The following is a 72,089-nucleotide window of genomic DNA, read 5'->3' on the forward strand; positions in this document are numbered from 1 at the left end:
ATTGCTCCTATATATATCAGCTTTTTAGCAAATCATTATAGTATTCTAACAGTAGTTCTAGGAGTGATTTCATTTCTGTCTTAGACCTGTTAAATACAGTACATATATTTTAGTATCGTTTTTTGTTGAGTACCAAGATGTATTTCAGATCCTAAGTTGATGTAATATATTTCCATGTTTGTCATGTTTTGAGATTAATTACGTCTATTTGCAATTGAGATTTTTAATTTCTTGCAAATACATATGCAAAATTCAAAGTGTTTTCTTCAAATTGATGTATTGGGATCACAAGGTAGTGTGTAGATCTATTGCTTTGATTATCACCACTACTTGTTAAAGCCTACATTTTTTCATTTGACATTATGATTACTTTACAAAGTTCTCTCCCATACATTTTACTAAGTCATGACATAAGGCATTAAGAGAGAGTATCTACTGGTTTCATCAGATTATACTCACTAGTGCTACGAGATCTACTCCCTTTTTGGAGATTATCTTCAAGAAGTCATACTTAGCAATTTGAGATACACAGTAATGATTTCAAGCCACCTTCTTGAAATCATTATAATATTAACCATGCTGGTTTTTGAATTTACTGATGGTAAATTAATTATCTCCGGTTTGCCCCTATAAGTAATTGATGGCTAAGTAATTTTAGGCTCTAGCCCTCAATGGCCACAACTTACTTAAGCGGGTCTTGGACATCAAGATCAGTCTTGCATCCCATGGGATAGCGCGTGCAATCGAAGCCACGCCAATGGGACGCAAAGGAGCTCAAGGGTAGAGGTTTGAAACTCACTTCAAACCTTCAATCTGACACCATCATGGAAGTCAGTTGTTTGCATGATGTTCTTCTAGAATCGAGCAACAAACTGACTATCCAGTTGTCACTGGACCCTATGAGCACAGAGAACATGACGGTTGAATATACAACAACCGACATGTTTGGAGACTACATTTAGTCCCTCAATCTCCTTAGTGATCTATTTATTTATGTCCATTTCTGATGTTCTAGTATGAACATGATTATTGTTGTCATCATATATTATATATCATAATGTAATGTACCAGCACATTGGTACAAATATATTTGTATGTTCTATATATCTAACAGTGATTTTCATATTGAAAATCTTCATGTCTATATATAGATTTCTACGGGGGTCAATCTGATGAAAGATTATTTGTGCCATGTGGACATATGCACCACGAACTCTATACTCAGGGAAGTGAAATGTTTCCACTCTCTTGAGAGAAAGGAGATGTTTTAAAATTGCTAGACGTGATGAGGTATTTGTTGGCTCAACTCGAGTCATATTTACTATCCATGTGGGTACTTGAGTAACGTCGGGATGCTTTATCGTGTCCGGATCAACTCGTACCATACTAAACTATAGAGATATCCGTCAAAATAGTTTCCATAGCGAAACTTATGATGGAAAAAAAGGAATATCTTCTCTTTACCATATGTAACAGATATGACAAGCACATTCTCTATGTATCATCAGGATTGTACTACACATACTACAAAACCCGTAGCACATGTTGCTTACAAGATAGTTTTCCAAAATGTCTTGTACATGAAAAAATTGGCATTCTCGCCTTGGTCATCGTGACATTGGGTTGAAGCAAAAACTACCAGAAATTCCATTGGTTTATGACTATTATGATGTTAAATTCTAATAGTATTTGGATTATGTGAGCACTACATCTGACGCGGGGAAGCTAATTTTAAGGCTCGCGCACCTTAAAGTCTACGTTGAACCACTCAAACTCCTTGAATGCATCAAATCGAGGTAAGTGGCTCTTCCCGACCATTGACTAGACTATTCAGGTATTTCATGGTTCTAAATGACACATCTATACGATGGTCTTAAGTGTGCTTTGTCCACGTGAACCATTGGCTCATTATCCTGAACATCGATTTCAATCAAATCAAATGGGTAACTTTGCATAATTCTCCTTGTGTGCCTTCACTATGGCCCTAGGATTGAAGTTTGGCACTTTGTCTGATGAGGTCATCGATACCATTGTTACACCCACAGCCCCTGCTGCTATACATACTGGACCAATTACTAGAGCTCGCGCTTTCGTTTCTTGGTAATGATTATAAATGTTCATGAGAATATGATGCTGCCTAAATTGAATACATTTGTCTTGATTACAAATGAAGGGCCTAGCTTGGACAAGAAGGATGAACAGTGGAGGAAGATCAAGCATCGAGATGATGGCATGGGCAAGGGGAACAAGAACAGAGTTACAAGTGATGATTTCAGGACTTTGAAGCCACCATAATGAGTGCATGAAGCCTTGGACGAAATATCCAAGATGCCACTTCATAAATTTCGTCCAGAGGCTATTATAGGTGTTGCGTCACCTTATTATTGGGCCAGGCCCATGTAATTTTGAAATACTTGAGTATAGGCTGTTTTTAGAGTCCGTATGTGTGGGGAAACAAGAGATAGGGTTGGTTTCGGGCCCCTCCTTCAAGGGCCATGAAATTCCCCCCTCTTCCTCCATATAACAGCCCTTAGGGCACCATTTAGACTTTGGGTTTTGTTTAGATTAAAAGTTTGCCATAGCTGCAACTTCGCGTACTTCATTTGTGTTCAACGACCAGACCAAGGCGTCACAGAACCCCACCTTGATCAATAAAGCTTTCATCTTATATTCGCAATATCCAGATTGCAATCTTAGTTTCTTGCTTGTTCTTCGTTTGCTTACAGGAAATAGACCTTCGTGGTCAGGTTGATCGTGCTCCGGCGTGGTCTATAACCTCTCGGAGTTGGTTTAGCGATTGCTAAGGCGCGACGTCTTTGCACGTTCGTAGTCGGATCGTCAAAGTCTACTCCTCCAAAACGATAATCACCATCTCATCGAAAGACGGGACACCTTTGCCTCTATCAAGTGGTATCAGATTTCCAGGTTGCTCAGTGAGATTTTACAGTTTTTCGTAGTTTAGATCGAGTCTGTCCTTCATACCTAAAGTCCATGAAAAAGCCAAAAAAATTAGGGTTAGTTCATCATATCCGAACCAGTCTGAGCCTTTGCATAGACTTTTTCGTATTTTGCTTTGTTGAATTTGTGGTTGCATCGTCATGTCAAGTTGCTGGTCTTAGCGTCTAATCTTTTAGAGTTTCGAGTTCTGGTCATAAGTTGTCACGCCGCCGCCGCACCATCATCATCGCCCCTGCCATCTTCCGCCACTGCTCTGAATTCATATACCACCACCGATCTGTATCCATATACCACCACCGCTACCATATACCACCACCGCAGTCATATACCACCACCGGTCCGTATCCATATACCACCACCGCTACCATCTACCACCACCGCTGTCATATTCCACCACCGATCCATATCCATATACCACCACCGCTACCATATACCACCACTGCTGCCATATACCACCACCAATCCGAGTTCTTTTCATATTAGGTTTGTTTTTGAGATCCATCTATTTTCTGATTCATGTTTCCTTGCCTGAGTAGGTTTCGAAAAAAAAGTCTGGAGACCCCCGGGCACTTTTTAGGCCAAAATTTCGGCAATCGAAAATATTTTTTTCCTATCTTGTTTTTAGGTCCCAGGGAGCGTTTTGAGACACTCGCCATCATAGTGATTTTTTCCAGCATTTATTCGTCATCGCTGCCTTGATTTCCGAAAAAATAGTCAAAAAAATTTCATGCCTACCCTGTTATTTTGACTTGGGAAGAGTTTTGAGATACTCACCATTATAGTGATTTTTCGCAAAAAAAGAGGAGCGCAAAAAAAAGAGCACGCCAAAAAAAAGAGCAAAAAAAATTCCCAGGGTGTGCTTTTCCCTTGTTTACGTGCAGCGTCGTGATTGTTAGTGTTCTAGGCTCGCGTCTCTAGCAAGATGTAGCCTGGGACCAGCACAGTACCGTCGTTGAGCGTTTATTCAACTTTGCATCTCTAAATTGATTATTGCTGACATTTTTTCTACCATATCATAAGGCTTCCCAGCTTCACATACATCTACATCGTGCGTTTGACACCACCTAGCAATCACTTTGTCCAATCTTTGAGAGTTTTGACTACAACGGTTGCCGGTCACCACCTGCTGGTGGGTAAGAACTGGTAAGAATTTGAGATTCATTTGACAGATTTGTGACACACCACCACCACTTCCTAGTAGTCTGTAGGATCATATTCTTCTGTGTTTTTATTGCTGCTAACCATGGCAGGATCACAAGCCGATGAGACTGATTGGGAGAACATGACGAACAAGGAGTTGCATGATAAATTTCAGCAAATGATGAGTGGCCAGGTGGAAGATGTGCTAAACAGATTTGAAGAGGCCATGGAGAAGATAGATGGCATTGAGAAGGCGTTCGAAACAAGCTCGATAACAAGTTTAATGAATTGCTCGCGCGTCTTCCACAACCACCGGCCGCTGCACCTGTCGCACCTCTACAGCAATGACAACAACATCGCCTTCCAAATCAAGTGGGACGAGCACTTCGCGTTCCCCTTGAGCCTGGTCAAAATTCTGGTGCCGCTGTACCTACTGTTGATGCTTCTGTAGCTCCTTCTGCTACTGCAGATATGGAGGACAATTATGAGGATGAGGTTGATCAAAATCAGAACTACGTGCAACCACCAGCACCACCACCACCGGTCGTCCTCATGCATATCATCGCAATGGCAGGGCTGCACCACCACCTGAGGTACGAGATCATGACCATCTTCCTAAACTAAAATTGAATATTCCACCATTTGAGGGTAGATATGTTCCTGATATATATCTTACTTGGGAGTTAGAAACTGAACAACGTTTTACATGTTTACAATGTCCTGAGGAGAGACGTGTTCCTGCTGCTGTTTGTGCTTTCACTAGTTTTGCATGTGTTTGGTGGTCTGAACATTGTAGTTTTTATCCTATTCCAGCTACTTGGGCTGCTTTGAAAACTTCTATGCGTACTCATTAGGTTCCACCATAATCAATGTGAATTACTTCAAAAATTGCAGCGCTTAAGACAAGGAAAAAATTCTGTAGAAGAATATTATCAGGAATTACAAACTGGCATGATTAGATGTGGTATTGTTGAGGAGAATGAAGCTATCCTTGCACGTTTTATGGGCGGATTAAATAGAGAGATTCAGACCATTCTAGAGTATAAGGAGTATAATAATATCACTTGTTTATTCCATCTTGCTTGTAAAGCTGAACGTGAAGTGTAGGATCGACAGGCATTGGCGCAGACTAACTTTTCTGCAGGTCGACCTTCATCATGGACACCGCCCTCTACTTCCACACATTCTACTGCACCGACACCTCCATCAGCTGCCACCTCCAGCCGTGATACAAGGAAGCAGGCACAACCACCACTATCTGCCAAGAGCACACCTGTCGGGCCTGCACTGAGTTCTTCTTCTTCCATGGCATCAACAGGGCACACAAGTGATATTATTTGTCGTCGTTGTAAGGGAAGAGGTCAATATGCGAGAGAATGCAAATCTCAGCGTGTGATGATTGCTACTGAGGATGGTGGGTATGAGTCTGCTAGTGACTATGATGATGAGACTTTGGCTCTTATTACATGTGAACAACACGGTGGAGATGATTCTGAACATGAGACGCTATACATGGCTCCTGAAGATGCTGACAGGTACGAATGTTTAGTTGCTCAACGTGTTTTGAGTGTGCAGTTCACACAAGCTGAGCAAAATTAGAGGCATAATTTGTTCCATACAACGGGAGTTGTGAAGGAATGTTTTGTTCGCGTCATCATAGATGGAGGGAGCTGCAACAACTTGGCTAGCATGGAGATGGTGGAGAAGCTTGAAGGAAATATGCCTAGAGGCAATAATAGAGTTGTTATTTATATTTCCTTATATCATGATAAATGTTTATTATTCATGCTAGAATTGTATTAACCGGCAACTTAGTGCATGTGTGAATACATAGACAAAACAGAGTGTCCCTAGTATGCCTCTACTTGACTAGCTCGTTAATCAAAGATGGTTAAGTTTCCTAACCATAGACATGTGTTTTCATTTGATGAATGGGATCACATCATTAGAGAATGATGTGATGAACAAGACCCATCCGTTAGCTTAGCATAATGATCGTTAAGTTTTATTGCTATTGTTTTCTCCATGACTTATACATATTCCTCTGACTATGAGATTATGCAACTCCCGAATACCGGAGGAACACCTTGTGTGCTATCAAACGTCACAACGTAACCGGGTGATTATAAAGATGCTCTACAGGTGTCTCCGAAGGTGTTTGTTGGGTGGGCATAGATCAAGATTAGGATTTGTCACTCCAAGTATAAGAGAGGTATCTCTGGGCCCTCTCGGTAATACACGTCATAGGAAGCCTTGCAAGCAAAGTGACTAATGAGGTAGTTGCAAGATGATGCATTACGGAACGAGTAAAGAGACTTGTTGGTAACGAGATTGAACTAGGTATGATGATACCGACGATCGAATCTCGGGCAAGTAACATACCGATAACAAAGGGAATGACGTATGTTGTTATGCGGTTTGACCGATAAAGATCTTCGTGGAATATGTCGGAACCAATATGAGCATCCAGGTTCCGCTATTGGTTATTGACTGGAGATGTGTCTCGGTCATGTCTACATAGTTCTCGAACTCATAGGGTCTGCACGCTTAATGTTCGATTATGATTTGTATTATGAGTTATGTGTTTTGGTGACCGAAGTTGTTCGGAGTCCCAAATGAGATCACGGAGATGACGAGGAGTCTCGAAATAGTCGAGAGGTAAAGATTCATATATTGGAGGGTAGTATTCAGACATGGGAATGGTTTCGAGTGGTTCGGATATTTTACCGGAGTACCGAGAGGTTATCGGGGGAAACATTGGGCCTTAGTGGGCCTTAGTGGAGAGAGAGGAGGGCCACAAGGGGTGCCCCCCCCCAAGGCAGTCCGAATTGGACTAGGGGAGGGGGCGGCGCCCCCCTTTCCCTCTCCCTCTCCCTCTCCTTCCTTTTCCCTCTGGTGGAAGAAAGGAAAAGGGGGGGCGAATCCTACTAGGAGTGCAGTCCTAGTAGGACTCCCCCCCATGGCACGCCCCTCCTGGCCGCCAGCCTCCTCCTCCCCTCCTTTATATACGGGGGCAGGGGCACCCCAAAGACACATCAGTTATTCTCTTAGCCGTGTGCGGTGCCCACCTCCACAGTTTACTTCTCCGGTCATGGCGTCGTAGTGCTTAGGCGAAGCCCTGCGCGGCTCACATCACCATCACCGTCGCCATGCCGTCGTGCTGACGGAACTCTCCCTCGACCCTCTGCTGGATCAAGAGTTCGAGGGACGTCATCGAGCTGAACGTGTGCTGAACACGGAGGTGTCATACGTTCGGTACTTGGATTGGTTGGATCGTGAAGACGTTCGACGACTTCAACCACGTTAACCTAATGCTTCCGCTTTTTGTCTACGAGGGTACGTGGACACACTCTCTCCCTCTCGTTGCTATGCATCTCCTAGATAGATCTTGCGTCAGCGTAGGAATTTTTTTGAAATTTCATGCTACGTTCCCTAACAGTGGCATCCGAGCGACGTCTATGCGTAGATGATATGCACGAGTAGAACACAATGAGTTGTGGGCGATAATAGTCATACTGCTTACCACCAACGTCTTATTTTGATTCGACGGTATTGTTGGATGAACCGGCCCGGACCAACATTACATGATCACGTTCATGAGACCGGTTCTACCGACGTGCTTTGCACACAGGTGGCTGGCAGGTGTCTGTTTCTCCAACTTTAGTTGAATCGAATTTGACTACGGCCGGTCCTTGTTGAAGGTTAAAACAGCACACTTGACGAAAAATCGTTGTGGTTTTGATGCGTACGTAAGAACGGTTCTTGCTAGAAGCCTGTAGCAGCCACGTAAAACTTGCAACAACAAAGTAGAGGACGTCTAACTTGTTTTTGCAGGGCATGTTGTGATGCCATATGGTCAAGATGTGATAAGATAAAAATTGTTGTATGAGATGATCATGTTTTGTATCGGCAACTGGCAGGAGCCTTATGGTTGATGCTTTATTGTATGAAATGAAATCGCCATGTAATTGCTTTACTTTATCACTAAGCGGTAGCGATAGTCGTGGAAGCAATAGTTGGTGAGACAACAACGACGCTACGATGGAGATCAAGGTGTCAAGCCGGTGACGATGGAGATCATGATGGTGCGTTGGAGATGGAGATCAAAGGCACAAGATGATGATGGCCATATCATGTCACATATTTTGATTGCATGTGATGTTTATCCTTTATGCATCTTATTTTGCTTAGTACGGCGGTAGCATTATAAGATGATCCCTCACTAAATTTCAAGGTACAAGTGTTCTCCCTGAGTATGCACTCTTGCTACAGTTCGTCGTGCCGAGACACCACGTGATGATCGGGTGTGATAAGCTCTACGTTCACATACAACGGGTGCAAGCCAGTTTTGCACGTGCAGAATACTCGGGTTAAACTTGACGAGCCTAGCATATGCAGATATGGCCTCGGAACACTGAGACCGAAAGGTCGAACATGAATCATATAGTAGATATGATCAACATAGTGATGTTCACTATTGAAAACTACTCCATCTCACGTGATGATTGGACATGGTTTAGTTGATATGGATCACGTGATCATTTAGATGACTCGAGGGATGTCAATCTAAGTGGGAGTTCTTAAGTAATATGATTAATTGAACGTAAATTTATCATGAACTTAGTCCTGATAGTTTTTGCATATCTATGTTGTTGTAAATCAATGGCCCATGCTACCGTTCCCTTGAATTTTAATGCATTCCTAGAGAAAGCTAAGTTGAAAGATGATGGTAGCAACTACATGGACTGGGTTCATAACTTGAGGATTATCCTCATTGTTGCACAGAAGAATTACGTCCTGGAAGCACTGCTAGGTGCAAGACCCGCTACAGGAGCAACTCCGGACGTTATGAACGTTTGGCAGACTAAAGCCGATGACTGCTCGATAGTTCAGTGTGCCATGCTTTACGGCTTAGAATCGGGACTTCAAAGACGTTTTGAACGTCACGGAGCATATGAGATGTTCCAGGAGTTGAAGTTAATATTTCAAGCAAATGCCTGAGTTGAGAGATATGAAGTCTCCAACAAGTTCTATAGCTGCAAGATGGAGGAGAATAGTTTTGTCAGTGAACATTTACTCAGAATGTCTGGGTACCATAACCACTTGACTCAGCTGGGAGTTAATCTTCTTGATGATAGTGTCATTGACAGCGTTCTTTAATCACTGCCATCAAGCTATAAAGGCTTCGTGATGAACTATAATATGCAAGGGATGGAAAAGACAATCCCCGAGCTCTTCGCAATGCTAAAGGCTGCGGAGGTAGAAATCAAGAAGGAGCATCAAGTGTTGATGGTTAACAAGACCACTAGTTTCGAGAAAAAGGGCAAAGGGAAGAAGGGGAACTTCAAGAAGAATAGCAAGCAAGTTGCTGCTCAAAGGAAGAAGCCCAAGTCTGGACCTAAGCCTAAAACTGGGTGCTTCTACTGCAAAGGGACTAGTCACTGGAAGCGGAACTGCCCCAAGTATTTGGCGGATAAGAAGGATGGCAAAATGAAAGGTATATTTGATATACATGTTATTGATGTGTACCTTACTAATGCTCGTAGTAGCGCCTGGGTATTTAATACTGGTTATGTTGCTCATATTTGCTACTCGAAACAGGGGCTACGGATTAAATGAAGATTGGCTAAGGACAAGGTGACGATGCGCGTCGGAAATGGTTCCAAGGTTGATGTGATCAACGTCGGCATGCTACCTCTACATCTACCGCCGGGATTAGTTTTAGGTCTGAATAATTGTTATTTGGTGCCAGTGTTGAGCATGAAGATTATATCTGGATCTTGTTTGATGCGAGACGGTTATTCATTTAAATCAGAGAATAATGGTTGTTCTAATTATATGAGTAAAATCTTTTATGGTCATGCACCCTTGATGAGTGGTCTATTTTTGTTGAATCTCGATCGTAGTGATACACATATTCATAATATTGAAACCAAAAGATGCAAAGTTAATAATGATAGTGCAACTTATTTGTGGCACTGCCGTTTAGGTCATATTGTGTAAAGCGCATGAAGAAACTCCATGCTGATGGGCTTTTGGAATCACTTGATTATGAATCACTTGATGCTTGTGAACCATGCCTCGTGGGCAAGATGACTAAGACTCCGTTCCCCGGAACAATGGAGCGAGCCACTGACTTATTGGAAATAATACATACTGATGTATGCGGTCCAATGAGTGTTGAGACTCGTGGCGGGTATCGTTATTTTCTGACCTTCATAGATGATTTAAGCAGATAAGGGTATATCTACTTAATGAAACATAAGTCTGAAACGTTTGAAAAGTTCAAAGAATTTCAGAGTGAAGTAGAAAATCATCGTAACAAGAAAATAAAGTTTCTACGATCTGATCCTGGAGGTGAATATCTGAGTTATGAGTTTGGTCTTCATTTGAAACAATGTGGAATAGTTTCGCAACTCACGCCACCTGGAACACCACAGCGTAATGGTGTGTCCGAACGTCGTAACCGTACTTTATTAGATATGGTGTGATCTATGATGTATCTCACCAATTTACCACTATCGTTTTGGGGTTATACTTAGAGACGGCTGCATTCACGTTAAATAGGGCACCATCTAAATCCGTTGAGACGACACCATATGAACTGTGGTTTAGCAAGAAACCTAAACTGTCGTTTCTTAAAGTTTGGGGCTGCGATGCTTATGTGAAAAAGCTTCAACCTGATAAGCTCGAACCCAAATCGGAGAAATGTGTCTTCATAGGATACCCAAAGGAAACTGTTGGGTACACCTTCTATCACAGATTCGAAGGCAAGATATTCGTTGCTAAGAATGGATCTTTTCTAGAGAAGGAGTTTCTCTCGAAAGAAGTGAGTGGGAGGAAAGTAGAACTTGATGAGTTAATTGTACCTTCTCCCGAATTGGAAAGTAGTTCATCACGGAAATCAGTTCCAGTGATTCCTACACCAATTAGTGAGGAAGTTAATGATGATGATCATGAAACTTCATATCAAGTTACGACCGAACCTCGTAGGTCAACCGGAGTACGGTCCGCACCAGAGTGGTGCGGTGATCCTGTTCTGGAAGTCATGTTACTAGACCATGACGAACCTACGAACTATGAGGAAGCGATGATGAGGCCAGATTTCGCGAAATGGCTTGAGGCCATGAAATCTAAGATGGCATCCATGTATGAGAACAAAGTGTGGACTTTGGTTGACTTGCCCGATGATCGGAAAGCCATATAGAATAAATGGATCTTCAAGAAGAAGACTGACGCTGACGGTAATGTTACTGTCTACAAAGCTCGACTTGTTGTGAAAGGTTTTCGACAAGTTCAAGGAGTTGACTACGATGAGACCTTCTCACCCATAGCGATGCTTAAGTCTGTCTGAATCATGTTAGCAATTGCCACATTTTATGATTATGAAATTTGGCAAATGGATGTCAAAACTGCATTCCTTAATGGATTTCTTAAAGAAGAGTTGTATATGATGCAACCAGAAGGTTTTGTTGATCCTAAAGGTGCTAACAAAATGTGCAAGCTCCAGTGATCCATTTATGGACTGGTGCAAGCCTCTCGGAGTTGGAATATACGCTTTGATAGTGTGATCAAAGCATATGGTTTTATACAGACTTTTGGAGAAGCCTGTATTTACAAGAAAGTGAGTGGGAGCTCTGTAGCATTTCTAATATTATATGTGGATGACATATTGTTGATTGGAAATAATACAGAATTTCTGGATAGCATAAAAGGATACTTGAATAAGAATTTTTCAATGAAAGACCTCGGTGAAGCTGCTTATATATTGGGCATCAAGATCTATAGAGACAGATCAAGACGCTTAATTGGACTTTCACAAAGCACATACCTTGATAAAGTTTTGAAGAAGTTCAAAATGGATCAGTCAAAGAAAGGGCTCTTGCCTGTGTTACAAGGTGTGAAATTGAGTCAGACTCAATGCCCAACCACTGCAGAAGATAGAGAGAAAATGAAAGTCATTCACTATGCCTCAGCCATACATTCTATCATGTATGCAATGTTGTGTACCAGACATGATGTGTGCCTTTCTATAAGTTTAGTAGGGAGGTACCAAAGTAATCCAGGGGTGGATCACTGGACAACGGTCAAGAACATCCTGAAATACCTGAAAAGGACTAAGTATATGTTTCTCGTTTATGGAGGTGACAAAGAGCTTGTCGTAAATGGTTACGTCGATGCAAGCTTTGACACTGATCCGGATGACTCTAAGTCGCAAACCGGATAGGTATTTATATTGAATGGTGGAGCTGTAAGTTGGTGCAGTTCCAAGCAGAGCGTCGTGGCGGGATCTAAGTGTGAAGCGGAATACATAGCTGCTTCGGAAGCAGCAAATGAAGGAGTCTAGATGAAGGAGTTCATATCCGATCTAGGTGTAATACCTAGTGCATCGGGTCCAACGAAAATCTTTTGTGATAATACTGGAGCAATTGCCATGGCGAAGGAATCCATACTTCACAAGAGAACCAAACACATCAAGAGACGCTTCAATTCCATCCGCGATCAAGTCAAGGAGGGAGACATAGAGATTTGCAAGATACATACGGATCTGAATGTTGCAGACCCGTTGACTAGGCCTCTTCCACGAGCAAAACATGATCAGCACCAAGACTTCATGGGTGTTAGAATCATTACTATGTAATCTAGATTATTGACTCTAGTGCAAGTGGGAGACTGAAGGAAATATGCTCTAGAGGCAATAATAAAGTTGTTATTTATATTTCCTTATATCATGATAAATGTTTACTATTCATGCTAGAATTGTATTAACCGGAAATTTAGTGCATGTGTGAATACATAGACAAAACAGAGTGTCCCTAGTATGCCTCTACTTGACTAGCTCGTTAATCAAAGATGGTTAAGTTTCCTAACCATAGACATGTGTTGTCATTTGATGAACGGGATCACATCATTAGAGAATGATGTGATGGAGAACACCCATCCGTTAGCTTAGCATAATGATCATTAGGTTTTATTGCTATTGCTTTCTTCATGACTTATACATATTCCTCTAACTATGAGATTATGCAACTCCCGAATACCGGAGGAACACCTTGTGTGCTATCAAACGTCACAACGTAACTGGGTGATTATAAAGATGCTTTACAGGTGTCTCCAAAGGTATTTGTTGGGTTGGCATAGATCAAGATTAGGATTTGTCACTCCGAGTATCGGAGAGGTATCTCTAGGCCCTCTCGGTAATGCACATCACTATAAGCCTTGCAAGCAATGTGACTAATGAGTTAGTTACGGGATGATGCATTATGGAACGAGGAAACAGACTTGCCGGTAACGAGATTGAACTAGGTATGATGATACCGACGATCGAATCTCGGGCAAGTAACATACCGATGACAAAGGGAATGATGTATGTTGTTATGCGGTTTGACCGATAAAGATCTTCGTAGAATATGTAGGAACCAATATGAGCATCCAGGTTCCGATATTGGATATTGACCGAATATGTGTCTCGGTCATGTCTACATAGTTCTCGAACCCGTAGGGTCCGCACGCTTAACGTTTGATGATGATCTGTATTATGAGTTATGTGTTTTGGTGACCGAAGTTTGTTCGGAGTCCCGAATGAGTTCACGGACATGACGAGGAGTCTCGAAATAGTCAAGAGGTAAAGATTCATATATTGGAAGGTTGTATTCGGACATCGGAATGGTTTCGAGTGGTTCAGATATTTTACCGGAGTACCGAGGGGTTACCGGAACCCCCGGGAGAAATATTGGGCCTTAGTCGGCCTTAGTGGAGAGAGAGGAGGGTCGCAAGGGGTGCCTCCCATGGCAGTCCGAATTGGACTAGGGGGAGGGGCGGCCCCCCTTTCCCTTTCCCTCTCCCTCTCCCTCTCCTTCCTTTTCCCTCCGGTGGAAGAAAGGAAAAAGGGGCCGAATCCTACTAGGAGTGGAGTCCTAGTAGGACTCCCCCCCCCATGGCGCGCCCCTCCTGGCCGCCGGCTCCTCCTCCCCTCGTTTATATACGGGGGCGGGGGGCACCCCAAAGACACATCAGTTATTCTCTTAGCCATGTGCGGTGCTCCCCTCCACAGTTTACTCCTCCGGTCATAGCATCGTAGTGCTTAGGCGAAGCCCTGTGTGGATCACATCACAAGCACCGTCGCCACGCTGTCGTGCTGACAGAACTCTCCCTCGACCCTCTGCTGGATCAAGAGTTCGAGGGATGTCATCGAGTTGAACGTGTGATGAACACGGAGGTGCCATACGTTCGGTACTTGGATCGGTTGGATCGTGAAGACGTTCGACTACTTCAACTGCGTTAACTAACGCTTCCGCTTTCGATCTACGAGGGTACATAGACACACTCTCCCCCTCTCATTGTTATGCATCTCCAAGATAGATCTTGTGTGAGCGTAGGAATTTTTTTGAAATTGCATGCTACGTTCCCTAACAAAGCTATCTCTCACCACAAGACCACATCCACATCCTTACTATATCCAATGGTTTAATAACGGCGGCAAGGTTAAGGTAACACGTATTGTTCGTGTGCATTTTTGTATCTCTACATATGCTGATTATGTTGATTTGTGATGTGGTACCCATGCAAGCATGTTCCTTATTACTTGGTAGACCGTGGCAATTTCATAAAGATTCTGTACACCATGGTAGAAACAATCAATATACTCTTGTTCATAAGGATAAACATATTACTTTGCTTCCTATGTCTCCTGATTCCATTTTGAAAGATGATATTAATAGAGCTAATAAAGCAAAACAGGAGAAAAATAAGAGTGAAAATAAGATTGTGGCAAAAGAATTTGAGCAACAAATGAAGCCTAATAATAAACCATCTAGTGTTGCTTCTGAAATTAAATTGAAAAGTGCATGTTTACTTGCCACCAAATCTGATATTGATGAGCTAGATTTTAGCAAATCTGTTTGCTATGCTTTTGTGTGCAAAGAGGCATTATTTTCATTCGAGGATGTGCCTTCCTCTTTGCCTCCTGCTGTTACTAACATTTTGCAGGAGTTCGCTGACATCTTTCCACAAGACGTGCCACCGGGATTACCACCTATTCAAGGGATTGAGCATCAGATTGACTTAATTCCCGGTGCATCGCTACACAATCGTGCACCATACCATACCAATCTAGAGGAGACGAAGGAGATTATGCGTCAAGTCCAGGAGCTGCTCGACAAAGGTTATATACGCGAATCCCTTAGTCCTTGTGTTGTTCCTATTATTCTAGTGCCAAAAAAGGATGGTGCATCACGTATGTGTGTTGATTGTAGAGGCATTAATAATATTACTATTCGTTATTGTCGTCCTATTCCTAGGCTAGATGATATGCTTGATGAATTGAGTGGCTCTACAATATTCTCCAAAGTTCATTTGCGTAGTGGATACCATCAAATTCGTATAAAATTGGGAGATGAATGGAAAACGGCATTTAAAACTAAGTTTGGTTTATATGAGTGGCTAGTCATGCCTTTTGGGTTAACTAATGCACCTAGTACTTTCATTAATGAACGAAGTTTTACGTGCTTTCATTGGACGATTTGTGGTAGTCTATTTTGATGATATACTGATTTATAGCAAATCTTTGGAGGAACATTGGGAACATTTACATGTTGTTTTTATTGCTCTACGTGATGCACGTTTGTTTGGTAACCTTGGGAAGTGCACCTTTTGCACCGACCGAGTATCGTTTCTTAGCTATGTTGTTACTCCACAGGGAATTGAAGTTGATAAAGCCAAGATTGAAGCTATTGAGAGTTGGCCGCAGCCCAAAACAGTCACACAAGTGAGAAGTTTCCTTGGCCTCGCTGGCTTCCATAGGCGTTTCGTGAGAGATTTTAGCACCATTGCTGCACCTCTCAACGAGCTTACAAAGAAGGATGTGCCTTTTGTTTGGGGTACCGCACAGGAAGAAGCCTTCAAGGGATTGAAAGATAAGTTGACACATGCTCCTTTACTCCAACTTCCTGATTTTAATAAGACTTTTGAGCTTGACTGTGATGCTAGTGGAATTGGATTAGGAGGTGTGTTATTACAAGATGGAAAACCTGTTGCATATTTTCTGAAAAACTGAGTGGGCCTAGTCTGAATTATTCTACTTATGATAAAGAATTATATGCTCTTGTTCGGACTTTAGAGACATGGCAACATTATTTATGGCCCAAAGAATTTGTTATACATTCTGATCATGAATCTTTAAAACATATTAAAAGTCAAGCTAAAATGAATCATAGACATGCTAAATGGGTTGAATTCATTGAGACTTTCCCTTATGTCATTAAACACAATAAGGGTAAAGAAAATGTTATTGCTGATGCATTGTCTCATCGCTATACTATGCTTTCACAACTTGACTTCAAAATATTTGGTTTGGACACCATCAAAGATCAATATGTGCATGATGCTGATTTTAAAGATGTAATGCAGAATTGTAAAGAAGGAAGAACATGGAACAAGTTCGTCGTTAATGATGGATTTGTGTTTCGTGCTAACAAGCTATGCATTCCAGCTAGCTTCGTTCATCTTTTGTTGTTGCAGGAGGCGCATGGAGGAGGATTAATGGGACACTTTGGCATGAAGAAGACGGAGGACATACTTGCTACACATTTCTTTTGGCCAAAGATGAGATGGGATGTTCAGCGTTTTGTTGCTCGCTGCACTACATGTCAAAACGCTAAGTCACGACTCAATCCTCATGGTTTATATATGCCTTTGCCTGTACCTAGTGTTCCTTGGGAGGATATATCTATGGACTTTGTTTTAGGTTTACCTCGAACAAAGAAGGGGAGGGATAGCATATTTGTTGTCGTGGATAGATTCTCGAAAATGGCACACTTTATACCATGTCATAAAAGCAATGATGATGCTAATGTTGCTGATTTGTTCTTTCGTGAAATTATTCGCTTGCATGGTGTGCCAAATGCTGTTTGTTTCAGAACGTGATACTAAATTTCTTAGCCACTTTTGGAGATGTTTATGGGCTAAGTTGGGGACTAAACTGGTTTTTAGTACTACTTGTCACCCCAAACTGATGGTCAAACTGAAGTAGTCAATAGAACATTGTCTACTATGCTTAGGGCTGTTTTGAAGAATAATAAGAAAATGTGGGAAGAATGCTTGCCTCATATTGAATTTGCTTATAATCGTTCGTTGCATTCTACTACTAAGATTTACCCATTTTAAATTGTGTATGGTTTCCTACCTCGTGCACCCATTGATTTGTTGCCTCTTCCATCTTCGGAGAAGGTTAATTTTGATGCTAAACAACGTGTTGAATTGATCTTAAAAATGCATGAGTTAACTAAGGAAAACATTGAGCGTATGAATGCTAAATATAAACTTGCTGGAGATAAGGGTAGAAAACATGTTGTGTTTGCACCTGGAGATCTTGTTTGGTTACATTTTCGTAAGGATAGATTTCCTTATTTGCGTAAATCAAAGCTAATGCCACGTGCTAATGGTCCTTTTAAGGTGTTAGAGAAAATAAATGATAATGCATATAAACTTGAGTTGCCTGCAGATTTTGGGGTTAGTCCCACTTTTAACATTGCAGATTTGAAGCCTTATTTGGGTGAGGAAGATGAGCTTCCGTCGAGGACGACTTCATTTCAAGAAGGGGAGGATGATGAGGACATCAATACCATTGTTACACCCACAGCCCCTGCTGCTATACATACTGGACCAATTACTAGAGCTCGCGCACGCCAATTAAATTATCAGGTACTTCTGTTTCTTGGTAATGATTCTAATGTTCATGAGAATATGATGCTGCCTAAATTTAATACATTTGTCTTGCTTACAAATGAAGGGCCTAGCTTGGACAAGAAGGATGAACAGTGGAGCAAGACCAAGCATGGAGATGATGGCATGCGCAAGGGGAACAAGAACAGAGTTACAAGTGATGATTTCAGGACTTTGAAGCCACCATAACGAGTGCATGAAGCCTTGGACGAAATATACAAGATGCCACTTCATAAATTTCGTCCATAGGCTATTATAGGTGTTGCGTCACCTTATTATTGGGCCAGGCCCATGTACTTTCGAAATACTTGAGTATAGGTTGTTTTTAGAGTCTGTATGTGTGGGGAAACAAGAGATAGGGTTGGTTTCGGGCCCCTCCTTCAAGGGCCACGAAATTCCCCCCTCTTCCTCCATATATACAACCCTTAGGGCACCGTTTAGACTTTGGGTTTTGTTTAGATTAAAAGTTCGCCATAGCTGAAACTTCGCGTACTTCATTTGTGTTCAACGGCCAGACCAAGGCGTCACAGAACCCCACCTTGATCAATAAAGCTTTCATCTTATATTCGCAATATCTGGATTGCAAGCTTAGTTTCTTGCTTGTTCTTCGTTTGCTTGCAGGAAACAGACCTTCGTAGTCAGGTTGATCGTGCTCTGGCGTGGTCAATAACCTCTCAGAGTTGGTTTAGCGATTGCTAAGGCGCGACGTCATCGCACGTTCGTAGTTGGATCGTCAAAGTCTACTCCTCCGAAACGATAATCACCATCTCATCGAAAGACGGGACACCTTTGCCTCTATCATTGTCCAATATGTCTAGGCTCAAAATGGTTTGGTAGAATCCTTTATCCAGAGAGTTAAGCTCATTGCATTATCTCTACTTTGGAATTGCAACTTACCAACTTTATGTTGGAGTCATGTAGTTTTACACGCTCATGACCAAACTGCATAATATTATTCCCCTCTATCTTTGATACGTGGAAATCTACAAAGTATTTCCCATCTGCGGTAATTCGGTTGCATACCGATATCACCACCCCGGCATACATCATTGGCCCTCAATGTATATCTGGGATCTACGTGAGGAATAACTGTATTTCCTTCAATACCTCAAGCCACTCACATGGGGGGTTATTCAAGGCCAATATGTTGGTTCAGTGAGGAACATTTCTAGGCATTAGGGGGAGATTTCAAGTACCGTAAAGAATGACAGGAAATTAGTGGAATGTTCAACACATTTCTGCCTCAAATCTATGTACTCAAAGATCTGAACCATGCGTTCAGAAGATTTGCAACACATTGCAAATAACCTGCCAAATTCATTTACTGACTGTAGCGACCTAAGACACACAGTACTCGAGGATTTATAACAGAGGTAAATCACATGTATAATGTAACATAAATACTATTACCTCAATCCAAATAGCGGAAGTAACAACAAGGTTGTGGGTTCCTATCAACACCAACGGCAAAGTTGAGTGTAGAAATCGTAACCCTAACGTATCACTTACTCATCGTAAGAATCCTGCAACATGAGACATTGCAGCCATGTAGGTCAGTACATTGAATGTACTGGCAAATTCACACCATAGAGCAAATGATGAATAATAGCTATCACTACATGCATATATGGCTGGTGGAGGCTCTATGGTTATAATGTTTTTGTGAACAGCCAATTTTTTCCTACATCAAAGGAATATATTTTATTTAACTACCAAGTTGTTTGAAAATTATTGAGAAGGTTCCTCCAACTCAATCCCAATTAAAAGTTAACAACCCAACAAATTAATTAAGTAAAGTGACGAGATCAACATGATAATTCAAGAACCAGATACTCAAGATGTCCATAACCAGGGACACGGCTAATCATGATTAGTTTGTAAACTCTGCAGAGGTTTGCGCACTTTTCCCCACAAGACTCGATCTCCTCCGTTGGATTTCTCGCACTACATGGTGTTTGAGAAACGGATGACCGAGACACAGTCTTTCAGAAGCATTAACTCTAACCCTGGGTAGACAGTACCAACCTACATATGCTATCCTACCACTGGAAGAGGTCATGCAACATACTCAACTATGCTAGAGCCCATAATAGCTTGTGGCTGCACACGGAAGTTTCTAGCTTGAATAATCTTATGATCCCTTTGAGCCTGGGTGGCATTCCATAGGATGATCACACGGGTCCTCCGGGATCCCCTTGGGGAAGCACTGGGTTCTCCAGGTGCCCGGGCAGACCACTGGGTGCTCCAGGGTGCCCCTACCATTCCACCCAGATGTGTATTAAAGTAGCCACCTTAAGTTAACCATTAAATAATAACTCTCACATCTGTCATGAATCACTCAACCAATCCACGTCTACGAGCTTAGCAGAGCAGTATGAGCATAACGTAGAAGTAACTCCCAAGGGTTTGATAATAAAAAGGGCAATAGGTTCTACCTCATCAACTACTTCCCAATACCCACATGTAAATCACATCCTAATCATGCAGGGTTTGAGGATTGAAACTAATGCATAAACACAGGGTAGTAAAGGGATATGATCACAGTGTCAACTTGCCTGTACTGATGATGAAGATGATTCGCACTCATAACATCCTGATAGTTCTACTCGTCACACTCCGATCAATCTAGCGTAAGCAAGCAATAGTAACCACACATAAGCAATCACTCAAAAAAAATTGGGAAGAACGAAGAAGACAATTCGGAAAACATCAAAACCAAGCAAATAACTCTTGCAACATAAAACAATTTCTAACCGTACCAAAATTATGTGAATTTGGCCTTATCAGAAAGTTTAGGTCAAGAGCTTCGACTTGCAAAAAGAATCAACTCAAACGGAGCTACGAAACTCAAGTTACGATCAAAAGAAGATTCAAATTCAAATCTATTTGAAACCAAATTTTAAACTTTCAAAAATATGTTTAAGTTGTTTTACTGGATAGAGTGAATCATAACGAAGAAGTGGGCGTTGGTTTCGTTTGATTTGGACAAACGAGTAAAAAGTTGTAGCCGTTTGAAAACTAGGGGCTAATTGGTAAGAAAAGATAATTACATCTAGGTCCCTGGCCAAAATTAAAAAAAAAGAAAAAATCTATTTAACGAACGTCACTACCGAAACCTAAGGAACGAAAACCGTCCACTACAGAATCTAAACTAGTGAGCGTTCGCTATTTAGAGAATAACGGTTCAAAAAAACTAACAGAACTAATCCTAGCCCTAGGTCTACGATCGGACGGGCGAGGGCGGCCGGTGGCTTACCGCGGCGGCGGCAGCGGTTGTCGGCGGCGGCGGCGGTTGTCAGCGGCGAAGAAGACAGTGGCGGCGGCGGTTGTCGGCGGCGAAGAAGACAGCGGCGGCGGCGGCTGCGAGCAGGGAGGCAGCTCCGGGCGTCGGCGGAGACGGCGGAGTAGCTGGGGAGGGGCAGCGCGACGTGGTGATGACAACGGTGGTGTCGACGCGGGTCGACGACGGCAGTGGGGCGCGGGGCAACGGAGGCAGATCTCGCTGGAGCTCGAGCTCCGGCGAGGTTTGTGCGGGGCGTGGGGAGGCGGTGGTGGCGTGATTTGATGGGGAAAAATGAGGTCGGGGCCTCGAGTATTTATAGGAGGCGTGGCTTGGACAAGGGTCAAGGCACGGGGAAGAGTCCCGAGCGGACTCGGCGTCGGCCGGTGAGGCGTGCGCGGGCGGGACTCCGGCGGGAGGTCGGTGACGAACCCGACAGGTGGGACCCACCTGTCGGTGGCAGAGAGAGGCGGCGTGCGCGCGAAGGAGAGAGCGGGCGGGCGACGCGGAGGCTATTCGGGCGCGGGCGCAGGCCGCTGCTGGGCTGGGCCGGCTCGGGTGTGCTAGCTGGGCCGGTCTATTTGGCTTTTCATTTTTTTTAAAAGACAATAAAAATAAATAAAACCAAATAAACTGAAAACATAATATAGGCATATAATATATCAAAATTTTCAGAAAAAGATTTTCTACGACATGAACATTTTTCTAGCGTCAAATAAAATCCACAAAAATTCAAATAAAGCAAATAGTGCTACAGCTCTAATAAAATCCAATAAAAAACATTTTAAAAATACCAAACTGATTTCAAATTTATTTCTCTCCAATTTTCTATTGTAGGGAATCATTTTACCCTATTTTCCATATATTTTATTTTTGGAGAAAAATAATTTGAATAAAAACCAAATAACTCCAAATTGAAACTAATTTCAAAAGGATTTAAAATTCGATTTCTTTGAAACTTCCAACTCATATTTCATATGTTTTGAAGAAGTCATTTTATCTTCCCTCATGAAAATCATTGAGTTGCTTAAAGTTTCTGAATTTGAAATATTTTCGAATGAAATTCAAATATTTTCAACAACCCTTTTCATTTATTTAAATGGAAGAAGTCATGTCATCTTCTCTCTAGGTTTTTGTGATGAAAAGGATTTGAATTCACGGAGATCATAAATGCAAGATGAAAGTTTGGGAAAGTCCTTTTATTCCCTCTCATTTAACTTTCAAAAAGTTTTGAATTTCACACAATCAATCAAATAATCAAACATAACTAACTATTTATTATAACATTCCAAAATTTAGAATTTTGGGATGTTACACTGACTATAAAGGTGTCACACAATCCTACAATCCTGCAAAAAATGCATAAAAGAGTGAAGATACCAACAAAAACGAGTCAACTCCCCCTTCAAAGCAACAGAGGGAGAAGTACGGCAATAGTACATCAGGATTCACCTTCTTGCAAGCAAGGATATCAAGGCCTCTGAATCATTAAATGCAAGTTAACTTTACGTTGACAGACACCTAATGGGTAGTATACACCCAGTGGATGGGAAACCTCCACCAACCCAAGTCTGCTCACAATGATCGGGACATCGGAATACCCGACTCAATCGCATTGGGAAATCGCGAGCACTCACCATGGGTAATGATATATATGGTAGTTACCCCATATGTCTCATATACTACCATCCATGTGGTACTATATATAATATTTTATTATTTTAAATGCAACATATGGAGAATATCTGGGTATCTGCATGAACCCTTGTGCTACAATACTTGTAAAATGATTACATATATCTATGTAGTTGGTAGGTGTAATCATATAAATGATTACATATCCATATGGATCACTAGATTCAGACATAGATGGTTCCATGTGGTACTATCATGGTAGTTACCCCATATGTCTCATATACTACCATATGGATCCATGTGGTACTATCTATGTAGTTGGTAGGTGTAATCAACACATTTCTGCCTCAAATCTATGTACTCAAAGATCTGAACCATGCGTTCAGAACCATCTATGTCTAAATCTGGTGATCCATATGGATATGTAATCATTTAAATCATATATCTATGTAGTTGGTAGGTGTAGTGATTACATATCCATATGGATCACTAGATTCAGACATAGATGGTTCCTAATGGAATATCACTACTAAATCGAAATGCAAAATGCAACATACATTGTGTAAAATCAGCATGTCACTATACGACTTATTGTTGTCGGTATATTTTGGTACAACCAACGTAATGAGTTCCTTAACACAAGGATTACTCCTACACTGATGATTACCCATGCATGTAAGCATGTGATCATTTAAATGGCGGAATTTGAGATGAAGGATCTGGGTAAAACCTCGAGCACCTTCACTCATACATTATGGTACACATGTTGTTGTAGGGTGGAACCCTAGATGGAGATCTTTCACGAATTGGAGGGGAAATTCGCAAGAACACGAAGAACACAAGAGAGGGAAAACACTCAAATTGACTAGATCCAATCACACATATGCTAGATCCAAGAACACACAAGAGGTCACAATGATTCAAGGACAACAAAGGAAAGATACAAGGTACTAGTTCATCCCAATCCTATGAGGAGAGAGGTCTTGATGATCCTATGATGGGGATGCTTCCCAAGATGGGGGCTTGATATCCACTAGGGATGTTCTCCTAGGAGGTCTTGATCTCCTAGAGGAGTGGGTACAAGGAGCAAATCTCTCTAATGTCTCTCATATAATTTGCTATCCCTAACAAATGACCTAAGGACGAAATATATAGGTGGCTGGAGGTGAGGGACGAGTGGAGGGGCAAAAGGGGCATTCCCCGGCCAACTCGCAGGAAGGCCCGTGCGCACGGGCTAAGTCAGCCCCGTGGGCACGGGGTCTTTTGGGGCCCGTGCGCACAGGTATCCAGGAACTCTCTGGATAGGCCGTGCGCACGGGGTCCAAAAGGGCCGTGCGCACGGGGTCCTCTGAACCGTGCTTCTGCTTGCACTTGCTCGCCTCCGTCTTCCTTGCGGTCTTCCCGTCCTTCTCCTTGGACTTGGCGAGCATCCTTCTTCCATGTGTTCTCCTCGTGGATGGTGTAGTTGTACTCTTCTGCTTGGGCTCCTTCTCGAAGAATGTGTAGCTCCGCTCGCACCTATGTATGCACACGAGAGAGGGGTCAAGTAGTATACCATCCTCGAAGGGTACAAGTGGACACGTGTAAAGGAGATGATTCACCTTTGTAAGCATGAAGTAAATGTCACACGTGTCACTTGGCGAAGTGGATCTTGACATGGTGATGTCCATAGGATGCTCCGCATCACATGTTGTCTATATCCAAATTATATTGGAAAAACTGATTGTGGACAAGTCTTATCCATCCATAATTTCCATGGTTATTTGTAGAGAAAGATTCATCTAGACCATGAAGAGATGGAAATAAGATGTTGGGACCTATGGTTTCATATCACAATGCATGCATTGGATCCATCAAACACAATTGGTTGAGACTCAAGAATATCTTTCGATGTCTCCAATGCATCAAACATCTTGTCCTAATCTTTCATTTTCAGAGAAATCTTGTCCTAATCCCTACTATGTCAGATCATAGACAAGCTTTGTGTTCCTGTTAGGTGTGGTAGTCATCCCATAAAAGTCCTCGAATCAAAAATTATGGCTACATCCACCAATCATTATCTTAAAGATAATGTTGCTTGTGTTGCCCGAATGCAAACATATTACGTAATAAGCAATATCGCTATATTGCATATCTTGCAAATCAATATCACTATATTGCATATCTTGTAAATCAAATCATGTGACTGATTTGTTCACCAAGTCTCTACCAACTTTTACATTTTAGAAATATGTTCATGGAAGTGGTATGTGATGGCTTCGGAATTTGCAAGAATCAGGGAGAGTATCTTCCTGAATCGTTCCTATTCAAAGCATCATATTATACTCTTTTTTCCTTCATGAGTTTACTTTACAGGTTCTCATAAAGGTTTTTAATGAGGTAATATCAACATAAGATCATATGTCATACTTTTTTTCCCACTGGGGTTTTCAGGAAAGTATATATGACATTTATTGTCCTCTAAATGCTACCTTTCTCCTCATATTTTTTTCCACAGGGTTTTTGGAGGAGTCCCTATGAAGATGGTTATGCTCACAAAGTACAAGTTGTGATTAGGGAGGGTGTTAGGATTAATTAATATGTGTTAATTAATGGGTTAATCCCTGCTTTATTGGAACTGTCGTAGTTGTCTTTTGGCAACAGTCGCGACGGTTGCTCGCATCCTCCTATACCGAAAAAGGCTTTCGCCCCGCTTTATAAATAAAGCAAACCGCCAAGAGCACACATACACGGACTAGTTCAGAACACACACACCCAAGTCACACAACAAGAGGTCCAAAGGTTCTGCAGAGGGCACGGCTCAACAAGCCCAAAAAAATAACATAAAAAAGGAGCGGCCGAGGCCGGAGCCGGGGAGCAAGCCAGGCAACTAATCAGGCTCTGGAGGTGGCGGTGGGGGCGGCGGCGACAGGCGGACGGCCATCGAGCGAAGGTCGGCGATGAAGGCGGAGATGGCGTCCCGGTCCCGAGGGCGGCTAAGCGGCCGCCAAAGCTGCAAGTAACTAGACAGTTTGAAGAGAGCGTCAGTAGCCCGTCGAAGTGGAGTGCGCTGAATCACAAGCTTATTGCGAATCATCCAGAGGGTCCACGCGAGAGCCCCAATCTCAAGCCACCTAATGTGGCGAGTGGGCAGGGGGAAGTCTGGAGTTCGGCAAAGAGGTCGGGGAAGTTGGTGTGGCACCAATCACCACCCACAGCCTCTCTAAAACAGCTCCAAACGAACTGAGCAGACACGCAGGAGAAGAAGATGTGGTTCGAATCTTCGGGGGTACCACAGAGCGGGCAAAGACCGGAGCCCGGACCATTGCACTTGCGGACCTCCACCCCAGACGGGAGCCTTTCGCGGATCCATTGCCACATGAAGATCCAGATTTTCAGAGGCAGGCGAATGGACCACACCGCCTGGAGGGGGGACGGGGCGGAGGAGGGGGCAATGGCCGAGTAGGGACTTGGTGGAGAATTGGCTCGAAGGCTCAAGGCGCCACCGTACCTCATCCGGTCCCGCATCAACAGCCAGCTCATGGAGAGCGACGCAATCAAGAAGCTCATGCGAGGCGGCAACTTCCGGAGGCCCAAATGGCCTCCGGAACACGAGGTGCCCTAAGTCAATAAGGGCCCGTTCAACTGAGATCGTCGGGACGACAGCGATGGAGAAGAGGTCGGGGAAACGAGCCGCGAAGGGGGTGTCTCCCGCCCATCGGTCAAACCAGAACAGGGTCGCTGATCCCGATCCGACCGATATGGAAGTCCAAATGCGGAGAACGCGGAGCAACTGAATGACTGACTGCCAAAACCGGGATCCACCGGACCGTTGACAAAAGGCCAGTGGTTGGCCACGCAGGTACTTGTTCTGGATGATGTCTAACCACAGCCCGCCGTGCCCTTGCGAGATGCGCCAGAGCCAGCGGGAAAGGAGGGCAATATTCATGCGCTCGAGCACATGATACCGAGGCCACCTTGTTCCCGGGGCTTGCAGATGTCGGGCCAACTAACCATATGGTGTTTCTGCTTGTTATTGTCCCCGGCCCAATAGAAGCGGGATTGGACCTTGGCGAACTCATGGTGGAGCGTCTCGTGAAGGCTGTAGAAGCTCATGAGGAACAAGAGGAGACTGGAGAGCGAGGAGTTGATGAGAATCTTCCGGGCCGCCTTCGACAGCCACCGACCCTGCCAAGGCTCAATGCGCGTTTGCAACTTGGCCACAGTCGGCCGCAAGTCAGCAACGGTAAGCCGAGAGTCACTAATGGGCGTTCCCAAGTAGGTTGTGGGGAAGGAGCCCAGGCGGCAATTAAGGCGGTTGGCAATGTTGAGGGCCTCTGCCGGAGAGTAGCCCATCACCATCACATCACTCTTGTCGAAGTTGATCTTGAGGCCAGACATTTGTTCGAAGCAGAGAAGGAGGAACTTAAGGTTAGCAATGTGCGCGTCCGAGCCTTCGACCATGATGATGGTGTCGTCGGCGTACTGGAGCAGGGAGATGCCGGAGCCACCGGCCAAGTGGGGGGTGATCCCACGAATATGGCCCGCAGCCTTAGCCTTGTCCAGGATGGCTGCAAGTGCGTCCACCACCATATTGAACAAGAACGGGGACAAAGGGTCACCTTGTCTCACCCCACAAAGAGTGGGGAAGTAGGGGCCAATCTCCCCATTGATGTTCACGGCAGTGCGGCCACAAGAGACCATCTACATTACCCTGGTGATGCAACGGTCATCGAAGCCTTTCCGAAGTAGAACTTCCCGAAGGAAGGGCCAGCTAACAGTGTCATAGGCCTTGTGGAAATCGATCTTCAGGAAGACCGCCTTGAGGTGTTTGGAGTGGACCTCGTGGAGGACTTCGTGAAGGACTAGCACCCCATCCAGAATATATTGGCCTTGGATGAAGGCAGATTGGTTGGGGTGGGTAATCTGATCCGCGAGCAGGGTCACCCTATTGGCGTACCCTTTTGCCAGAATCCGGAAGATCACATTTATCACCGTGATCGGGCCAAACTGACGGATGTCAGACGCCCCAGGAACCTTGGGGATAAGCGAAATCGTCCCGTAGTTGAGGCGCCCGAGGTCAATGGACCCAATGTAGAACTCGTCAAAGATGCCCATGACCTCCGGTTTGATCACATTCCAGAAGACTTGGAAGAATTTAACCGGGAGACCATCCGGGCCCGGGGCCGAGGTAGGGTTCATGCCTTTGATGGCGGCCCAGACCTCGCCCTCGGAGAAGGGGGCCGTAAGGGCCGCGTTCTCCGTATCGGTGACAAGCTGGCGACCGGACCAACAGTCCAGGGCCAGAGATAAGCCGCTCCGAGGAGCGGCTGCGAACAGGGATCTATGGAATCTGTCAACGTGGGACCTAATGTCACGCGGGGACTGCAAGAGAGTCGGGCCATCCCAGAGGAGGGGGATGGTGTTGCGTCTACGACGGCCATTCGCTATGACCTGGAAATAAGTCATGTTCGCATCACCCTTCAATATCCATTTTCTGGGCACCACGCAAGCGCCAGTAGGCCTCCTCATCGGAGTAGATGATAGAAAGTTGGTCTTCCAAGTCGTAACGGGAAAGCCACTCCTCAAGAGAGAGGCCGGTTGCGTCGGCGCGCAGGTCTAGGGCCTGGATAGCAGACAGGAGGGCCTTCTTGCGCTCGCGGAGGTCGCGCCCCAGGTTGGCGCCCCACCCCTTCATGAACTGACGGCCTCGCTTGGCACAGAAATGCCACGAGTCGATGGCGGAGGGGGGCAAGACTGGGACTGAGGTTGGGCGTGAGCCTCCACCCAACGGGCGCCAACAGCCTCGACGAAGCCAGCTTGGGACAACCAAAATGTCTCAAACCAAAATCGGGGAGGGATCGGGGGGCGCTCGTCAGCAGAAGAAAGAAGGAGGGGGACGTTGTCGGAACCGATCCGAGTAATGGCCCGGAGGGAGGCAAGAGAGCAACGGAGGTCCCATTCCGGGGAAACTAGGACCTGGTCCAGGACGGACTGGGTCGGAGCAGCCTGACGGTTGGTCCAGGTGAACCTGGCACCAACCCTATCTATTTCACGGAGACCAAGGTCAGCAATGCAGTCATTGAACATTTGCATACGCGCAAAGTTGACGTGCGAATTGCTCTTGTCTTCCGCGAAACGCAGGAGGTTAAAATTGCCTCCAACTACCACCGGAAGCGAAGCAGCCGAAACCTTCCGGTGGAGCTCCTCGAGGAAGGAGGCGGACCGACTATGGTCGGCGGGGCCGTAGACGATAATAACCTCCCACTTGAAGTTGAGGGCACGTTCAAAAAGTTCCATGCTAACAAAGAACTGGCCCCGGTCCATACTGCCCACCTCGAAGGTGGCATCCTTCACGCCTAACAGGATGCCACCGGAATGGCCCGAGCTCCCACTAGAAGGGAGCCAATGCCAGGCGAAGAGGTGGGTGCTAAGGCGGTCGAGTTCCGGGAGGGAGAATACTGTGCGCATGGTTTCTTGGATGGCGACAATGTCAATGTGTTCATCTCGCATGTACTCAATGAGTTGGCGGCGGCGGCCATCATGGCCGAAACCGCGGATGTTCCAGAAGAGGGCACGCATCAAGCATCCATTGAGGGGCTGCTTGACCCCAGGACACGAGATGTGCTTTGGGCGCGGAGAGCGGTGATCCGGGAACGGGTGCGGCCCCGAAGCTCGGCAACGGTCAGGGGGGGATGCCACCGGCCCTCCGAGGAGGAGGCAGGATAGCATCCTCCTACGCGATCGACGGGGCGGGAGGCGAGAGCAGAGCTGCTCGGGGCTCCGCGAGACTACCGTCGAGAATCTCGCGGGCCCTAATGGCCTCGATCTGGACTAAGGGGGGACCAACCTCCCCCTGAAGATGATCGCGGAGTCAGTTGCGACCTTCGCCAGGTGACCAAGCGGAACCGACTCGAGAGCAGAGAAGGAACAAGTAGATGCCGAGGGGGGACTACAGGCGTACCTGGCTCCAGGTTCCGGGCAGCCGCCCGGAGCTCCGCCCCTCGTGGATGGGCAGCGCCGGGCTACCCTCGGGGCGCGCCGCGTCAAGCCGAGAGCTCCGGCGGGAGGAAGTCACCGGAGAGGAGGCAGACCGGCCGCGGTGGGAGTAGGCTGCAGCACCCGGAGGGGGAGGCTGGGCGGCCAAGGGGGTGGTCACCCGAGTCTCCCCGACCGTGCCGAGGTCCGCCGCGGGAGGGAGCTGGAGAGCTGGCCCAGCATAGCCGAGGAGCATCGGAGTTGGAGTCGGAGTCGAGCATGGCGGGGGTGGAGCAGGGGCGTCGACGAGCGGAGCCCGGTCCGCGAGAGGCACCGGGGGCGGTGGAGGGGCCGCGACCGGAGGAGGCAGGACGGCCGCAGGGGCGCCTCAGGCGGGAGGGCCACAGTCGGGGCCGCCGCGACGGCACTGAGGCTAACCGTCGGTGGAGGGTCGCAGAGGGGGCCCGACGGGGCGGTGGTGAGCACAGTGCCATGGGAGGGAGCCGGGGTGGCCACCTCCCCCTCGGAGACCGGCGAGGGTGGGTCAGGGACCAGCGACGCAACCGGGGGGAGCACCGTCTCCAGGAACGGCCCGACGGGAGCAGAGGGAGCGGGGGAGCGAGGGGAGGAGGCGGGGCAGACGGCCAGGCCCACACTGGAGGCGTCGCTGGCCTCAGGGGACTCGGCCACCGAGCCGAGAGGAGCCTCGAGGAGCAGGCCTGGCGCCCATGCCCACCGGCGGCCGGAGGCGAAGGAGAGCGGGACTGTGAACGGGAGTGCGAGTCATCCGATCCCCCCTCGTCCTCCGACCGGCGGGAGCGGGGGCGGTGGCGGCCGTGGTAGTCCCCATCGATCCCCGAGTTGCCGCCGGGGGGGCCATCGTCGGCGAAGCGGGGACGACCGACGTGGTTGGGAGGCTCGGGGGTGATCCGGAGGTCGTAGCCCCGGTCACTGAAGAACACACGCATGGTGACATGGAGCTTGGAGGAGTCTAAGCACTTGACCTTGACCCGGACCACCTCCTCCTTGCGGAGGGAGAGCTCGTCCACCACCACCACCTTGCCCAGAATCCTGGACATCTGGCGGATAACGAGCTTAGACCGGGCGATGTCGGGGAGACCGCCCACAAGGATCTAGGGGGTATCCAGGACGGCCACAGCCGTGGCATCGAGGACCGGCTCGGTGATGTCGACGACGAGCTGGTTGAGGGCGAGGGTGATCCGGCCACTACGAGTGGCGTAGCCGTAGCTGACAGTGTCGGGGAAGACCACGGTGAAGATGTGACCGGCAGTAGGAGTGACCACCCAATCCCACTGGCGACGGTAGAGGTGGTTGAGCTCTGCCTCAATCATCTCCGGAGAGGCCACCCAGTTGACCACAATGACGACCGCCTGAAGGGAGGGGGTGGGAGGAGGGAGAACGGGGACCTCGAGGAGGAAGAAGCACAGCCCCTCGATACCGTGGCCGTACATCATGAGCTCCGACGTCACCGGTCGATCCGGGCACAGGAGGGTGGGATGCCCAGGATCCTTGCAGATGTAGCAGCATTGGGGGTTGACGCAGTTGACTTGCAAGTGGCCCGCCACCCCGCAATTGAAGCAAGGGGCGAGGAAGGTTGGAGACGGGGCCTAGAGCGGAGGAGGAGCCCGGGGCCGAAGGGGGGAGGGAGGCCGGGTTGCCTCGGCCCTGGCCGCGGCGCTTCTTCTTGGCGGGGCCTTGGCGGCCGCGGGAGGGGGCGCCGCCCGGGGTGGCAGCAGCGGAGGGAGCCGAGGGGCCGGAGGCATGGGGCGGCACGTACTTCTGAGCAGCGGGAGCGGGCGGTGGAGCTTGGACGCGGGGGGACGGGGGACACACTGCCCGAGACGGAGAGGGGCTACGGCCGCGACGCGGGACCGGGGACGACGAGCGTCTCCGAGACCGCCAGTCCCCAGAAGCCGCTGGGCGAGGGAAGCGGGACCGGCCCCGGAGTCGCGGCGGGCCGAGGAGCTGCGATCATCACGGCGGCCGTCGCGGAGCTCTCGTAGCTCACGCCGGAGCTCCTCTTCCCGGCGCAGGGCATCGGGAGAGGGACGAGACGCCTCGCGTCGATCCTCGGTGTGGCGCTTGAGCCGGGTCGCACCGTCATCCCACTCGCGAGGCATAGCCTGACACGGCGAGGGAGGAGGGGGCGCGGGAGGGGCGGCAGCAGAGGTTGGTCGGAAGGGAGGGGAGGGCGAGGCGTCCGACAGAGGTGCGGAGGAGGAGCGAGCAGGGTCGAGGGAGGCGGCGGGGGTGGGGAATGAGGCGGACGGGAGTCCACCTGGTAGCCAGATCGAGGTTACCGGTGTCCTGGGCCTAGGGCACGAAACCGGCCCAGGAGCTGCCGGCCAGCCCATCCGGGGGGACGCGGGCCTAGGAGAGGGGAGCAGCAGATGGGCCGGGCCGCAGCCCAGGAGGCCTCTCTCAGGCGAGGCACGGCCCAGCAAGCGGAGGGGAGCCGCGACCTATAGGGTTTCCCCCGAGGTGCGGGATTCGCCGCCGCCGCCGGTGAGCCGTCGGAGAGGGCCAGCTCTGGTCGACGCCGGGGTAGGGGAGCGCGGAAGCATAGCGAGGAGGATCCGAAGGAAGCTATGAATGGGCGAAAGGGCGAGGCGCGAACAAACGGTGCCGCGGGGGACAGGCCACGGCGAGCCGCCGGTGGAGCCGGGGACAACACCGGACACCCGCTAGCCACAGGTCGACGCCAAGAGGAGCGGGCGCAGCCCCGGTCGGAACGGCCAACAACCCCCAAGACCGCAACCGCCGACGACGAACCCCTCCCTCCCGCAAGGTCGCACCTTGCGTCCCACTCGCCCGAGACGAGCTCGAGGGCGGCGTCGGCATCCGCAGCGGCCGCGAGCCGGCGACCGAACCCCGCACGCGGGGTGCTGAGCCACCGGCCCGGCTAGGCTGGGCAGAGCGACGGGGAGCGGCGGACTAGGGAGAGGGGCGGCCGGCCGGAGAGGGCAATGGCTCCTCGTCAGCGAGGTCCGCCCAGCGGACGCGGGGAGCAGGGACGAGGGCGGGCGAAGGGGGCAGAGGCCCGAGCGCACCACCTGGAGCCGGCGGGGCAGGAGGGGGCGCGGTCACCGGGGCGTCACCGGAGCAAGGGGAGGCGGCGGAGGCGACCACCAGCGCGGGCAGGGGCGGGTCGCCATCGCTGTCGCCAGAGCACGGGAGAGCCATCCGATCGACCTAACTTTTTGCTTGCCATTTCTTGTGGAGTGCATCCGCATCCTCCTATATGGGCGCCTATTGAGAAGCGCCCTTCTCAATATATGGGCGCCTATTGGGAAGCGCCCCTTGGCATTGTATTAATAGCAGCACTCTCATCAATAAAGATTAACTGTTCACTTTTACATCTCTGTGTCGACTCTCTCTGGTCTTCCTTTAACAATCTCTTCTACCCATAATTGGTTTGGATAGCCAAAAAATTATGAGTGTGCTGTTTGAGATGCTCTTAGGACTAACTTGACACCCTTGTTAGTTAAATGCACAGGTGGTGCATTTCACTCTGGAAATATAATTTTCAATGCATGAGAGAAAACATCTCCAATGCTAAAGTTCTACCAATGCCCAAATCAAACCGATGCATCAACGGCTCGATGAAATAAAAGGTGTCGGGAACTAGTTACATGTCAGAGTAAATTTAATGTAAACCTATAAACAGATGTGCACAGTTCTGAAATCATTTCAAATGATTGCTCAGCTAAATTCATTCCTATAATTGACCATCTCCAATTTAATTTGTTCCTATAATTGACCATCTCCAATTTAATCTGAGATGTCATGGTTATCTAACCTTTTATCAGACCACCAGGGCCTTATGCACATGAATTTAGATACTGAGGGGGAGAAAACTAGAGGTAAATTATATCGGAATGAATCTGTGGGGCGGACTCCATTTGGGTGTCCATGTCCTGGCGGCGATCTAGGATACCGATGTGTCAACATCTCCATCATCTGAGTTCGAAGACCCGCCACCATTGACCATCTCAGTATCTCCTATGAACAAGTCTGCCTTATTATGCCTTAGCGACCCAACCTTTCTTTGTTCTGGAGACAAGGAAACAAAGACAAATTATGCTATGCTATTGCAGTCATTTTTGCCAAGTGATGATTAACAAAATACTTCATGACATGTCTCACTTTTGCTGGTTATGGTGTTGCGTGTTATTGCCAGGAAATCGTCCCATGTGTACTTAACCAGTTCGTTTTTCTCTTCCTCAGAAAGTTCAAAATTGGGCTCTCTTCCACACATAAAAGCAGCCCTGCACGTAGAGAAAAAGCTTGACTTGTCAAGGTATTGAATATCCCCTTAGAAAAGAAAATGGTGCGGAATCATGACAAAAGCATGCCACACATCCATATCACTTGACCAAAATAAAGAACCAACAGTATGAAAGTATCTAGGGAGACAAAGCTGCCATTAGGTTTCTACAGAACACTGTAATAGTAGAGACTAATACTTGCAACTTAAGCCCAAGGACCAAAATATTTAGGGAATTTTACTAGCATGATTAGTCATTGGCTTCTTGTTGTCAAAAGAATTAAGCATTGCAGAATTATGCATACGCCCTTCCACAAGTTCTGAGAAACAGCTTGCTTTTCTGTAGAACTTATAGTGCATATTGCCAAATGAACATGAAGCGGACTTTGCCTTGGCCATTGGGCAGTGATCTTCTACCATATTAGTACTGTCTAACCATTATATATACGAATAACTTTCTTTAATCATTACACAACTATACATATTATTTGCAAGTATATTGTTTTGTAAATGGTAATCCTAAAATATATTGTTAACCTTTTGAATTATGTAGTATAGACTATGCCAGAAGTATTAAACTAGACTAGCTCATTGCTTTGGATACCACCCAGGGCACTGACGTTCAAGCTATGGGCACCAGACTGTAATATATTCCCTCCGTCCCAAATTACTTGTCTTAGATTTGTCTAGATACGGACATGTCTAACACTAATTTGGGACGGAGGTAATAAAACATAAAAAATACTGTGCAGGAATAATGACTGTCCTGCTCATGAAAAATGTCAAAAGTCTAATATGATAAGAAACAGCAGAATGGTGATCAAGCTGATGCATTCTAGAAGAAAGATGGGGAGTGTCAGAATCATGCATAAGTTGGTGATGGAAATAACATAACCATGCATATGTACACAACCGTAATGGCCCAGGCGCAGGAAAGCTAGATAGGAAAGATCAATCTGTTATTTTCTTTTAGTAGATAAGATTAGTTTATATTTGTATTTGACTTAGCCTACAAGTTAGGGACTCTTGTAAATCGTGACTATATAATGTTAGGGATGGTTATTCTGAAAATGAAGCAATGAATTAAGTTGCATCCATAAGATGTATTAGAGCCTAGGTTTAGGTCTCCTCCAGACGCTGCGACTTGTCCTCTCTACCGATCGAGTTCTCTCTCTATCTCAATCGATTTTTTTTTGTCTCTGCCAGACAATCTCTACTCTCTACTCTTGACCAATTCCTTTAATCACAGATGGAAGCTCCCGCTGGTCAGCATCGCCCTCAGATCGGGCCGCTCTTGTCAACCGGCAGCAGCACCCCTCCCAGATCAGGCCCAAGCTGAGCCTTTCTGTTCACACACACGATCCCAGCTGGCAACGTCTTTCCCGTCCCCACGCTCCAGGAGGATGCCCTTCATTAACAAATATGCAACGTCTTTCCCGTCCCCACGTGCTCCTCCTCCGCCGTCAGCCTCGCCGCGACGCGCGCGGATTGCGGGAATGAGCCAAGCCAACCTCACACCAATGCGCTTAATTTTTGCCGGTCAGAAAAGGAGAGTCCGTAACAGACGCGCCACGAATCCGAGAAGTCGGATCGTGGGCTGTCACCGACTCTGTGGGTCCAGCCCACGTCCTCCTACCCGACAGTGGAGGCGTCGGCAACCCTAGCCGCCACCAGAAGAACAGATCGCATCTGCTCTGCCTCCACGCCCACCGTCCACTGTCGTTCCTTTTGCTGCTGCTGCCGCCGGTGATCCCATCCCGTCCACCACGTACACGGTTGACGTGAGAGCAGGCCTCCGAAACCCCGCCTCTCGAGATCCTGTATGGGAGAGGGGCGATTAGGTTTTAGTGGAGCGTCTCCTACACGACTCTCGCTGCCGTTCATATACGTCCACTACATCGTCTACATCCGCGTCGCCTTCATCATCACCATGTCCACCGAAGCCAAGAGACTCGCTGCCGAGAAGGCCGCTGCTGACAAGAAGGCCGCTGAGGAGACCGCTGTTGTCGCCGCTACCGCGGCTTCGTCCTGGCCTACTGGAGGGTATAACATGTTTACCCCGCTCCTGATCCACTCAAGACTCAGGTAGAGCCTCTCCAAACCGGCAACACTTGATAAGGACATGGGCCTGTTTACGAGCTAAAGTTCTAGCCCATGAACGTCGAAGTATATACTTTAGTCGATACGAAGTCCGTTTTTAAATGAAAAAGATTTCTACATATTCTACCAAATCCATTAAGAATATCCCAATCTGATAAATCTGTCCAAATGGGTTTACTAATAGGATGCCCCGATCCAGTACAAAATTGAGCTTTTGATAAGTATGGAAATCCAGAGCTAGGGGATCATTCCCTTGACTCGTACTGATGATAAGTTTTTTAATCCAAGAGAAATTGAACAAAAAGCTGCCAAATTGGCCTATTTCTTGCGCATACCAATTAAAATATTTTGAGGTATCTTTTTTTAACTGGGTTGAATGAAGAAAAGAAGAATTGGAAGAAGAAAAGTTTTCTCAACCCGGGGAGGAAGTCCCTTTGAAATTGGATTTGTTATTGTAAGGGGAGCACCAAGCTGTAGCTTCTGTCCTAGGGCATCCCATGCGTTATGGAATGACAACAATGGCACCAGCCTCACCAGCAGAGAGCTCAGCACAACAGCATCCATAGGATCCAAGCCATTCAAACAGCTGACTCGTACAAAGATGAACATGCGACGAAGTCCAGCTCTTTGTTTCATCTGTGATGAGAAGTTATGTGCTGGTCATCATTGCAAGCAGCTCCTGGCTATCTATATTGTTCCCGGTTATGATGATGAACATGTTGGCAAGAAAGACTAGGCCTTTCAGCTGTTGTTGCTTCTGTGGAAGGCCTCTCCTACTGTGACAACCATCTATCAATCCAGTTTGAGGACAAGCTATTTGAAAACAGGAGGGGAGATATTATGATCAAAGCTCACAAGAAAGCTCAATCCAGATAATTCCTTTCAGTTAGATGATATTAGTTTAGACTTGTATTTGGCTTAGCCCACACTTAGGGACTCTTGTAAAGTGCCAGGAATGGTCATTCTGAATATCAAGGAACGAATTAAACTCAAAGTAAACCTACGTCCCAGTCTCCTTATTCGTATCAATCCGTAGCTTTGGGGCCGGCCTCTCATCGAGAACCCCTACGATCTGAGATCGGGAGGGTTGATGTCATCCCCGAGTTCTACCTATAACAGTAAAGCTTAGTCCAGATAATACCTATCATATAGCCGGGCTGCCTCATCCTGTGTTCCAACAGTACCCAAGTGAATTTGTTTCTTGTCAACTTTTATAGCAGCTTGCCATTTCATATTTTTGAAATAGACCCCTCTCATTATGCATGGCTCTTGGTCCACATACTGCTTTCTTCTATGTCGCTTTCTGCGCTTAATCTCCTTACCTAAAATGGTAAGAAAAGCCGAAACAAAATGTGCTGATTAGCTAGTCATTTTTTATGTTCAACACGCATATCATGCAATCTTTGACGAGGATGGAGGTAAGATAAATCACGCTAATACAAAATGTTATCTAATTGTATGAAAACTGCTTGGTGGTTCAACCATTAAGAGACGAAGAAAGTCAAACATGACTTGCTTTGTACTCCCTCCGTCCCATAATATCAGATGTTATTATTACAACCGATATACTCACATATCGGTTGTAATAACATCTGATATTATGGGACGGAGGGAGTAGTTTATACTGGAGCCAAATCTAATCGAACTTAGACTGTAGAATGCCTTTTTGGCAATGAGATCACAACTCTGTCATCAACTTAACAATAGTTTTGCGAAAATATAGTGCATGAAAACTGATACATATTCTGTTAACGAATCCTAATTTGCTTGGAAACTTTATATGTAACTCTAGAACACATCACCTCCATATAAAGTGACCACAAATATTATGCACTGTATACGGTTACAAGAAATACCGAGAATACTATGTAAGAAAAAGTACAAACCTGGATAGTATTGGTTTTTCTCTTCCTTCAGAGAGTCGGAACCATTTGAGGATTCTGGAAGTACGTCAGAAGTCCTGGTCTGCGGCAAAAGGTTTCTTCATGAAGCAAGGCAATCCTTGCCATTGTAAACAAGCTTTCAATAGCATTAAAAAAATAGACTTACCAAGGGCAGTGGGTGCACACTGAGCGGATTGACATTTGCATGTTCAACTTCCCCATGTTTTTCATTCTCAACAGGCTTAGGAAGATCAACTGGCAATGAATCTTTGCCTGCAACAAAATCTAAAGTGATGAACTGTTCAAAAGATCCCAAATACATACTGAGTTCATTGACCCGTACAATTATTATTTTATGTAAATGATCCTACCTTATTTGGGTTCCAATAATGGGAAGAAAAATGATAACAACAATATAATGGTGGCCTGGGAAAAAATCCAACAGTCTTGGGAAGCTATTTTCATTATTCGTCAAACCAATAGTTAACCTATAAGTCCTGCAGATTCCACCAGTAACCTACATAGCAGAGCTGTACTCACAAAGGTTTATTTCCATGTACTTCTCAGTATTAATGCGCAAATTGGGTTCTACTCCACAAATGTTTCCTGACTATTTGCACATACATATATGAATATGAAATGTGTACACGTATGTTATTGCCAATTTTTTCTAAGTCTGTTGCTTGGGAATGTAAAATGATAACAGGTTACAGGGAGTGCCAGAACAATTGATACCACTTTCTCAAAATGAATGATGTAATCCTGGAAAAAAAGATGGCCCTACATGGCCAAGGAAAAAAAAAAGATGTCCCGCTCTATAAATAGTGCTCTCGTATGATTTATTCAACATGAGTCACTTCTACTTTTCACCATCTGTTTCTGCAAATTGGCAGCCTGCACATTTGGAAATGAAATTTCCACTCCCTACAATATAAATTAGACAAATTGACCACCCTGCACCCGGTTTGATAGCACTTGGCTATGCAGGGAGGTGGCAATGGCATGTTGGCATGCAGGAAGCTGCATTTGATGCAGATTTATCCAGTGCGGTAGGTAGGTTTTTGCCCTAGGCGTGTCTGATGTAACCTTCAAAGCCAACATGGTGAGTCAATGAGTCAAGACAAGACCCCACTTACCAACTCATAAACTAGTCGTGACTAGTCACATTTAGTGTTCAAGTAGTCGAGGAAGTAGATAGCACAAATACTAGTACGATACGTAAATATTGAAGGGGCAGAGTGCTTTAGTTGGGGGAGGAGCAGAGCAGGCGGAGGAGTAGAGATAGAGGAGGAGCAGAGCTGAAACAACTGCAACAATGACCGCCATCAGCCGCGGCCTGCTAGAAGTGGCCCGTTGTGCAGCCTGCTGTACAAAGAGCTATGTTTAGAGCGCATACTCCACGGAGTAAAGCCTTATGCTCCTAGACAAACCTAATAAGTGGGCCTTTTGACCAGTCACTCAACTAAAAGCCCTTGACTAGTCAAGAATAGTCAAAGGAAAGTCGAGAGGTCGATCGACTACAGCAGGAGTTGAGTCGAAGTGCTGTGTCGACAGCCAAGTAGCCTAGTCAAGCCGGGATGGATAAGCTGCTTCCTTGTGACCTAACAAGGTACATCAGAGATACCCTTGTGAAAAGTCACCTCCTGGCTTGGACAACTTAGCCAGCTCGGGTACGCCACAAATTGCAACGAGTAAGCCAGCTATAATATGCCTCAAATATCATCCTGACTGGCCTCTAACCATTGCTAAATCATTCACAGCGTGTTTGGTTGGGGGTAATTAGAGTTAGGGAATGAGAATTGAAGGGGTACGAGACTTCAAATCTATTGTTTGGTTGGAGCTATTGGGAATTCACAAGGGAATAGGCATGGGACTTGAGACTCCAACTCCCACCATTTTATTAACAGGGGAGGGGTGGGAGTTGGATGGGAATTGTTTTAATGAGTCAATCTTAACCCTTTATCCTAACTTCCCTTGTCTAGTCCCATGTCAATTCCCACGAACCAAACAAGGGAGTACAATTTCTTCTCATATTCTCACACATAATTCCTATCACACACCAACGGAGGATTGGGGATAAAATAACTCATCCCATGTCTAATCTCAGCACAACTCCCTCCTCTAAACTCCCATTTCCCTTCCCAAATATTGCCAAACACGCTGTCAAGGGGATTCAAGGTGAGCCCCACCTGACAGAATGGACATCTACAATTAAACCAAAGCATCATGTCTAATTCGTACAAATTTACATGGTGCAAGGCAGAGTTTTGGCTTATAAACAAACAAGCTGCTACCTTCACACACAGATGGTGAAGTGGTGAAATTTGGTCTCTAAACAACCCCCAAAAAAACAGTTATATACATCATCAAAGAATTATGACAAGAATGGAAGCTTTGCCTTGTCATTTTGTCAATTTACACTCAGTTTCATGAGTATACAATAAGCATACCCATTATCAAGAAATGGTTAATCTATTACCATTCCCACCATTGCAAACCTTGGAACAGAAATATTGTGTCATGTCGCGTCCAATTATGGTCCCAGCAGGTCGGTACCAGCAGTTCCTGCCAAAATTGGTTTTAACTGCCGTGCTTGTACCGGCAGCAATTAATTCACAATTGGATATCCCGCTTGACAACACATGCTCTCCATACATTCTATCATCCCATAACTACTCACACCTCCCGCTTCAGTGTTTACAGAAGTACCAAACATACTTATATGTGGGCCATGGAGCACCCTACTACATTCTTTGAATGCAAGTTTCACAAAAGTTCGTTATATATAGAACAAGAACAGATTAGAGCTAGCTATAGCTCTTTATGTACAATTTATTTTCTTTTATCTGGAACAATTTACCACATAGGATATACTAGAAGGTTCAATTGAATACAGGAATGGAACTGATCAGTATGATGAAAAGCCATGTTTTGACAGCATATTATACATAAAACTAAAAATATTTACACATTTTCACAACATAGATTCTCTTAACAATTCTTTACAACAGAATCTAAACGATTCTTTACAACATATCAGCAAGATGTTTCACGGTGTAATGAGTTTGTCTTACCAGAACAAAGACCCAATAGTCGACGTCTCCTCAAGCTAACCATACTTGAACTGCCACCTGCAATAGGGTCCCAAATATGAGAATATACTAAACAAATCAAAGTAATTAATAAAGAATTGGTTAAGCAAACAGTATGGAGTTAGAAGCGGAGACTTTGAGAAAGCAACAAATGGAGTGCAAGTACTCAAGGGCTTCTGAAGTTCTGATTATGCTATCCATTACTAATATGCTCAACTGTATACTAAACAATACCAGTGCTGTGTAACACTGTTCTTAATGGCCATGACTACTGCTCATAAACAATAATATCACCCATGTTCGAAGAAGCAATACAATAATCCTCGACTATTTGTTCAACACTTCCATAGACTTCTAACACGGTAAAAAGGTGTATGTTGCTAACCATAAACCACACTTCTAACAATTATCACCCACTTAAATTGTGTGCCAGGGACAGGGATCACATGAAAGATTCAATACTAGAGAAAAAACAAGGTAGGATAAACAACACTGAGCAAAATTCAGGCCCTTCACAAATAACAAGGTTGAAACTTAGAGAAAAAACCAAGTGACTCTGCTTAGAAAGATAGTCATCAGGCCCACAATAAAGTAGCTAAATTATATGTGCTAAATATGTTCAATCAAATAGCACTCGGTGCAATTCCATCATGCATCTGGTAAGCACTCTACCATCTTAATAGATTGTTTAGTTGCCTCAAACAAATGTATGCAGAACACCTCACTCATTTCTTAGTATCATAAGCTACTAACACATTGAACGGAACCTAATCATACCGTATGGCCATAGTAAGCATAATAAGAAACTCATAAGTTATCTTCAATTCCTTAGCACAGGAACACCACCCGTCAAAATTCCAATCAAGTATTCACTGTTACAAGACATAGAACTTCCATTTGTGCATTCTGAAACCATTACAAGTATAACAAGATGCAGACCTGGGAGGACAAACATCGAACATGAATAATATCAATTGATGTGGAATTGGCGTTGGGCCTCCGCCGTGATTTGGGCACAGCGGGCCGCCTTGAGGCTCATGTACCACATAGCAAAGGACCAGGCCATGGCGACGACGGATGGGTGGTTGGACGGTGGGAGAAGGGCTCAAAGGGGTAGGGTTTTGGGCCGTGGGCGGCTGGCTTAAATAGCCGAGGCAGGCAGAGTGCCGGGTTGAATGCGGAGCGCCCAAGTAGGCTTCTCGGGCTCATCCCTATGAATGCCAGGTAGGCAGATGGCCGGTCAGCCAGCGTGAATGCGGGCAGCCGGCCGATCATGTCCGCTCTGAATGTGCGGGTGGTTCTGCGGAGAGAGAGGGGGGGTTTAGCTGGGGCCCGGGCGTCAAAATCCGACGTTGCAGACGTCTGGACTCGCCAAAACCTCCCCCGGTTTGGTGCCGTTTTGCAGGATTTCAGACGTCCGGACAGGTCCTGACAAATTTGGTGACCACCCGTTAGATGGACACCAAAAGTGTCCGGACCATCCGGTCGGACATTTGGGAGAGATTTGGTGATCCACGTTGGAATTTCCGTAAGGTGTTGTACTAGTCATTGATACTAGTTACCACAACTGACCAAACACACTAGACTCCAGGGCCTACAGAATCCTGCTACACATCGGACATTCCAAGAATTATAGAGTTTCCTAATAGTGAAGTCTAAAAAAATCATCACATATCACAAGCCTGCAATGTAACTCCAAATACAGGTTCGGTTACAGAATCTACCGTCAAATCAAGAACAGACAACACTTGCCAATCGAAACAATGTTTTAGTGACAATTATCATAATATCAATTGATGAAATTCTACCAAATCTTCATGCCACGATTCCCGATTACATCCAGTGCCATGAACCGAACGAAAACATCATAAATCAATAAATCGCAAACACAGGACGCGAGAAGCCTCGCCCAACCACCCAACAACCCAATCGAGGAATCCAAAGAACCCCTCAAGGACGCAAGAATTTTCTACAAGTCTGTCCCCACCAGGCCCCAACCACCGCCACCTTCCAATCCAAACGCAGAAGAACTCAACCAGCAAGAACGCACAAGATAAGATTGTGGAGCAAGCAAACAAGCATCGCCACGGCCAAGAACAGGCGCGGAATTCACGGAAACAAGAAAGGCAGCCAATCCTACATACGGGACCTGTAATTCAATAACCATAACGGCGACCAGAATCAATGCGGCGCGACGTTCAACAGGGGCTGGCAAGAACGGCGAGTACGTACCGGCGGCTTCGGCCGGCCGGCGGCGGCAGTAGGAAAAGGCGGCCCAAGGCAAGGCGGCAGCGGCCGCGAGACGAGGGGAGAGGAAAAGAAGTTGGTAGGAGAAGTTGGCGAGGGATACAAAGAGGGTGGCTCACATCTACCACCTTTGTTTCTCTCTCCTTCCGCTGCGACGACTCTTATCTCGCTCCCTCTCCTCCCGTTAATTACTTGTGTTTTCTCGGGGCATTTTTCTCTCTGTATTATTTTGTGATGAGGATCGGCTGACGCATCGCCTTAGCGGTGGTGGCTTCGGTTCGTCGTATGAGGACTTTTTCTAAATAAAAAATGCATATGATGTGCAAACCTTGAGACGGCACCATTTTTCTTAGAAATGGCACAACATCTTAAGATTTATAAAGTCACCATACAACTTTTTCTTAAGGAACGGCACAACATCTTGAAATTTACAAAGTCATTATGCACGTCTCATAGTTTTCTGAGAGAGGAGGCCCTTGCCCGGCCTTAAGAATGAGGCCCTTACAAATTCATATTGTAAGTCCCGAAAACCGAAGCCAAAGTAGTAGGAGTCTACGAAAGATAAAGGTACGGATACAAGCCAAAGGTTGATAACGACGACGCAAAGCCGGTCATGGATCTAACCATGGTCAGGATCGCCCAAACACACGAGCGCAGGAAGTCGAGGCGGCTCCCAGCCGGTGATGTCCCCTATCCTGCGCGTCGTAACTCGGTGAACTTTGCCCGCACCCTTAGTACAAGCCTCTCCATACTTCTTCTATCCTTTGGTTTCGGCAGGAGCTTCCATAGCTGCAAGAAAGATACCATTCTATAAAGAAGGTTAGCCGGTTGTCGGCAGAATGTTCCCTCAATCAAGGCTTTGTTTCTGGACGTCCACAAGGCCCATGCAAGAGCCCCATCCAAGCCACGCAAACCGCCGATCACAGCCGACGTGCCCAGAATTAACCTATGCAAGTCCGATAACCCACTCGGATTCCATGAGCACCCAACGGTCTCACGGAGAGCGCTCCACATGAAATGCGCTACAATAGACCTAAATAGCAGGTGGTCTCGATCCTCTCCTTCACCGCACCAATGCACAGACCATCTCTCAGGCCATGCCTCTTTCGCATTTGATCCCCACTAGTTATACGATTGCAAGCCACTTGCCACAAAAAGATCTTAATCTTTGTCGGCATTCGAGACTTCCAAATACCACTGAGGTCACATGGGGTGGAATATTTGAAGATCTCTTTATATAAAGATCCGGTAGAGAAACATCTGGATGCTTCAAGCTTCCAAGATACCTCATCTCGGCCCAACGAGAGTTGCACCCCTTGGAGCTAATCACGTAAACTATCGCATTCCGTGATCTCGATCGGCCCAAGTGATCGGTGGAATCTGGGTTCCCACCTCTCGTTTACCCACATATCCGCCACCTGCGCATGGGGGCGATCGGAAATAGCAAACAGAGCTGGGAATATCTCGCTAAGGGGATGCTCCCCACACTAAGTATCAAGCCAGAAGGAAGTTGCCTTGCCATTGCGGATATCAAATCGTGTACCCAACCTAAGAAGATGATGAACCTTCTTTACGTCCTTGGCAAACTGAGAAAGTTTCACATTTGGGCGGAATTCCGTTCCCCGGTCCGAGAGATATTTTTGTTTAAATATGGAGAGCCATAACCCCCCTTGGCCCGCCGATATCTTCCAAGCCCACTTGGTCACTAGGTACCAATTCAAAATTTTGGAAGTAATCACTCCAAGGCCCCCATCTTCCTCAGGGAGCAAATATGCTCCCATTTAACCATATGGTATGTTTGCCTCCCACCCTCCTCCGCCCAAAATAATCTAGACCTCGCTTTGTCTAATTTCGCGTATGTCCCATCCCTAAGAAGATAAAGCCCATGACAAAAAATGAGAATATTCATGAGGCAATCATTTATGAGGACCAGATGTCCGCCCAATGCTGGAAGTTCTCCTTGCCACTGTTCCACCCTACCAGCAACTTTGTTTACTATAGGTTAGAAATCTACCATAGTTAGGCCCGGGAATATATCAGCATTCCCAAATATTTCATGCAGATGGATCCGAGTTCACAGTTCATCATGTGTGCGGCCCGGAGTTGTGATTCTAGGTCTCCTCCCATGAAAAACATCTCACTTTTGTCGAAATTGATCTTTAGATCTGACATGGCCTCGAAGCACATTAATTGGAATTTCAAGTTTACAATTTCCCTCTCACAGTTTTTGATAAATATGAATGTGTCGTCCACATATTGGAGATGGGTTAGGCCACCCTTAACCACTCTGGTGGCCACTCCCGAGATGTGGACAGCCTCCTTGGCCTTATCAAGCATCCGGGCAAGGGCGTCGGTGAGGATGTTGAATAACAAATGAGAAATTGGGTCTCCTTGCCTGACCCCACGTATATTTTTAAAAAATGGGCCTACTTCCCCGTTTATGTTCACCGCGGTTTGCCCCCCTCAAACAAGTTGTTGCATCCAAAGCACCCAAAGTGGATCAAAGCCTTTTTTATGCAACACATCCTATAGAGAATCCCACCGGTCCCGGTCGTAAGCCTTCTCAAAGTCAATCTTGAGGATGAACACCTCCTCCTTGGCCACTCTAATCTCATGTAAAACTTCATGCAGGATCACAATCCCATCCAAAATACTACGCGCACTAATAAAGGTTGTTTGAGATTGGTCAATGACCTTATTTGCGACCGGAGCCAGCCTGGTTGTGAAACCCTTCGCAATGAGGCAGAAGCTAACGTTTATCAAGGTGATCAGGAGGAATTGCCTAATACTGTTAGCCCCAGTGACCTTAGGCAGAAGGGCAAGGACCCTATAGTTCAGTCTCTTTACGCCGACCTCCCCACGGGTGAAGCTGTTGACCAAGGTAGTAAATTGGGGGCCCGGAATTGGCCAAAAAAAATTGTAGAACGAGATCGGGAACCTATCCGGCCCAGGAGCGGTGTTTGCGTGCATGTATTTAAGGTTGCTAGATATCTACTCAAGAGTGAACGGGCGTCTGAGCATGTTGTTATCATCCCTCAACACCCGTTCCATTAGAGCCCACAAACTTGGGCCGATACTTGCTGGTCCTCCAGGCTCCGAACCAAGGAGCTCACTATAGAAGCCATATGGTGTAGGGTGGAACCCTAGTTCATGATCTTTTCACACTTCGAGGGGGGAAAGGAGAAAATCAAGAGAGGGACGCAACAAGAACACTCAATTGACAAAGATCCAATCACACATGTGATAAATCCACATACATAAGAGGGGATACAAGGGTCCAAATGCAACATAAGAAGGCAAAAGAGGAACTGCTTCATCCCAATCCTTGAAGGAGTTGAGGTCTTGATATACACTTGGGTGATCTTCTCCTTTAGAAGGCCTTGATGTCCACTAGAGGGGTCTTCTCCAAGAGGAGGTCTTAATTCTCCAAGGAGAAGGATAGATGAGCAAAGATCCCTCTAGTTCATCATAATCTTTGCTAACCCTAGCTAGATGGAGGAGGAGCCCTATATATATTCTTGGGAGAAATAAGAGAGGAGGAGAGCGGATACATGGGCCTCTGGCCCGACTATGCATCCGCAGGTGCCGGATGTCCGGCCTAGAGCTAGTCGTGGCACTGGTGTGCCTTCGAGCTGGATTTCCGGGGTGTAACACCCCTTATGTCATGCTACAGTATACCCATGCTAATGGTGCCATGTCATCACAATTAATTTGCTAAACTTCATTTTGGTCCCAACCCAGTTCAAATTCAAAAGTTAAAATAAAGTCAAATTATTATTTCTTCAAACTGAAAAATTAAAATGTTCACATTATTCTAAAAATTCTCCTGACCATTGTCATGTTGAAACCAACATTATTTGACTCAATACCTAAGAGGTCCAACAACAAATAAAATGGTCTTTCAAAATAAATAATTATTTATACAATTCAATTTGACCTCAAACTTTGTGGGCCTCTTCAATATATTACATAGTATTTATGTGCCAATTTTCACATTAAACAAAAATCATTTAGTGGCTAAATTTAATAGGAGACAGTAAAGAAATATAAAAGTAGAATAGAATAAAGAAAAAGGTAAAAGAAAATGTACCTGTTCACGTAGGCTTCATGTCAACAGTAGTCGCCCCAGTCCCCCACTAGCATTGTCTTCTTCCCTTGTTCATCCCCGACGCGGTGGGCACCGACCGTGCGTCCACTCTGCAGATGGGCCACAGGGCAGTCATCCAAAGGCCCCTCGACGCCTACAAGTTGGCCCCGCTCCCCCGCAAACCCTAGCTCCCCCCAGATCCCTTCCCCTCGCTCGATCCCCTTGATCTAGTCGAACCCAAGAGTAGCCGCCACCGCACCATCATCGACCCTGTGGCCGCCGTGCTCCCCAAGCCAGGCGGAGACGTCTAGAAGCTCCGCCACGCCCGTCTCCGTCGTCTGCAATCATTGGTTCGAACTGTAAAGCTCTGCATTGTCGTCGTCGTCTTCGTCTTCACCGTCGGTCACTGAAGGGATCCGTCGTTGATTCGTCATCACCACACCTCCCCTGAGCCGACTAAGCTACTCATCGCAATCACTGTGACCACCTGAGCAATTCCCCTCTCTCGCCCCTGTCAATCACGTGCTCTAGCTTGCTCCCCCAGCATGATCGTAGCTCGTCGTCGCCATGGTCGTTTTCCCCCGCAGCCATCGAGCTCTCCTCAACCTATGCTACTGTCGTCATGCTCCTAGAGCCCCTCAGCTGCTGCCCCCGCTGCTTCGTTGCTCGCTTGTGCGCTTTGGCACCATCGCCCACACACGTTGTCGCCCGCAGCCACCCATGCCCCGTTTGCCCCTGCTTCTGCGCGCCCTGCCGCTCCCTGCACCGCGCCCTCCTGCTTGCTCTGCTGTTGTTGCTCACTGTCTGCAGCCCCCTCCTCGCCCCGCTCCATCGCAGACACGTGCTGAAGGAAGTATGCCCTAGAGGCAATAATAAAGTTGTAAGTTTATATTTCCTTGTTCCTGATAAAGGTTTATTATTCATGCTAGAATTGTATTGATTAGAAACTTAAATACATGTGTGAATACATAAACAAATATCGTGTCCCTAGTAAGCCTCTACTAGACTAGCTCGTTGATCAAAGATGGTTAAGGTTTCCTAACCATAGACATGTGTTGTCATTTGATAACAGGATCACATCATTAGGAGAATGATGTGATGGACAAGACCCATCCGTTAGCTTAGCATATTGATCGTTCAGTTTATTACTATTGCTTTCTTAATGTCAAATACACATTCCTTCGACTATGAGATTATGCAACTCCCGGATACTGGAGGAATACCTTGTGTGCTATTAAACATCACAACATAACTGGGTGATCATAAAGATGCTCTACAGGTATCTCCGAAGGTGTTTGTTGAGTTGGCATAGATCGAGATTAGGATTTGTCACTCCAAGTATCGGAGAGGTATCTCTGGGCCCTCTCGGTAATACACATCATAAGAAGCCTTGCAAGCAAAGTTACTAATGAGTTAGTTGCAACATGATGTATTACAGAACGAGTAAATAGACTTGCCGGTAACGAGATTGAACTAGGTATGAAGATACCGACGATCGAATCTTGGGCAAGTAACATACCGATGGACAAAGGGAATTACGTATGTTGTCATAAAGGTTCGACCAATAAAGATCTTCATAGAACATGTAGGATCCAATATAGGCATCCAGGTTCCGCTATTGGTTATTGACCGGAGAGGTGTCTCGGTCATGTCTACATAGTTCTCGAACCCGTAGGGTCCACACGCTTAACGTTCGTTGACGATATAGTGTTATATGAGTTATATGATTTGGTGACTGAATGTTGTTTGGAGTCCCGGATGAGATCATGGACATGACGAGGAGTCTCGAAATGGTCGAGAGGTAAAGATTGATATATAGGACGATGGTATTCAGACACCGAAAGTGTTTCAGAGTGTACCGGATAGTCATCGGAGTACCGGAGGGGGTACCGGACACCCCGGGAGGATAGTAGGCCTATTGGGCCACAAGAGGGGAGCACACCAACCCACATGGGGTTGGCGCACCCCCCTTGGCGGCCGCCTAAGTGGAGGAAAGGAAAGGGGGATTCGGCCTCCCCCTTCCTTCCCTCTTCCCTCTTCCCTCTTCCCCCTTTCCTTTTCCCCTCCCATAAATATGGTAAGGGGGCGTCACTTGGGAAGGGACCCCAAGTAGGATTCGGCCTACTTGGGGCGCCCTCCTGGCTGATCCCTCCTCCCCCACCTATATATATGTGGGAGGGGGTGCCTAAGCACACCCAGAACAATTGCTTAGCCATGTGCGGCGCCCCCTCCACCGTTTACACCCCCGGTCATATTTTTGTAGTGCTTAGGCGAAGCCCTGCGGAGATAGCTTCACCATCACCGTCACCACGCCGTCGTGCTGCCGGAACTGATCCACTACCTCGCTGTCTTACTAGATCGAGAAGGCAGAGGACATCATCGAGCTGAACGTGTGCTGAACGCGGAGGTGTCGTACGTTCGGTATTGGATCGGTTGGAACACGAAGAAGTTCGACTACATCAACCGTGTTGTCAAACGCTTCCGCTTACGGTCTACGAGGGTACGTAGACACACTCTCCCATCTCGTTGCTATGCATCTCCTTGATAGATCTTGCATGTGCATAGAATTTTTTTGTTTCCATGCAACGTTTCCCAACAGCGGCATCCGAGTTATAATGTTCATGCTCAACGCTGGCACCAAATAACAATTATTTAGGTCTAAAACTAATCTCGAAGGCAGATGTAGAGGTAGCGTACCGACGGCGATCACATCGACCTTGGAACCATTTCCGACGCGCATCGTCACCTTGTCCTTAGCCAATCTTTGTTTATTCTGCAGCTCCTATTTCGAGTTACAAAAATGAGCAACCGAACCAGTATCAAATACCCAGGCGCTGCTACGAGCATTAGTAGGTACACATCAATAACATGTATATCAAATATACCTTTGTTCACTTTGCCATCCTTCTTATCCATCAATTATTTGGGGCAGTTCCACTTCGAGTGATCAGTCCCTTTGCAGTAGAAGCACTCAGTTTCAGGCTTGGGTCCAGCTCTGGGCTTCTTCCCGGGAGTGGCAACTTGCTTTCCATTCTTCTTGAAGTTCCCTTTCTTTCCCTCGCCCTTCTTCTTGAAATTAGTGGTCTTGTTAACCATCAACACTTGATGCTCCTTCTTGATTTCTACCTCCGCGGCCTTAAGCATTGCGAAGAGCTCAGGAATCGTTTTATTCATCCCTTGCATATTATAGTTCAACATGAATCCTTTGTAGCTTGGTGGCAGTGATTGAAGAACTCTGTCAATAACACTATCAACTGGAAGTTCAACTCCCAACTGAGTTAAGTGGTTATGATACCCAGACATTTTGAGTATGTGTTCACTGACATAACTGTTCTCCTCCATCTTGCAGCTATAGAACTTGTTTGAGACTTCATATCTCTCAACCCGGGCATTTGCTTGAAATATTAACTTCAACTCTTGGAACATCTCATATGCTCCATGACGTTCAAAATGTTTTTGAAGTCCCGGTTCTAAGCCGTAAAGAATGGCACACTGAACCCGGGCATTTGCTTCAAATATTAACTTCAACTCTTGGAACATCTCATATGCTCCATGACGTTCAAAATGTGTTTGAAGTCCCGATTCTAAGCCGTAAAGCATGGCACACTGAGTAGTCATCAAATCGAGCTTGCCAGACGTTCATAACATCAGCTTCAGCTCCTGCAGTAGGCCTTTCACCTAGCGGTACATCAAGGACATAATTCTTCTGTGCGGCAATGAGGATAATCCTCATGTTACGGACCCAGTCCGTGTAGTTGCTACCATCACCTTTCAACTTAGCTTTCTATAGGAACGCATTAAAATTCAAGGGAACGATAGCTCGGGCCATTGATCTACAACATAGGTATGCAAAACTATACGACTAAGTTCATGATAAATTAAGTTCAATTAATCAAATTACTAAAGAACTCCCACTTAAATAAACATCCCTCAAGTCATCTAAGTGATACGTGATCCAAATCAACTAACCCATGTCCAATCATCACGTGAGATGGGGTAGTCATCAATGGTGAACATCTCTATGTTGATCATATCTACTATATGACTCATGTTCGACCTTTCGGTCTCCAGTGTTCCGAGACCATGTCTGTACATGCTAGGCTCGTCAAGTTTAACTCAAGTATTCTGCCTATGCAAAACTGTCTTACACCCGTTGTACGTGAACATAGAGTCTATCACACCCGATCATCACGTGGTGCTTCGAAACGACGAACTTTGTCAACGGTGCATACTCGGGGAGAACACTTTTATCTTGAAATTTAGTGAAGGGATCATCTTATAATGCTACCGCCGTTCTAAGCAAAATAAGATGCATAAAGGATAAACATCACGTGCAATCAAAATATGTGACATGATATGGCCATCATCAACTTGTGCTTTTGATCTCCATCTCCAAAGCATCGTCATGATCTCCGTCATCACCGGCTCGACACCTTGATCTCCATCGTAGCGTCGTTGCATCGAGGTCGTCACGCCAACTATTGCTTCTACAACTACCGCTAACGCATAGTGATAAAGCAAAGCAATTACATGGCGCGTGCACTTCATACAACGGTGATTCATCAAGTTTGTTGTTTAAACCTTCTTCAAGGACTGGCCGTAGTCAAATTCGATTCAACTAAAGTAGGAGAAACAGACACCCGCCAGCCACCTTTTATGCAAAACTAGTTGCATGTCAGTTGGTGGAACCGGTCTCATGTGCGTGGACATGCAAGGTTGATCCAGGCCGCTTCATCCCACAATACCGCCGAATCAAAAGAAGACATTGGTGGTAAGCAATATGACTATCACCGCCCACAACTCTTTGTGTTCTACTCGTGCATATCATCTATGCATAGACCTGGCTTGGATGACACTGCTGGGAAACGTTGCATGGAAAACAAAAAAAATCTATTTACACGCAGGATCTATCAAGGAGATGCATAGCAACGAGAGGGTAGAGTGTGTCTATGTATCCTCGTAGACCGTAAGCGGAAGTGTTTGACAACGCGGTTGATGTAGTCAAACTTCTTCGCGTTCCAACCGATCCAGTATCGAACGTACGACACCTTCGCGTTCAGCACATGTTCAGCTCGATGACGTCCTCTTCCTTCTTGATCCAACAAGACGACGAGATAGTGGATGAGTTTCGGCAGCACGACGGCGTGGTGACGGTGATGGTGAAGCTATCTCCGCAGGGCTTCGCCTAAGCACTACGAAAATATGACCGGTGTGTAAACGGTGGAGCGGGCGCCGCACACGGCTAAGCAACTGTTCTGGGTGTGCTAGGCGCCCCCCTCCCACATATATATAGGTGGGGGGAGGAGGGAGCAGCCAGGAGGGCGCCCAAGTAGGCCAAATCCTACTTGGGATCCCTTCCCAAGTGGCGCCCCCCTTACCATATTTATCGGAGGGGAAAAGTGATGAGGACATGACTACCTTGGATACGACCAAAAATATTGCATACATGCATAGTTGTCAGGTAATTTCTAGTGCAAACTATTCAATAATCTATTTATGTTATCCAGAACAAAAATACTTCACACACTTTTGTGTTTTGTCTAATTGCAGGTGTATGGGACATTTGTACAATCCACATATGAAGATAAGGTAAAAGGAGAAGTTTAGGTTCTGTTCAAGAAGTCCTCTCACGTCACTTTTGGGCCAAGAGAAAATAGAGTCCAAGTCTCTCACGTTCTGGATTCAGATTCGGACTGCACAGACATACCTGACTCAAAACGCCAATAACTTTTTCATATGGACTCCGAATTGGGTGATTCTTTTTTTGTTGGAAAATAGATTTCGTCCTCTTTCCAACCCAATTGGATTCACCTTTAAATTTGTCCGGAGCATTGAGATATGGACGAAACAATCTGACGCTGCAGCAGAATCCGAGTCAAACAACAAGTTCAAAGGTGTTGCATCACCTCCACTTGGTCCCATGAGCCTTGTACGACCTAGGGTTGGTTTTAGGCTGCCTTGGGACGTCCTCCCACCTCCTTGGCCTCCACCCCTTGCTCCTATATAAGTAGATCCATCTAGTAGCTTTTTCCTTGGGATTTGTTTAGTTAAAAGTTAGCCATTGCAATTTCGTATACTTCGTTTGTGTCCAACGACCAGACCAAGACCGCTTACGGATCCCCACCTTTATCAATACTTCATCTATATTCGCAATATTCAGATTGCATTATCATATTCTTGCCTGTTCTTTGATTGCTTGCAGGAATAGACCTTCGTGGTCAGGTTGATTGTGCTGCGGTGTGGTCAATAACCTCTCAGAGTTGGTTTAGCGATTGCTAAGGCGCAACGTCGTGCACGTTTGTAGTCGGATCGTCAAAGTCGTCTCCACCATATCGATAGTTATCATCTCATTGAAAGATCGGGACACTCCCGCCTCTATCAAGTGGTATCAGTTTTCAGGTTGCTCGGTGAGAATTTCCAGTTTCCCCTAGATTAGATTTATTTTCTTACCTATTGTCCAAGAAAAAGCCACAAAAAAGTTAGATCTATTCATCCTTTTGTCCAAGCCAGTCTGAGCCTTTGCAATTTTCTATTTATTGTTTGCATTATTGAATTATCGGTTGCATCGTCATGTCGAGTTGCTGGTCTTAGGGTCTAGTTCGTTTAGAGTTTCGAGTTCTGTTCACATTAGTCACGTCGCCGCTGCATCGTTATCCCTTCCGCTGTCCACCACATCATCCATCAATTTCCACCACGTGCTACCCATAGTTCATTGTCACAATCATAGTTGAGGTCGTTCACATCTTCGCTTGATCCAATCTGCATCTTATCTAGTTTGTCTTGGAAAGAGGGAGAGAAAAAAAGACAGAGAAAAAAAAAGAGAAAAAAGAAAAAGAAGTCAAAGAAAAAAAAAGAGAAAGAAAAAGAAAAAAGTGTGAGGAAAAAAAAAGAGAAGAAAAAAAAATTCAGATCTATCTAGACTCAATCTCGCAGTTGAATTCGGATTGGAATCTGTTTTGTGCACTGTTCAGTAAAACAGGCATAACTTCCTCATACGAAGTCCGTTTTGGCTCCGCGAGTACCTAAATGAAAGCTAGCGACGAGCCGCATCTAAATAGTTGCAGAGACTTGTTCAATATTTGACACCTCAAAATCGGCTTCTAAATAGGTCTTTTTGCCCTCCGAAGTTCGCGGACACAGCTTATTCTAGTTTTTCAGGCCAGTTTTAGAATTCTTTGACTCCTCATATCAATTCGGAATTGAGTGATTCTTTTTGCATTGGCAAGCTTGAGTTAGTAGCATTCTTTGAAAAAAAGTTATCAGAAAATTGGCTCAAACTTTTCAAGAGGAAAGTTGGAGAGAGAGTTGTTGTATATCCTTCTTGGCAGTTGTTTTTCATCATTATCTTTACTGCCGTTGTGATCTTCACTTATATCTTGCTGTCCCGAGCTACTTAGTATCCTTCATTGATGCTAGTTGTGCTACGCCGTGACCTCATTAGTGTTCTAGGCTCGCGTCTCTAGTCCGGTCTAGCCTAGGACCAGCATAGTACCGTCGTTGAGCATTTATTCAACATTGCATCTTTGAATTGATTATTGCTAATCTTTTGCTACCATATATAGCCAACCCAGCTCCACATATTTCTACACCGTGTATACATACGTTCCCCTGGCAATCGCTTTACACAATCTTCGGAGTTATTTGACACTGTTGGTTGCCTGTCACCACCTGCCGCATGGTAAGAACTTGTAAGATATTGATATTTGCTTTACTGTGAGCACTTTACAACCACATCCTAGTAGTTCCTAGGAACATTATTCTCGAATTTTGTTTCTTGTTTCTACTAATCATGACAGGTTCCGGAGATAGAAGTTCTTGGACGACGGACACATCATCACCATCACGAGAGTTGGGACAACACACATAAGCACATGGTCAGGTTATCTCTTTACCGTCATTTGAGGGTAGATTTAATCCTACTATTTATCTAGCTTGGGAGCTTGAAGTAGAACAAGTTTTTAGTCACCATGACTTTACTGAACTTGAGCGAGTACGAGCTGCCACTAGAGCATTTACTGGTTTTGCTTCTGTTTGGTGGAGTGTGCATTGTAAGAAAAACATTGATAACCAACCCACAACTTGGAAAGATTTGAAAGATGTAATGAGACCACAATTTTTCCCTCCTTACTATCGCCGTGAATTGCTTCACAAATATGAACAATTTAAACAAGGCAACAACACTGTTCATGCTTACTACCAAGAGTTCAAATCTTATATGCATCATTGTGAGATAGAAGAATCTGAGGATGATACAATGAATAGATTTTTTGGTGGTTTGAACCATGATATTCAGGCACGATTTCAGTATATTCCTCGTTGCATTACTTGTATGTATGTTCGTGCTTACCTTTGAGAGACAGTTACAGGAGGATGCATTGGGTGACTACAACAACTACTATTCTAGTTCATGCTCACCACCACCGCTTGGTTCCTCCACCATTGCACCTACTAGAGCAGCCACACCTCAGATTGTGAGCGCTACATCATCTCAAGAGTATGGTACATTGCCATCATCCGTACCTACATCAGCTACATCTTTGCGACAAGGTAACTGTAAAGGTATTGATGATATAACTTCACATGAGAATGATGCATGCCTAGTTAACTTGAATACATCATGTGTTGAGTTACCTGTTGATTTGGGCGCATCACCTATTTTAGAGAATCATGTTACTGTCATGAATGCGTCATGTGATCAAACAACTGAAATACCAATAATTTTGAGTGCACCCAATGAATTAACTGTTGATGCAAAAGAACCAATGTTTAATCATTTTGATATGACCTCTAATCTTGGTGATGATTCTGTGTCAAATGACTTATTGCATGTTTTCTTATTTAAACATGTTGTAGCATATAAATTTGATGCAAGTAAGGTTTACTCACCAATGTTGGGATGGTTTAATGATGAATATTGTCAATCTTTTCATATCAATAAGAGCTTCACTTATATGTGCAAACTGAGTTGCAATACTTTTATGCCTTCTACTTCTTGTGATAATATTTTGGCTTTATATTTTATTAACTATGAAAGTTACTCATGTATACATGTGTCATATGTGCAAAATCCACAGGAAGTAAAAATGGATGACATATACATATACAACATGTACACCTTGTCTCTTTTGTTAGCCACATTTCAGATTAAGCAACGCTGAGGACGGCTTTATTTTCAAGAAGGGGAGGATGATGAGGACATGACTACCTTGGATACGACCAAAAATATTGCATACATGCATATTTGTCAGGTGATTTCTAGTGCAAACTATTCAATAATCTATTTATGTTATCCAGAACAAAAATACTTCACACACTTTTGTGTTTTGTCTAATTGCAGGTGTATGGGACATTTGTACAATCCACATATGAAGATAAGGCAAAAGGAGAAGTTTAGGTTCTGTTCAAAAAGTCCTCCCACGTCACTTTTGGGCCAAGAGAAAATAGAGTCCAAGTTTCTCACGTTCTGGATTCAGATTCGGACTGCACAGACATACCTGACTCAAAACGTCAATAACTTTTTCATACGGACTCCGAATTGGGTGATTCTTTTTTTGTTGGAAAATAGATTTCGCCCTCTTTCCAACCCAATTGGATTCACCTTTAAATTCGTCCGGAGCGTTGAGATATGGACGAAAAAATCTGACGCTGCAGCAGAATCCGAGTCAAACAACAAGTCTAAAGGTGTTGCATCACCTCCACTTGGGCCCATGAGCCTTGTACGACCTAGGGTTGGTTTTAGGCTGCCTTGGGACGTCCTCCCACCTCCTTAGCCTCCACCCCTTGCTCCTATATAAGTAGATCCATCTAGTAGCTTTTTCCTTGGGATTTGTTTAGTTAAAAGTTAGCCATTGCAACTTCGTGTACTTCGTTTGTGTCCAACGACCAGACCAAGACCGCTTACGGATCCCCACCTTTATCAATACTTCATCTATATTCGCAATATTCAGATTGCATTATCATATTCTTGCCTGTTCTTCGATTGCTTGCAGGAATAGACCTTCGTGGTAAGGTTGATTGTGCTGCGGCGTGGTCAATAACCTCTCGGAGTTGGTTTAGCGATTGCTAAGGCGCAATATCATGCATGTTTGTAGTCGGATCGTCAAAGTCGTCTCCACCATATCGATAGTTATCATCTCATCGAAAGATCGGGACACTCCCGCCTCTATCAAAAAAGAAAGGGGGAAGAGGGAAGGAAGGGGGAGGCCGAATCCCCCTTTCCTTTCCCCCCACTTATGGGGCTGTCATGGGGGGTGCGCCAGACCCATGTGGGTTGGTGTGCTCCCCTCTTGTGGCCCAATAGGCCCACTATCCCTCCCGGGGGTGTCCGGTACCCCCTCGGTACTCCGGTGCCTATCCGGTACACTCTGGAACACTTCCGGTGTCTGAATACCATCGTCCTATATATCAATCTTTACCGCTCGACCATTTCGAGACTCCTCGTCATGTCCGTGATCTCATCCGGGACCCCGAACAACATTCAATCACCAAATCATATAACTCATATAACACTATATCGTCAACGAACGTTAAGCGTGCGGACCCTACTGGTTCGGGAACTATGTAGACATGACCGAGACACCTCTCCGGTCAATAACCAATAGCAGAACCTGGATGCCCATATTGGCTCCTACATATTCTATGAAGATCTTTATCGGTCGAACCTTTGTGACAACATACGTTATTCCCTTTGTCCATCGGTATGTTACTTGCCCGAGATTCGATCGTCGGTATCTTCATACCTAGTTCAATCTCGTTACCGGCAGGTCTCTTTACTCGTTCCGTAATACATCATCTTGCAACTACCTCATTAGTCACTTTGCTTGCAAGGCTTCTTATGACGTGTATTACCGAGAGGGCCCAGAGATACCTCTCTTATACTTGGAGTGACAAATCCTAATCTCGTTCTATGCCAACTCAACAAACACCTTCGGAGATACCTGTAGAGCATCTTTATGATCACCCAGTTACGTTGTGACGTTTAATAGCACACAAGGTATTCCTCTAGTATCCGGGAGTTGCATAATCTCATAGTCGGAGGAATATGTATTTGCCATTAAGAAAGCAATAGCAATAAACTAAATGATCAATATGCTAAGCTAACAGATGGGTCTTGTCCATCACATCATTCTCCTAAAGATGTGATCCCATTATCAAATGACAACACATGTCTATGGTTAGGAAACCTTAACCACCTTTGATCAACGAGCTAGTCTAGTAGAGGCTTACTAGGGCCACGGTATTTGTTTATGTATTCACACATGTATTTAAGTTTCTGATCAATACAATTCTAGCATGAATAATAAACCTTTATCATGAATAAGGAAATATAAAATAACAACTTTATTATTGCCTCTAGGGCATACCTCAACAGTGACAGTTTCCCAACAGTGGTTATCTGGATCAACAGTGACAGTTTCCCAACAGTGGTTATTTGGATCAAGCGTTGAGCGAATATTTGAGTTACGAGTTTGGCCTTCATTTAAAACAATATGGAATTGTTTCACAACTCACTCCACCTGGAACACCATAGCTTAATGGTGTGTCTAAACGTTGTAACCGTACTTTATTACATATGGTGTGATCTATGATGTCTCTTATCGATTTACCACTATCATTTTGGGGTTATGCATTAGAGACAGCAGCATTCACGTTAAATAGGGCACCTGTAACGCCTGGATAATTAGGCTACAGTAAAACTCTCCTGATGATGCCAGGTCATCTCTGTTACTATTGTTAATCAAGTGTTAGTTCAAAACATTTCAAATTAAAAAAATGAATTAGTGACAAACACCCAAAGTTTTCAAAAGTTGAAACAAAAATGTTCGGGCAGTGCCAAAAATGGCATAGGTAATTATGGTGAAGAAGACACAATTTTATATACTACTTAAATGCCCTAAATTAAATAAAACAGAAAATAAAGTAAATAAAAGAAAAGATTAAAACCAGAAAACAAAAGAAAAAAAAATAGAAAGAGAAACCCCCCTGCCCCCCTGGGCTTCGGCCCGGCAGGCCACGGGCCCAACTGGGCCAAGGCCCACCCCCGCTCACTTAACCCCCCACGCCCCTGAAACCCTAGCCCCCACGCACCACTCCCCCCACTCGCGCCCCCACTCTTCCCCTCCCCCGATCCAGATCGGATCGGGGCACGCACACATCGGCCTCGCGACCGGACGCCGTCGCCGCCGGAGCTCCTCGTCGGACGGCCTCACCGGAGCGCTCCCTTGCCGGTCTGCCTCTTCTACATCGACGCCGTCGTCCCCGTCCCCCACCTCGACACCCACCGCCCCGTTCCCTACGCCCCAATGTGAGCCCCGCCGCCGCGCTCGTCTCGGCGCGCCCTCGCTCCCTCTCTCTCCCTCGCGCGCCCCCGCCTGCGCGCGCGCTCGCGCTCGTCACTGCGGCCACTACTGCCGCCCGCGCGCACCGCGCCACTCTGGCCACTCCGGCCCCCTCCCGCACATGTCCCGCTCGCCTCCCTGCTGGTCCCAGCCACCGCCGCGACCAGAGCGTCGGGGCCACGCCCGTCTGGCTCGGCCACGGCCACTCCCCCTCCACGCGCGGCTGTGCCCGCCGCCGGAAGGCCGTCCTGGCCACTGGCCTCGCCACGCCGCGCTCCCTGCGGGCGAGCGCCCGCTCCTGACGCCCGCGCCCGTTCGCGAACCCGGCGCCCGCTAAGCCCCCTGTCTATGACACAGGGGCCCACGCCCTAGAACGTTTAAAAAATATAATAATAATAATATTTTATTAATAAATTTAATTAATTAATTAATTAAGTTAATTAATCCTATTTAATTAATCTAATTAACCTGTTAGTTTAAATAAACAGTAATTAGTTTAACCTAAACCCTAATTAACCTAACAGTGTATGACAGGTGGGTCCCACTGGGCCCACATGTCAGTTTGACCGGTCAACACCTCTGTTGACTGCTGACGTCAGCAAACACTGTTCTGGATAATGTTGAATTAAAGTAATTAAATAAATCCTAAAATGATTAAATCTTTAGAAAATCATATAAAATAATCCGTAACTCGGATGAAAATACTTTCTACATGAAAGTTGCTCAGAACGACTAGATGAATCCGGATACGCAGCCCGTTCGTTCACCACACGTCCCTAGCATAGTGAACCTGCAACATTTCACCTCCGGTCCATCTGTCCGAAAACGCGAAACACCGGGAATACTTTCCCGGATGTTTCCCCCTTCGCCGGTATCACCTACTACCGCGATTGGGCACACCTAGCATCACGCTTTGTCATGTCATGCATCGTCATGCATTTGTTTGCATTGTATTTATTGTTTCTTCCCCCTCTTCTCTCGCTAGACACGAGACCGACGCCGCTGCTACCCAGTACGACTACGGTGTTGACGACCCCTCCTTCTGCAGAGCAATCAGGCAAGCCCCCCCCTTGATCACCAGATATCGCCTATTCTTCTCTATACTGCTTGCATTAGAGTAGTGTAGCATGTTACTGCTTTCCGTTAATCCTATCCTGATGCATAGCCTGTCCTTGCTACTACTGTTGTTACCTTTACCTGCAATCCTACATGCTTAGTATAGGATGCTAGTATTCCATCTGTGGCCCTACATTCTTGTCCGTCTGCCTTGCTATACTATCGGGCCGTGATCACTCGGGAGGTGATCACGGGTATATACTTATATACTTATACATGATACCTGTGGTGACTAAAGTCGGGTCGGCTCGTAGGAGTACCCGCGAGTGGATCTTGTGGCGGAGCGACAGGGCAGGTTGAGACCACCTAGGCGAGAGGTGGGCCTGGCCCTGGTCGGCGTCCGCGGTTACTTCAAAATAACACGCTTAATGAGTTCTTGGTATTTGATCTGAGTCTGGCCATTTGGTCTATACGCACTAACCAACTACGCGGGAACAGTTATGGGCACTCGACGTCGTGGTATCAGCCGAAGCCTTCGTGACGTCAGCGACTGAGCGGCGCGCGCCGGATTGGACTGGAACGCCTGCTAGGCTAGGTCTACTTCCGGCCGCCTCGCAACATGCAGGTGTGCAATGGGCGATGGGCCCAGACCCCTGCGCCATAGGATTTAGACCGGCGTGCTGACCTCTCTGTTGTGCCTAGGTGGGGCTGCGACGTGTTGATCTTCCGAGGCCGGGCATGACCCAGAAAAGTGTGTCCGGCCAAATGGGATCGAGCGTGTTGGGTTATGTGGTGCACCCCTGCAGGGAAGTTTATCTATTCGAATAGCCGTGTCCCTCGGTAAAAGGACGACCCGGAGTTGTACCTTGACCTTATGACAACTAGAACCGGATACTTAATAAAACACACCCTTCCAAGTGCCAGATATAACCCGGTGATCGCTCTCTAACAGGGCGACGAGGAGGGGATCGCCGGGTAGGATTATGCTATACGATGCTACTTGGTGAACTTACCATCTACTCTCTTCTACATGCTGCAAGATGGAGGTGGCCAGAAGCGTAGTCTTCGACAGGATTAGCTATCCCCCTCTTATTCTGGCATTCTGCAGTTCAGTCCACCGATATGGCCCTTTACACATATACCCATGCATATGTAGTGTAGCTCCTTGCTTGCGAGTACTTTGGATGAGTACTCACGGTTGCTTTTCTCCCTCTTTTCCCCCTTTCCTTTCTACCTGGTTGTCGCAACCAGATGCTGGAGCCCAGGAGCCAGACGCCACCGTCGACGACGACTCCTACTACACTGGAGGTGCCTACTACTACGTGCAGCCCGCTGACGACGACCAGGAGTAGTTAGGAGGATCCCAGGCAGGAGGCCTGCGCCTCTTTCGATCTGTATCCCAGTTTGTGCTAGCCTTCTTAAGGCAAACTTGTTTAACTTATGTCTGTACTCAGATATTGTTGCTTCCGCTGACTCGTCTATGATCGAGCACTTGTATTCGAGCCCTCGAGGCCCCTGGCTTGTATTATGATGCTTGTATGACTTATTTATGTTTTAGAGTTGTGTTGTGATATCTTCCCGTGAGTCCCTGATCTTGATCGTACACGTTTGCGTGCATGATTAGTGTACGATTGAATCGGGGGCGTCACAAGTTGGTATCAGAGCCGACTGCCTGTAGGAATCCCCCTTCCACACTCCTTGGCCGAAGTCGAGTCTAGACATTGCAAAACTTTTACTAACATGGCTGTGTGTCTTACGGGCCCACGTCGCCATTGGGTGGTACTAGGATCTTTTACTCCTCGACCTTTACTCTGGGACTCTGAACTCTCTTCTACTCGGGTTAAACGAATTTACTAACTCTAACACTAGGATCCCGTGACCACATTCACCCCAAAGTTGGATAAGCCATAGTTATTTCTTAGAATAGTATTTTGAACAATTCCCACACTGTCATTTGACTCCTTTGAAACATCTTTGCTTTCAGATGGAACCCACGAGGCAGGTCGTGCGCCACACGACGGCCATTGGTGCCTCGGGATCACCTGCTGTGCTAGCTGAGATGATGACCTATCTGGGTTATCGCTGGCACCCTGAGTACACCGTCTACGAGGAGTACCAGGACTTTAACCAGGAGCAGTACCGTGCCATCGTCCACCTCTACTCTCGGGAGTATGACTCCACTACTGTGCTGCACACCGCTCATGGTGTTGGAGTGACCATCGATATGGCTGTCCACGATGCTGCTTATGCTGCTCTGACACGTCTTCGTGGAGAGTATCGGGAGTTGGACACCTCCCCTTTCAGGCACATTGCTATCGCATCTGATGTTGGTGCGGAGGGATACTATACTGCTGCCTACTCCACTGTCACCCGAGAGCCCTTCTACCATCAGAACCTGGTTCTGCATGCTGATGGGCTGGATCGAGCTAACCGAGCTCTTCGCCACGAGTTGTACACCACCCGTCAGCACCTTTACCGTGCTCTGACGCTGTTGCACCCCTTTGTCCGATCTAGGGAGCTGCCCCGTTCTGCGATCTACCCAGCCAGGACTGTGATGCCCCAGGGTGTCGGCTGGCCAGATGTGGGAGGCCACTCTCCCGCACTTGGTCCTCTTCTGCCACCTGAGCGTCAGGTTCTGCACCAGAGTATTCGCGGACCCCAGGTTGCTGACGTGGAGTTCCCGATGCGACACTACCAGCTTTCAGGCTACACCTACCTCCACAGTACCTCTTGGGACTGATGTAGGCTTGCTTGTTAGTGTTAGATGCATTCGCCGCGAGCCTGTGTGCCGCCTATGTTGTTTTAGTCTATGTACTGAACTCTGTGTACTGAACTCTATGCATGACCCCTTTTGTAAGTTATGCCGACTACTATGTAGTAGCTATCGTGCTCCTTTCATTATGCATGTTTCATCATGAATGATTCTTGTCTTTGCAAATTTCTCAATGCTGAACTACCCCTGTTATATATTAGCAGGATGGTTAGACCAGGTGGTCGTGGTAGTGGTGGCAATGCCCCACCACCACCTGAGTACATGGCTGGTATGATCCAACAGTTCGAACTGAACCGCCAATTCATGGAAAATATGATGGCTCAGTTTCCTCGCCCCAATATGGACCAGCAGCCAACCCCAGTAACTCTGCAGGATTTCATGCGCCTCAACCCAACTGTGTACCGCAGCTCAACTCAGCCTCTGGATGCTGATGACTGGCTCCGTGACATCACCTATGAGATGGAGTCTGCCGATGTAGCCCCTGCCAGCTATGTCACCTTTGCTTCCTTCTTCCTGAAGGGACCCGCAGCTCAATGGTGGGACAGCCACAGGCGTACTCTGCCAGCTGGAACAATCATCACCTGGCCAGACTTCCAAGCTGCTTTCCGTGCCCGCTTCATTCCTCAGGGAGTCATGGACCGGAAGAAGCGTGAGTTCCGCAACCTCACCCAAGGCAACAAAACTGTTGAAGCTTATCAGCGGGAGTTTCTGGACTTGTCTCGCTATGCTGAAGAGGACATTGCAACTGATGCACGCAGACAGGAGAAGTTCCGTGACGGCCTTCAAGCTGACATCAAGCTCGCACTTCTAGTGCATGACTTTGCTGATTTCGCCACCTTGGTGAACAAGGCCATCAATGTCGAAACTGGTCTGCAGGAATACCAGAGCTCTCACAGGCGCAACCGTGACACGGGCTCATCTTCGGGCCCGCCCTCACAGAAGCGTAAGATATGGATCCCGAACAGCATGTACCAGTCCAAATGCATCTGCCCCAAGGCAGACCTATGCTGCACCTCGTCTGCCTCCACCACCATCTAGGCAGTCAAGACTTCCAGCTCCACCACCCCAAGCTCCTGTTCCCACTCCCAATAATGGTTTGTGCTTCAGGTGTGGTCAACCAGGACACCGTGCTAGAGAATGCAACCAGAACCAGAATCAACTGGCCCTTCCAGCAACTGGCCATGGAAGCAACCAGCCCCGCAGCAACAAGGCCAAGTCTTATGGTCGTGTTCATGCCAACCACGTTGATCTCAATGAAGCTCAAGACCAGCCTGCTACTGTGATGGGTACACTCCTCGTAAATTCAGTACCAGCATCCGTTTTATTTGATACAGGTGCATCACATTCATTCATGTCAGAAGATTTTGCATTCATGCATGGCATTAAAAGCGAAGACATGAATGCTTCTCTATTAGTACACACCCCTGCGGGCCAATGTCGAACCTCCATGATTTGCAACGACGTCCCTGTTGAAATCGAAGGACTGGAATTTCTTGTCTCTCCCATCGTACTGAAGTCCTGTAGCATTGATCTCATTCTGGGAATGAATTGGTTAAAAGCGCATACTGCTTCTATCGTTTGCGCCACTAAGACCGTCCATCTGCTACACCCTTCAGATGAAATAGTTACTTACAATGCTCATCTGGTGCAAAATGCCGAGGCAAGGCTCTATGCATTGAATGCATTGAACGCTGCACCACTCGAGGGCATTGAAAACATTCCCGTCGTGCGTGAATTCCTCGACGTCTTTCCTGAAGAACTTCCAGGGATTCCCCCTGCTAGAGCTGTCGAATTCATCATCGACTTGAAACCAGGCACCACTCCTATAGCCAAGCGACCCTACAAGATGCCGCCGCATGAACTCCTTGAGCTTAAGGAGGAAATCGACAAATCTCTTCGCAAAGGATTCATTCGCCCAAGTTGCTCTCCTTGGGGAGCACCTTCTCTCTTTGTCAAGAAGAAGGATGGGACAAACCGATTAGTTCAAGACTACCGTCCTATAAACCAAGCTACCATTCAGAATAAATACCCTCTTCCTCGGATCAATGATATGTATGATCAACTGGCTGGTTCATCAGTGTTCTCTAAGCTCGACTTGAGGTTGGGTTACCACCAGATCCGTGTTCGCGAAGAGGATATCCCAAAGACCGCCTTCGTGACTCGATATGGTTCATACGAGTACACCGTCATGTCTTTCGGTTTAACCAATGCTCCAGCCACCTTCTCTCGTCTGATGAACTATATATTCATGGATTACCTCGACAAGTTCGTCGTGGTTTATCTGGATGATATCCTGGTATTTTCCAAGAACGAAGAGGAACATGCTGAACATCTTCGTCTTGTGCTGGAAAAGCTACGAGAGCATCAACTATATGCCAAGTTCTCCAAATGTGAATTCTGGCTACCCGAAGTAACCTATCTTGGGCATGTCATCTCTAAGGATGGTATTGCCGTCAACCCTGAACGAGTCCAGGCTATCCTTGATTGGACTCCTCCCAAGAACGTTAAGCAAGTCAGAAGTTTTCTCGGTCTCGCCAGCTATTGCCGTCGATTCGTCGAGAACTTCTCCAAGATCGCCAGGCCTCTGACTAACCTGTTGCATAAGGGCGTCAAGTTCCAATGGACAGACAAATGTCAGGAAAGTTTCCAGGCACTCAAAGACAAGTTGACTTCTGCCCCAGTGCTAGCTCCACCTGATACTAAGAAGGACTTCGTCATTTACTGCGACGCTTCCCGTCAAGGATTAGGCTGTGTCCTAATGCAAGACCGCAAAGTGATTGCTTATGCCTCTCGGCAATTGCGCCCTCACGAAGAGAACTACCCAGTTCACGACCTCGAACTTGCTGCTGTCATTCATGCGCTGAAGCAGTGGCGACATTACCTTCTCGGTAATCGTTGCGAGATCTTCACTGACCACCAAAGTCTGAAGTATCTGTTTACTCAGCCAGACCTGAACCTCCGTCAGCAGAGATGGATGGAGATTGTTGCAGACTTTGACTTGGGTATTTCCTATACGCCAGGCAAGGCTAATGTAATGGCTGATGCCTTGAGCCGCAAGTCTTACTGCAACCACCTCCAGGTTCACAAAGTTCAGCCCTCGCTTGTTGAAGAATTCAGAAAGCTGAACCTCCATATTGTTCCTCCGGGTGCACTCGCTCCCCCTCCTAAGGAGTTTCGCAAGATGAACCTCCGTGTTGTTTCCCAGGGTTCCCTCAATACCCTGGCTGTCGAACCAGATCTCTTGGACTCCATCAAGAGAATACAGGGATATGACTCTGAAGCCCACAAGATTAAGCGCTACCTCGCAGAAGGAAAGCCCTCATTCTTCACTATTTCTGATGATGGCACTTTGTACTTCAAAGGCCGCCTAGTGGTGCGATGTGAAGAGAAGAACCTGGATATGACTCAGGAAGTTATGAAAGAAGCTCATGATACGCCTCTATGTATCCATCCTGGTAGTACAAAGATGTACCAAGACATCCGTCAGAGATTCTGGTGGTCTAATATGAAGCAAGACATTGCTCGTTATGTTGCTGAGTGTGACGTTTGCCGTCGTATCAAAGCAGAACATCAAAGGCCTGCTGGAACTCTGCAACCTATCTCTATTCCTGAATGGAAATGGGACCATGTTGAGATGGACTTCGTCACTGGATTTCCCAAATCACATAAAGGTAATGATGCTATTCTTGTCGTCATTGACCGGCTTTCTAAAGTTGCACATTTTCTGGCGGTCAAAGAAATGATCACTGCTAGTCAGCTTGCAACTCTCTACATGTCCAGAATTGTTTCACTTCACGGTATCCCGTTGGTTATCAGCTCAGACCGTGGCAGCTTATTCACTTCAAGATTCTGGGCAAGTTTCCAAGAAGCTATGGGAACTCATCTGTCATTCAGTACTGCGTTTCATCCTCAGTCGCAAGGGCAAGTTGAACGTGTCAACCAAGTTCTCGAAGACATGCTTCGAGCTTGTGTTATTTCCTTCGGCAAGAAATGGGAGGAATCTCTCCCGTATGCTGATTTCTCTTATAATAATAGCTATCAAGCTAGTCTGAAGATGGCCCCCTTCGAAGTGTTATATGGACGAAAGTGCCGAATCCCTCTGAACTGGTCAGAAACTGGGGAACGTCCACTCTTTGGTCCGATATTATCCAACACGCCGAAGAACAAGTCCGCATTATTCGCGAGAATCTCAAGACTGCTCAGTCGCGTCAGAAGAGTCAGTATGACCGTCATCATAAAGACATGGTCTATCAACCTGGCGAAAATGCTTATCTTCGAGTTACACCAATGAAGGGTGCTCACCGCTTCGGGATCAAGGGCAAACTAGCTCCTCGCTATATTGGCCCATTCACTATTCTCGAAAGGTGTGGAAAAGTGGCATACCAACTGGAGCTTCCACCGAACCTTTCTCAGGTTCACGATGTATTCCACGTGTCGCAGCTCCGCCGTTGCTTCAAGGACCCAATCCGAGCAGTGGATAATGAAGTACTCGAATTGCAGCAGGACCTCTCCTATAAAGAGCATCCGGTCCGCATTCTCGACCAAGCTGAACGCCGCACACGTCAGAAGGCGATCAAGTTCCTCAAAGTCCAGTGGTCGCACCATTCTGAAGATGAAGCCACTTGGGAACACGAGGATCGCCTGCGTGATGAATACCCCGCACTGTTTCCTTCTACCTCCTAAATCTCGGGACGAGATTTCTTGTAGTGGAGGAGATTTGTAACGCCCGGATAATTAGGCTACAGTAAAACTCTCCTGATGATGCCAGGTCATCTCTGTTACTGTTGTTAATCAAGTGTTAGTTCAAAACATGTCAAATTAAAAAAATGAATTAGTAACAAACACCCAAAGTTTTCAAAAGTTGAAACAAAAATGTTCGGGCAGTGCCAAAAATGGCATAGGTAAATATGGTGAAGAAGACACAATTTAATATACTACTTAAATGCCCTAAGTTAAATAAAACAGAAAATAAAGTAAATAAAAGAAAAGATTAAAACCAGAAAAAGAGAAACCCCCTGCCCCCCTGGGCTTCGGCCCGGCAGGTCACAGGCCCAACTGGGTCAAGGCCCACCCCCGCTCACTTAACCCCCCCACGCCCTGAAGCCCTAGCCCCCACGCACCACTTTCCCCCACTCGCGCCCCCACTCTTCCCCTCCCCCGATCCAGATCAGATCGGGGCACGCACGCATCGGCCTCGCGACCGGACGACGTCGCCGCCGGAGCTCCTCATCGGACGACCTCACTGGAGCGCTCCCTCGCCGGTCTGCCTCTTCTACATCGACGCCGTCGTCCCCGTCCCCCACCTCGACACCCACCGCCCCGTTCCCTACGCCCCAATGTGAGCCCCGCCGCCGCGCTCGTCTCGGCGCGCCCTCGCTCCCTCTCTCTCCCTCGCGCGCCCCCGCCTGCGCGCGCGCTCGCGCTCGTCACTGCGGCCACTACTGCCGCCCGCGCGCACCGCGCCACTCTGGCCACTCCGGCCCCCTCCCGCACATGTCCCGCTCGCCTCCCTGCTGGTCCCAGCCACCGCCGCGACCAGAGCGTCGGGGCCGCGCCCGTCTGGCTCGGCCACGGCCACTCCCCCCACGCGCGGCTGTGCCCACCGCCGGAAGGCCGTCCTGGCCACTGGCCTCGCCACGCCGCGCTCCCTGCGGGCGAGCGCCCGCTCCTGACGCCCGCGCCCGTTCGCGAACCCGGTGCCCGCTAAGCCCCCTGTCTATGACACAGGGGCCCACGCCCCAGAACGTTTAAAAATAATATAAAAATAAAAACAATAAATTTAATTAATTAATTAAGTTAATTAATCCTATTTAATTAATCTAATTAACCTGTTAGTTTAAATAAACAGTAATTAGTTTAACCTAACCCTAATTAACCTAACAGTGTATGACAGGTGGGTCCCACTGGGCCCACACGTCAGTTTGACCGGTCAACACCTCTGTTGACTGCTGACGTCATGCTGACATCATGATGATGTCAGCAAACACTGTTCTGGATAATGTTGAATTAAAGTAATTAAATAAATCCTAAAATGATTAAATCTTTAGAAAATCATATAAAATAATCCGTAACTCGGATGAAAATACTTTCTACATGAAAGTTGCTCAGAACGACGAGACGAATCCGGATACGCAGCCCTTTCGTTCACCACACATCCCTAGCATAGTGAACCTGCAACATTTCACCTCCGGTCCATCTGTCCGAAAACGCGAAATATGGGAATACTTTCCCGGATGTTCCCCCTCTTCGCCGGTATCACCTGCTACCGCGTTAGGGCACACCTAGCATCACGCTTTGTCATGTCATGCATCATCATGCATCTGTTTGCATTGTATTCATTGTTTCTTCCCCCTCTTCTCTATGGTAGACTACGAGACCGACGTCGCTGCTGGTGCCCCGACCGACTACGCTGTTGACGATCCCTCCTTCTTGCTAGAGCAATCAGGCAAGCCCCCCGCCTTGATCACCAAATATCGCCTATTCTTCTCTATACTGCTTGCATTAGAGTAGTGTAGCATGTTACTGCTTTCCGTTAATCCTATCCTGATGCATAGCCTATCCTTGCTACTACTGTTGTTACCCTTACCTGCAATCCTACATGCTTAGTATAGGATGCTAGTTTTCCATCAGTGGCCCTACATTCTTGTCCGTCTCCTGTGCTATACTATCGGGCCGTGATCACTTGGGCGGTGATCACGGGTATATACTTATATACTCTATACATGATACCTGTGGTGACTAAAGTCGGGTCGGCTCGTAGGAGTACCCGCGAGTGGGTCTTGTGGCGGAGCGACAGGGCAGGTTGAGACGACCTAGGCGAGAGGTGGGCCTGGCCCTGGACGGCGTCCGCGGTTACTTCAAAATAACACGCTTAACGAGTTCTTGGTATTTGATCTGAGTCTGGCCATTTGGTCTATACACACTAACCAGCTACGCGGGAACAGTTATGGGCACTCGACGTCGTGGTATCAGCCGAAGCTCTTCTTGACGTCAGCGACGGAGCGGCGCGCGCCGGATTGGACTGGAACGCCTGCTAGGCTAGGTCTACTTCCGGCCGCCCTCGCAACGTGCAGGTGTGCAATGGGCGATGGGCCCAGACCCCTGCGCGCATAGGATTTAGACCGGCGTGCTGACCTCTCTGTTGAGCCTAGGTGGGGCTGCGACGTGTTGATCTTCCGAGGCCGGGCATGACCCAGAAAAGTGTGTCCGGCCAAATGGGATCGAGCGTGTTGGGTTATGTGGTGCACCCCTGCAGGGAAGTTTATCTATTCGAATAGCCGTGTCCCTCGGTAAAAGGACGACCCGGAGTTGTACCTTGACCTTATGACAACTAGAACCGGATACTTAATAAAACACACCCTTCCAAGTGCCAGATATAACCCGGTGATCGCTCTCTAACAGGGCGACGAGGAGGGGATCGCCGGGTAGGATTATGCTATACGATGCTACTTGGAGGACTTCAATCTACTCTCTTCTATATGCTGCAATATGGAGGCTGCCATAAGCATAGTCTTTGACAGGATTAGCTATCCCCCTCTTATTCTGGCATTCTGCAGTTCAGTCCACTGATATGGCCCTTTACACATATACCCATGCATATGTAGTGTAGCTCCTTGCTTGCGAGTACTTTGGATGAGTACTCACGGTTGCTTTCCTTCCTCTTTTCCCCCCTTTCCTTTCTACCTGGTTGTCGCAACCAGATGCTGGAGCCCAGGAGCCAGACGCCACCGTCGACGATGACTCCTACTACACTGGAGGTGCCTACTACTACGTGCAGCCCGCTGACGACGACCAGGAGTAGTTAGGAGGATCCCATGCGGGAGGCCTGCGCCTCGTTCGATCTGTATCCCAGTTTGTGCTAGCCTTCTTAAGGCAAACTTGTTTAACTTATGTCTGTACTCAGATATTGTTGCTTCCGTTGACTCGTCTATGATCGAGCACTTGTATTCGAGCCCTCGAGGCCCCTGGCTTGTATTATGATGCTTGTATGACTTATTTATGTTGTAGAGTTGTGTTGTGATATCTTCCCGTGAGTCCCTGATCTTGATCGTATACATTTGCATGGATGATTAGTGTATGATTGAATCGGGGGCGTCACAGCACCGTATAAATCTGTTGAGATGACACCGTATGAACTATGGTTTGGCAAGAAACCTAAGCTGTTGTTTCGTAAAGTTTGGGATTGTGACACTTATGTCAAAAGGCTTCATCATGATAAGATCGAACCAAATCGGAGAAGTGCGTCTTCATAGGATACCCTAAGGAAACAATTGGGTACACCTTCTACCACAGATACAAAGGCAAGATCTTTGTTGCCAAGAATGGAACATTTCTAGAGAAGGAGTTTCTCTCGAAAGAAGCGAGTGGGAGGAAGTAGAACTTGATGAGGTAATTGTACCTTCTCTCAATTTTGAAAGTAGCACATCAGAGAAATCCGTTCCCGTGATGCCTACACCAACTAGAGAGAAAGCCAATGATGATGATCATGAAACTTCAGATCAAGTTACTACTGGACCTCGTAGGTCGAACAGAG

General features: G+C 46.5%; 1 protein-coding gene across 1 annotated transcript; it reads right to left on the reverse strand.

Annotated features, from left to right (window-relative positions):
* Nucleotides 1–33,289: 33,289 nt before the first annotated feature.
* LOC123144486 (ethylene-responsive transcription factor-like protein At4g13040) lies at nucleotides 33,290–43,525 on the reverse strand. The gene is made up of 7 exons (XM_044563646.1): nucleotides 43,288–43,525; nucleotides 41,038–41,094; nucleotides 38,130–38,236; nucleotides 37,967–38,045; nucleotides 37,222–37,402; nucleotides 33,860–33,981; nucleotides 33,290–33,766 (listed from the first exon to the last, which is right to left on the reverse strand). The coding sequence occupies exons 2-7, from the start codon at nucleotides 41,078–41,080 to the stop codon at nucleotides 33,642–33,644; spliced, it is 657 nt and encodes a 218-aa protein (XP_044419581.1). The 5' UTR covers nucleotides 41,081–41,094; nucleotides 43,288–43,525; the 3' UTR covers nucleotides 33,290–33,641.
* Between the last annotated feature and the right edge of the window lie 28,564 nt (nucleotides 43,526–72,089).

The sequence above is a fragment of the Triticum aestivum genome, chromosome 6D (genome assembly GCF_018294505.1).
Source record: "Triticum aestivum cultivar Chinese Spring chromosome 6D, IWGSC CS RefSeq v2.1, whole genome shotgun sequence".
NCBI classification, from domain to species: Eukaryota; Viridiplantae; Streptophyta; class Magnoliopsida; order Poales; family Poaceae; genus Triticum; species Triticum aestivum.

What these genes read in the sequence shown, in the direction of transcription:
- LOC123144486 (XM_044563646.1), bottom strand. Translation starts at nt 41,080, where the DNA reads ATGGTTAGCTTGAGGAGACGTCGACTATTGGGTCTTTGTTCTG. An exon ending in GAAAAACCAATACTATCCAG is followed by an intron (nt 37,403 to 37,966) that starts GTTTGTACTTTT and finishes TTACCATTTTAG; the next exon opens with GTAAGGAGATTAAGCGCAGA. An exon ending in GCAGCCCGGCTATATGATAG is followed by an intron (nt 33,982 to 37,221) that starts GTATTATCTGGA and finishes CTCTACGTGCAG; the next exon opens with GGCTGCTTTTATGTGTGGAA.